Source organism: Rhyacophila brunnea, unplaced genomic scaffold (assembly GCF_057557595.1).
Source record: "Rhyacophila brunnea isolate RB1 unplaced genomic scaffold, BYU_Rbru_1.0 scaffold_19, whole genome shotgun sequence".
In the NCBI taxonomy this organism is placed as follows: Eukaryota; Metazoa; Arthropoda; class Insecta; order Trichoptera; family Rhyacophilidae; genus Rhyacophila; species Rhyacophila brunnea.
In genome coordinates, this window is record NW_028232848.1 from 37,691,368 (window position 1) to 37,763,456 (window position 72,089).

Consider the following 72,089-nt stretch of genomic DNA (forward strand, 5'->3'; position numbering starts at 1 on the left):
ATTTGCAACCCTAATTGGCGAATTTCTGTATTGCACATAACTGTTTTGGAATGTTGATAAAAAATACATAAGTATATATATATAGTATATACCTAAGTAGCCGATATAAAAGAATATTTTCAACGTTTATAAAACAATGTTCTATTTTTAAGCATACCTACTGCCTACGTTTTCATTGTTCTCATTGACTTATTTTAAAACATAAAAGATACCTGGCAAACGATTCTGCTCATAAATGACATGGCTCTCGATCCTCAGTCATGAGGTCTCTACATATTAAGGGCGGACGTGCTCAAAATTGAGCTTTTTTTCTATTTTCAAAGCATGATCCTGGACATACCTTAAACGTTGTAGATAATTTATTTATATAATTTTGAAGCCTTATTATCCTTTATATTTATTTTAAACATTTTATGACTGCATAAAGTATTTTTATTACATAAAATAGTATTCTTTTAAACCTCTCGCCCTAATGTTTTAGAATATAGTCATATTTCAGTACATAAATTTGCAGTGGTGTTAAGATTTTTTTACATTTATTAATTTTTAAACGCATTTATAAAACCATCAGTATAATTTATATCGACATTATTATAGTGAAATATTTACGATAAAACATTATATCTATTGATAATCTCTGTGATCCAAAATTTGACAAGAATTAGGCATTATATTATTCAAAAAATGGGCAAGATTAACACATTTGAAGATAATTCTAAAGATAGGTACTCATTATAAGCTATGTTTTTGACCATTCAAGTGTGATAAACATCTTACGAATAATGATTGCTTTATAATAATTATCGACCTAAGAATAAGGTAGTGTTTTTTGAAATACGCCATTTCTTTTGGCATTCCCCAGTGGTTAAGCTACAACATACGGCCGTAGCCATAAATTGACAAACTATAATTGAAGCAGGGAGTAAAACGAAATATGACTATATTCTAAAGCATTAGAGCGAGAGGTTTAAAGGAATACTATTTTATGTAATAAAAGTACTTTATGCAGTTATCAAATGTTTAAAATAAATATAAAGGATAATAAGGCTTCAAAATTATATAAATAGATTATCTACAACGTTTAAGGTATGTCCAGGATCATGCTTTGAAAATAGAACAAAAGCTCCATTTTGACCTACGCTGAGCATGTACCTCTTTTAAAAAATGAGAGAAAAAATTGCATTTGCTGTTCCTACCAACGTTTTTTGCGTGTACATACCTAATATGATAAGAAAAACACAGGTAACCAATTAAATGCATCGACGGAGAGGTAAAAGATCAGTATCAGTTTGACCAGAGGATTGGCCATTAAAAACGGAAATCATGACCCAATAAGCAAAAAAAATCGTGTGGGTATGTTAAGATATGATTATCAGTATTTATCAATTTAATTGCATGATCATCTATTTTGTATATATAATGAATAAGTGGCTAGACCCAAAGGAAGTGATTATTGTAATAAGTTATGCCAAGTTCATAGATGATAAGTATTTATCAATAATAATTAGGTACTATATGAGTATGATCAGAGTCATGGACTCTTACTCAAGCAATGCGTGATAAAGTAATGGTTTTTGAGATATTGGAATAGCATAGGATCCTTGGGATGGGTATCATGAAAATTGTATAATAATATAAGTGGTACGTATACCTAACTATGATAGGTTTAAAAAAATCATGTACGTAATCTTCTTCTTTATCAGGAAACGAAAGCTTGGATTTTCTTGCCACATTATAATATGAAATTACAAATTTAATATTATGTATGTATACTGATTATGTTAATAATAATTATACCTACATGAGAAAAAATATTGCAAAAGAACACCTAGTCGCCACAAAGCCAATTTTGTTACGTTTGAAAAAAATGCGGCGTCTTATTGTGGACGTAAAGATCTCTTCACATAGTTTTGTATATCCATATTATTTAAGCTATGCTTTTTTCTAGTATTTAGGTATTTTGCAACGTTTTTATTAGCTCGTATTCTTGTTTGTCCGGTGGTTGTTTGTCCAGTACAAATCTTGCAATCGATTTTTAACTAACTTCCCGACTTGCTAGACATTTGAAACTTTTAGAATATATTATCAGAACACGATGCCAATGCATTCTTTTAATACTTTTTACCATCTTTAAGCAGAATTGAATTCATTTTCAGTTAATTTTGTTTTGTATGGATAGTTATTTCAGAAAAATCCGTAAAAAGTAAAAGATTATTATTGGTTGTTAAGGGGGTGGTCCTAGTAACTTAATTATTAATATCTATGTGCGTTACTATGGAAATCAAAATGAAATGTCAAATATTTTATAGATAAACGAATATTTTTTTGACTATTCTCTACCATGACTTGAATTGGGCAGGGTTTAATTGAATTTTAAAAATTAGCTAACACTATCTACAGATCTCCACATTGTAGTCTTAGTTCAATGAAAACAAATACGTTTATCTGACAAAGCTTAGTGTGCGCTATTTACGTTGGATCTTAACAGCCTACCTTCACCCTACGCCACTGCTTCCTGGTCGAGCGCCATCTACTCGCATTCGGTTCCGAAGACATTTCTCAGTACCTAGCTTCCTTTCAAAATGGCATGTTTCCTCTCATTTGATAAGGCCCACCCCACCATTCCGACCCATTGGTCAATATACTCGTAGGCTTGATATGTAGGTATCTCTATTTAAATAAATTATCATATAGCAAAAAAGGTAGCAGGTTAACTAGATTATTAAATTAATGATATTTTTACATAAAATAATACTGTAGTACCTATTAATCTATTAGATATAGCGACAATTAACTGTACCTATTAGTTGTCAGCGTGCATTTGCCATTGGTGAATGCGTATAGTGTCTGAAGAAGGGTTCCAAAAAACGACTCAAATGGAATAGAACAAAACTTATTATAAACCATTAGAATAAAATATTCATTTAATAAAAAGATAAGATCAGCAATTTTTAATCGTTTACAACACATTGTAGGTATAATTTCATCTATACCTATATAGATACATGGGGTATTCAAAATAATTGTTTCCGTATTTAGAATACACATAATCAACCTACTGTGAATTTTGTAAGTGTTTTTTTTCCGAAAAACAGTTAATTAGGGCTCTTTTGCTGTAAGTGATTCTTGTAAATTTATATAGAAAAAGTCAAAGTGTTAATTATTTATTTACACCCAAATACAAGTGTTCCACCAAAGAATTATTCGTCACTCGTTTCACTAAGAATTAACAGTAAAAATAATATTGCTCACTGCCTTGCGGTCGTTGCCGATTCAATGGATTTTTATAAAGAGGAGTGAGGATGATAGGTATCACTTGTTGTAGATAGGTAGTAGTACATTGGTAGGTGGGTATGTTGGTTGCGGGGCATTCATGAATAATTCCACCCTGTTTACTGTCAAGTAGTGTCATGTCGGTTTGTCTGCCGCCCCCCTACTTCCAGCGCCTGCCTGTGCCGCTCGGCCAATATAATCTGCCAGGGTCGTATTATAACTCTGTAATATTTAATTTCATAGTTAACTAACAGTGAAGACTAATAATTATTACTAACTGATAAATCTTTTACTTTGACTTGAAAATAAATATTTTCATTTTCAGTATTTAATATCTAACAAACAATTGTACATATTATGTAAATTGATTTATCATGTATTACTAATTTTTATGAGGTATGTACCTAGAGTAGAGAAAAACTAGTAACGACAAATATTTTTATTCAAATAATTAATTCACTGTAATATCCACTTATGATTCAAATGTGTAAAAAACGCTAGTATCGTCCAGTGGTAAAATACTAATTAAACAATACCTATTCAAATTTCACACACAACGGCATAGCATGACTGTGTTATTAATTATTATTGGTAACCTGAATAATTCTGAATAAAGTCCGAATGATGTTTTCATGCAATACTTATATAAAGTTATTTGTGCACATATTTCAAATATATTTTTTTCATAATAAAAAATACTAGTACCTAACTCTATTAAATTGGTAGGGACCCTGATAAAAGAAGTAGGTGCCAGCCTACATTAAGTATAATTGTGTGGAATTACCTACCTATTCGTAGGTATGGGTATATTATGAAAGGTTTAGTTTCATGTTCCTAACCAATGAAAACAAGCAACGCAAGGAGTTTAATTTTGGTTTGATTTCTGTAAAGTCCAGTGACGTCCCTAGACAGAATGCCGCCCCTAGACAGCGCCAAAATGCCGCCTCATTCTTGTCCAGTATTTTTATCATCCTTTCATGACTCCAATATCTAAGAAATGTTTTGTATGCATACATTACTAACAAAATTGAAAATATAGACTGTAATTATTCGCAAATCTGCTCGTGTCGTTTCTGGTCAACAAGGACGCCGAAGGGAAACGAAGTAAACTAGACATCGCAATTTTTTTTTTCGACCATGTCCGATCCTAATAGGATCATATGGGCCTCCACAGAGTAGAGGTTTGTATTAACAGATTTTTTTTACGAGAAATGGATGTCAGCCACTTGCTCAACCTATTAGGTCCATACCCTGACTCACACACATATTGAAAAACAATATGTGTACTTGCCAGACCCAGGATTCGAACCTGGGACCCACGGCATGATAGTCCAACGCTTAAGTCACGCGACCACCCAACAAAAAAATACAGTCCTGTTAAACCTTTTATGTTAATTAATACATTGTGTTTTCAAGCAGTAAGCTGAATTTTTAATGGAAAGATATTTTCGTTATTACTAAGTTTAGGTAGCTATATCTCCTCGATTTGCCGCCCTTCGAGTAACTGCCACCCCCAAGCGACACTCACTCTGTTTACCCCCATGGGACGTCACTGGTAAAGTCCTTCAAATTATACTGGCAGACTCGGAGATCCAATAATATGCCGATCGTCTACCCCGATGGTACACAATAAAGAAATGTCATTTCGAATCATTCCCTGGAGTTGTAGCCAAATTAGAATAATTCATTACGGTGATCAGTGACAATCGGTCGATGCATTTTCTCAATAACAAGTAGTTATCAGGAGTTATATTACCTATATTATTATAGATATTACCTATCTATTTCTGTTGAGGAGTCAAAATCAATAAAAAAATATATATATTTATGAGGATTAAGCTGCATCGTAGTACACCTCTGTATTGATATCTGCCACAGGGTTGACACAAAGTCTTCGGCGGCACATTGGGCTTTGTTATGGTATCACATTATGCGTTACATTCATGTTGTACATGCCCACTCGTGCATTTAGAATGGAGCGTCTGACAACTTTGCACTTGCCTTCACCTTATATGCATTAAACATATTAAAATATCATAATACATACATCTTTCTTTCTTTCGACCATGTCCGATCCTAATAGGATCATATGGGCCTCCACAGAGTGGAGGTTTGTATTGACAGATTTTTGTTTTTACGAGAAATGGATGTCAGCCACTTGCTCAACCTATTAGGTCCATACTCTGACTCATACACAAATTGAAAAACAATATGTTTACTTGCCAGACCCAGGATTCGAACCTGGGACCCTCGACTCTATAGGCCGGCATTTAAGCCACTCGGCCAGCGTGGGTGTATAAATAGGTAATATGTGCAAGACAAGAATCTTATTGATGACAACCACAGAACAGATAATAAATAGAATACCGATAGGCTATATTCAATACGCCGCATCTTGATGCAGGGTTTTGAATGTGTGAGTGTCCTACGAAAATGAAGCATGCATGATGCACGTGCAATAGTGTGTGTAATACACCAACATTAAATGAGCGTAAATGCATAAACCGAGAGCAGTTTTCAGTATTCGACGTAAAACGTATTCTTGACACGTGTGTAAGTTTAACCCGGTTTCTTCCTATCGCTATCGCCTTACCCGTTATGTATTTCAGTTCCCATTATTCCTGAGTTCCCTGATGACAACACACAAAAATTGAGTGGTACCTATTCAAAAGCATACTTAATGTTTATTCCACTGTCGATCTGAACGCCGTTCTATCACTAGCTATCAATCCAAACTGCGCTTACCGTATTAGTACCGTCTTAGGTATTCCAAAATTCTCCAATAAAAGAGAAACCAATTTTTGTAATTAATCAAAGTATAACTTAATTTCATTACTAACATGGTTAGGTACCCGTAGCGAAGGGTGGAGGTAGGTACATATTTGTTTTTATTGAACTAAGACTAAAATTATTTACAGATGGTGTTGGTGAGTTTTTAAAAATTAATTAAACCCTGCCTAAACCAATCCATACCAATTTTAGTGTACCTACTTTGGGAGAAACGACAAACTTGTGCACACTTTTTTATTAATACTTATTTTTTTTCGTTGGATTAAGAATACACAATAATATAATATAGTTGGTTCATTTTTTCAAACACTGCCTAAACGAAATTATAATAGATAAAAATATTATTATATCTATAAAATATTAAAATTTTAGATATTTTATAGATATGTGAGTATTTTTTAACAATTATTTATTATGGCTTGGTTTCGCAGGGTTGAATTAAATTTTAAAAATTAACCAACACCTTCCGTAAATTGTATTCTTATTCAATGAAAACAATAACGTATGACCGACAAAGTTTAGCGTGCACTGTTTATGGTGGATCTTAACAGCCTACTTCCACCCTTCGTCACTCTTAGGTACATATATCGCCAGATGTTAAATAAACCTACCTACTAATAACGTCCTTGCACTTTAAATAATAATTTAATTAAAATTATATTTTTATTCTGCCTTTACTTTCTGCTTCAATAGCTAGCTGAATAGATATCGCACCACGTGATTGGTTAGTAGGTATAATAACAGATCATATTATCACAACAGTAAATGGTCAATCACAGGTTGATATCCTTACCCGGATAATTATTAAGGGTAGAAACCAGTTAATTATAGAAATCACATTGTCATAGAAAAACTTTCAATATTAAAGTGGACGTGTTAGAAAATAGACCAACAATGTGAACGCAATTTTTAAATACTCAACCTTGTTGCATTATAAATAGGTAGCTAGTGATATATCATTCTGTAAGATGAGGCTCTTGACCAGCGTCTGGCAATGTAGAGTGAATTATTATCAAAATTGTAGCCATAGAGGTATTAAATAAAAAGAGGGGCAACAAATCGACTTTCTCATACAACTGAATAAAGCAGGCCAACAATAGCCGACAACTTAAGAGGAATAGCGACGCGATAAAAAAAAATCAAGTCATCACGGAGGATTTACTTTGTTCATTATAACGTACCCAAATAATATAATGTTAACGTGGAAATTTGGCCACAAATTGATTACCAGCCTGCCTCACCATATTTGTTCACCATACTAGCCTGCTTCACCATACTTTCATATAACCTGCCGCCCCTAGGTTATAGCGGACAATGGCTTGAAAAAGTCTAGTGCAGCGTAATGCCTAGCAGGCGTTTGAGTTTCATTAGTATCGGTAACACGCCAAATCCGAATAATCAATAATTATTATCGATCGGTGGCGAAGGGTAGAAGCAGGCTGTTAAGATCCGCCATAAATAGTGAACACTAAGCTTTGTCAGTCATACGTATTTTTTTCAGTGACCCTGCGAAACCAATCCGTAATAAATAATAATCAAAAAAATACTCGTCTATCTATAAACCACTGTCTAAAATTATGCATTTAAATCATACATAACTTTGGATATTTTATTTATTGAATAATAGTTTATACCTATGTATAAGTAAGTAATAAAGTAAGTTTAGGCAGGGCTTACTGAATTTAAAAAAAATGAACCACCAATCTGTGTAATATGTAGGTACCTATTCTTAATCCAACGAACACAAACAAATATGAATGAAATAGTGTGCAAAATTTTGTCGTATCACTCAAAGTATACCAAATTTGACAACGGTCACCATTGCCCCCACATTGCTGACAGGGCTCTAGCCTGGGGGCCCGGGCTGAGGAGGGCCTGGCGTGGGGGTCGACCAGTTAAGTGAGGTAAACAGACAGCATAAATTTGTTTTAATTGTACTTATTTAAAAATATCTGGCTATGCGATGCAATTTGATGAGATATGATTGTTTAAATTAAATGATAATTCACTTGTAGAATTTTATTTTATAAAGGTATGTGTTTCCTGACTAATAAAAATGGTTATTTATCCAATACCTATAGTGAATAGTCGCATGTTACTTGGCTACCATAAAAAGAGGGTTGCGATCAGTGCTTTTTAATATGTTGCTGAGTGCCGACAAATCAATAATTCTAGTGGATTTATTGACAAATATAAAAAGATCGCTAAAAGTACACGGAACACCCTTAATTATACCTCACATAATCATGGTGTTCCACGGAATACCATTTTGGACAACTCTACTGTAGAAGTCCAAACTGCCCTTAACCTTGATGATAGGTAGGGGGCCCGCTTCAGGATGTGGGGGGCATGAGTCTTGACGGCCATCGCCAGCACTGACAACGGCCCAGATCTAAAATTTGTCACGATCCGTTACTGATAGTCTATGTAGTTACATATACATATACTTTATTTCAGAGTCTCTCGTAGCCTGTAGGTTCAAAGTTCATAACATGTTAATATATTACATTATTTAACAAAAACTCATGTAACGAACGTTTTCAAATGACGTCACTGTTCGGGTCGCGTGGTGTCAGCCGGCAACCGTCGTCACAGGGCGGATAAAGCGAGGCGCCCGGGGCGCGATCCTGCGCCTGACACCCTGCCATACAGATACACGTTGTGACGTCACGTCCTCCCACCCTCCCCTCGGGTACGGATGCGAGAACGGACGAAGTGACGTAACATTTTGCGGAGTATTGTCAGAATTTGCGTCACAATGTTTGTGGTTGGTAGGTACCTAGGTACTATTATTCTCTCTGAGTCTGAGGCCAGCGCCATACAATGGTTGAAATCAGGGAACTCAGAAATAATGGGAACTGAAATACATAACGGATAAGGCGATAGCAGGTAACCGACTCGAGTAAGGAAGAATCCGGGTTAAACTTACACACGTGTCAATAATACGTTTTACGTCAAATACTGAAAACTGCTCTCGGCTTATGCATTTACGCTCATTTAATGTTGGTGTATTACACACACCATTGCACGTGCATAATGCGTGCTTCATTTTCGTAGGACACTCACACATTCAAAACCCTGCTTCACCATGCGGCGTATTGAATATGGCCTATCGGTATTCTATTTATTATCTGTTCTGTGGTTGAAATCAACGAAGACTGACTATTGAATAAAGAGAAACGTGTATGTCTTGCGAATAACAATAAGTAATACAGAAATTGGATCGCACAATGATATAATTTAAATTTTTAATCATGCTTTAAGTGAAATAGCGCCACAGGCGAATTTTTTTTACCATTAGTGCAATTTTGTGATGTGTGTTTATCTCATTCTGCTGGTCAATCCCCCAGGCCAGAGCCCTGTCAGCCCCTCCCCCCCCCTTTGTGGGGCCCATGCCTCATTTACTGCATACCGTTTAATACCAATACTCCGACCAATGATTGACTCCGAATGCTTTACGAACTATCAGAAAATGTGTAGGTACGCTTCAAATATGCTTATGTGAATTTAGCTAAATGCCTATCGTCTGTAGTAAATTGTAAATCAATGGATCAATGTGTTGTTTTTTTATGATTATTTATTGTAAGTATTATATTCTACAGATTTATTTGTAATCTTTATATTCAATGTGGTGAACCTCTTATTTTATTATGTGTAAGGTGCAAAGGCCATTGTAAGTAGCGTGGCGTGTTATAGATGGTGCGGGGGCTCTATTCGGCGTTTGCTCTGGAGTCTGGCAGGTTTGCATCCTTGTCTCGTTTGTCTTCGTCATTGGTTATAATCAGTTGATCACGTTAATTGACATGGCTTTTTGTAACAAATTTTGGTCGAAGCTGGTTGAACTACGGTTGAATTGTTGTCTGCTTCAATATTAATCCTGCTAAAGAAATTTGATTGCCTACATAATACATTACGGCTTAACAAAAGTGATTCAATGTATCTATGTATGTATACATATTTATCTACGTATATTAAATAAATATAAAAACTATTTATGCTTATGGTATTTTCATGTAATTGTAGGTAATTAGGTACAACCCTCATTTAATTAGGTACCTACTGAGATACATAGTGTGTGAAATATGAACACATTTATGTTTGTAACGTTACAAAGATTATTTTGATATGCGCGCTAATCTCATCCAGTACGATGTGGCTACAGATTAATTTCTGTCGCGTCAAATTGTATCGGTCTGACGGCGGCTTTTGGATAGCCACACCACAACTAATTAAATCGGTAAAGTAAACATTGCAAAACAGCGATACAGTTTTATAGTCCGTGGAAACTTCTAAAAACCAATATCGTGTTGTCGGCGACAATAGGCATTACGTGGTATCATTACAACGCCGCCGAAAACAAACAAAAGTGAACCAGTTGTCCAGCTACGGCAGTATTATTGTTGAGATGCGCCGTGACAACAGTTTGATACACATGATTAGTCTCACAGAAGAGCGAGATTTCGTTTACTTTGTCAATGACCACAGGGAAGCGCACGTAAAATGCATGAGTGACATAGCGTTAATTTAATAATTAAAATATATATATTATTAATTTTACCTCCTAGTACATATCTTTCCAAACAGATATCGGTTGTATATTAGGTAGTTGAGAGAGATGATTTTCTTTATAATATATTTCCTGTGACCTGTGTCATATTTCCAAGGTTTTATCTTCTTTTTCCAGTATGGTATTGGAAGAATAAACAATTCTGTTACTGCTGGAGAATGGAATAATTTGTCATGACTACGAGTATCTTATTCCATATACTATTTTCTTAATTCGATCATACCTATGGAGTCTATAGCATGGACCCCAAATCCTGAAGCGGGCCCCCAGGCTAGAATGTTAGGCGGGGCCCCCTACCTATCGCTAAGGATAAAGACAGTGTGACACTCTACAGCAGTGTTTTCCAAATGGTGTACGCGGTCAAATTAATGTGTATATTTAGTGTTTCTTTGTATAATGTTAATACATCCATTTGAATTATGGAGTTGTCGAGTATCGATACACAATTAAAAATTATATCGTGCAACTACATAATTTTACTTTAAATAGACTTTTTTTGCTATTAAAGCAAATTTGTGATGTGTGTTTATCTCACTTAACTGGCCGACTCGCCACGCCGGGCCTCTCTTTAGCCCGGGCACCTAGGTTAGAGCCCTGTCAGCCCCCTCTTATGGGGGCCATGGTCTATAGACTATTAATTAGTATAGCTCGTATTATTTTCCATAGATTCCACCAATCTACACCAAGAAAACCCCTCCAGTTTGATATCTTTTTTAAGCTTTCTTTCCCAAATTTTTCCTACGAATGACGGTGGGAAACTATTTATTACGTACCTTAAATTCATTGTTGTGGGTAGTACCTAAACTGAATATTAACCTAATTAGGTATCGCAAATATGAGTTGAAATTACATGTTTTTACGATACGGTTAAGGACCAAATGCGTTTGGTAGACCTTTAAACACAATTTTAGATATTACATATGTATAGTGGTCAATTACAATAACAATAATATAAAGGGCAATAATTGAAAAAAGGTGGTAGATTACTGAATTTTTCCTCTTCATTTAAATCTTATAACATATCTTAATATTTAATAAATTGTTAACCTAATGATGTGTTCGGTTAACACAACTCAGTTTTCCAATTTGAATAATGTTAAAATTATCATTCGCAAAAGTCAAAAAAATCCTTAACTTGCCAATACCTATACCTACCCAAAATTTACCCTTCAAATAAAATAGAGGTGTGTGAAAAGTCTTCTTTAATTAAATTTAATAATTGAAAATATAGCAGTTTCATGTTTACGTAGAATATTTTATGGAATACCAAGCCATCTGCATTTTCGTGACCAATGGTGAGCTTAGGGACATGGAGGACCAAAGCACCATCTTATTTTGAGGTCCCCCGCGATAAAACAATTAATTCCAATTGACAACGTATACAGAAAAAATAACAATGCATCTTTTACCTATACAATTATGATTATTGAAGATGACATAATATAATAACATTAGTGATTTATTTTTGTTATGACGTTCAAGTAAGAAGGTATGTGCTTGATTTTTTATGTTATACCTAGGTCATTTTGATGTTATTTTCAATAATTTGTGAGAAATATATTTAAGATTTTTATATAAATTAATGATTGTATGACAAGATTTAATTATTTAGAGACATCCTTTTTAATCTTCAGATTAATCTATTGCGTCATCTGCGCCAACAAAAATTTGCTGCTATTCGAATACATGGTTACCTATAGGTATATGCTTTTCCGTTTATTGAAAATTCTACCTAAATACATATGAAGTTATTATATTATTAGAAAAAACCTTTTCACTCCAGCTTTTTTAAAATGACAAATTTGAGTTGCTGCATTATAGTAATCGTCTAGTGTTTATTTATGTTTTATCTGATTTCTAAGCTGTTACCTCTCCTGTCCAAATAAACAAATACGATCATCATCTCTATGTAAAGCCTCTAATGTCGTTGACATCGGACTGATGTTTTTGGTCGCATGATGACGTTTCGCATGAGCGAATCTTCCAAGAGCGGTGAGAGATGCCTTGACAAAAAACATCGCGTCGCATGCCAGCAATTTTAGTTTAGTGACACGCTCATTGTCAAACTGTGGGCTGGGAAGGGATTGAATAAAAAAATGTAAAACATGAAAGACGTAGGTACATACTAAATTATTCAGATATCTGCTGAATATAATTAAAAACAACTCCATACTAATTGGTATTGTCAAGAATCGTAGAACTTCGAAGCCTTTCTCGATACACACATAGGTACCTATAATAAACGTAAACTGACTAAATATTAGCTATTATAATATGGTATGGTTATGGGGGTAGGCAGGTACATGAATTGCATAGGGGAGGCACACAATAAAGGGCGATGCTTGAAGGAACGAATAAAAATATTACAACTTTTGAAAGCAGTGAGAGAATGAAACCGATGCGGTCGCTCCATTAGAAATAATCAACATACCTATTAGTTTAAAAATAATCGAAGCATAAAATATTTTGACAATGTTGCCACTATTGTACCTAATACCCATTATAATACATATTGTAATGCCGGTTTATCGCACGAATTTTTGTTTCACAGGGGTGCCTCCAAACCCGTCACCGCCACAGAGCTCCACGTACCTAAAACCACCACTGTTAGAGAGTAGCTGTCTTGGGAATGATCTAATGTAGGTACTATGTCAATTTAAGATATTTGGTTTATTTGTCTGTTAAAGATAGCCGAAAATACAAATAATAAGATTGGTAAGTAGGTATCTAATACACTAGCAGACAATTTGAAACTAAAAACAAGAGAGAACGGCATTCTAAGTCTACTTAAGGGCGGTACTTTGCGTAGGGACGTCACTGATAATCAAAAACTAATAAATAATTACGTTTTTTAGCATTACACTTGACAGCTATTATAGCAGTTAGTTAGTTTAGTTTAGTTATAAGACCTAGTTGAATTGATAAGTATATGGAAAATATATGTATTCTCTGCGTAGGAATTGTACTCAATTAGGTACGTACCTTCTTATATTAAAAAAGGATTTTATGCTCTCATACTAATGTTATGTCTCTTTATCTCAACACAAGGTGTTGCCGAAGTGTAAAATGGCTTGCAGTTAACTAGCGAATTAGTCTAACTAACCTTTAGTTAAAATTAAGCTTCGGTATGTTATCATCTGCTGATAATCTTGTAGTAATGGTGCATGGTGTTGCAGATTAGACAATGGTGCCTGAATTCATGCGGCTGCCCCACAAGGGCGGAGATTATCGTACTTTCGAGCGACGTGAATGTTCCCGTGTCTGTTGTGCAATCCATAAGATTCGGCTGAGACCGATTCTCAACTCAATAGTTTTTAACATGGTCAAGCCCGTGATGAGAAACAAAATATGTAGATATCTACGTAAAGTCGTTAAATTAATAAGGTACCTATCTAGTTTACTTTGATCAAAAAAAAACTTGTAATTATGTATCTAATTAGATATAGTTACGTAATAATTAAAACTTAGGTATATTTTCTTTCCGGTAATTTCATGCAGTGATAACTCGTGATATTTTTTATTTGCTAAAAAGTGTCAGTCTTCAATCGGTTGACTTTTTCTCTGAATAAACACCGCGATAGAAGGTAGGTAATAGATTACAATGGGTATGCTAAAAAGCGAACGGCGTAGGTAATAAATAGATAATATTAACAAAACGTGAATTTATTTTTCGTTGTGACGAGTTTTTTTTTAAATTTCCTTTGTATCCCAGGTTAATGTCAGTTTACTTTTCTTCAATGAAAGATGTTTGACTTTGAAATGCGTCGGTCTACTTCTCTGTGGTACCTACTACGAAGTAAAAATGTCATTGATTCTCAAAATTCTGTGTTATAAAACAATTGTTTTTGTTCAAAGTGCTCTAAATATCATAGTATATTAAATTTTAATTTATTAGGTTTGGAGATTGAATTCAAATATAGGCGATGAATATCTTTACGGCAAAGTAGAGTGTACCTACCTATCAAAAAATTAAGAAAATCAATTAAAAATAGAAACGTCTATTGAGGTGATGCTTATGAAAACTATTCGTATTATTCAAGTAAAGAAACGGAAGAAATACTCGGGGAAAATAAGATATAACAATTAAATATATAGAGGAAAGTGGGGTAATGGGAGCTTGCGGGTAATGGGAGCGACTGCAAAACAGGTACCATCTAATACTAAAATGACTCGGAAATAACCAAAACATCTTCGTCAATCGTCGGCTAAGCCCATCGATCGCTGTCGGCTGCTTAGTGGCACGTGCACGCGCGTGGCGAGTGGAAGTGTGTTTTGGGCTAGGTGCTTATATCAATTTACAATACATAAACATCAACGTAAGTACTTAAAATTTTACTTATTTTATCATATTTTGTGTCCATTGTATAGCCAGATACATGTATGTTTGTTTAGTAGTTTCAGAATCAAGGTTTAAAATGGTTTTGTTACGTTATTTATCAACCTTCAAAGTGGTAGACATTCGGGTAATTGGAGCCTAGGTGGCTCCCATTACCCCTATATAAATTTCACACCTCTTTTACTAGTAGACAAGATTTTTTTTTGTTCCAGATGCCTAGAAATAGAAAGTTGATGACTTTCAAGGCTGGTTGGACGGTGATTTCGTTGGAAAATGCCCTCCGGAACCAAAAAGATTATATTTGTGATTTTTGCTTAGTTCCATAACATGACGTGTTGATTCTTTTGATATTTTTAGTACTAGAGTATATTTTTATTGAATTACATTAGTAAATATTTAACATTTTATTGCACCAATGTCTGTTATAATGTGTATAAGTGTTTGTTAGCATATTAAAATATGAAGCTCCCATTACATATTTGGTAAATTTTTGGCTCTCATTACCCTACATGTAGGGTAATTGGAGCCAAATGTGTTTTTTCGGAAAACGTTTTTTTGTACCTTAGTTATAGAATTTTTGAGTGGAAATTGCAGTAATATTATTACTATGTAACCAAAGGACCCATTTCAAGTCTTAATAATAAACGATTTGAACATTTTAGTACTTTTTTTCAACAATTTCCTTAGTAGGCTCCAATTCCCCCTTGCTCCACTACGTCATATTTTAGAGATTTAAATGCTTACAAAAACATTTAATAGAACACTCATAACATGAACTGCACAATAGACAGCATCGCTGGATATTTTTTTCATGAAACTGAGTGGATAGGTTACAAGGTAGACCAACTTATGAGTGACATTACATTAGTGGGAAACTGAAAATGCTACTACCCACTTCTAGAACATGATATCGGATCGATAACCTACAGACGCCTAGGTAAAAAAAATGTTATAATGAATTTAAAATTTTCTAACAACTATGCATTTGAATATGCTAATACCTACACAACACATGTACCATGTACCTATTAGGCATCGAATTTACTATTGATTATTAATTAATTAAATAACACGAGATAATTAATTATTATTAATTAATTTAAAATAAGTAGCTATTAGATAGTACCTAAATAATTTCCTGCATGCATAGTAGCTATTATATCGGTTGTTTAATCGGTAAAAGTCACAACCTGGATAGCCATGGATTTGGGTTCAATTACCTGCCTACAAGTTTTTACCATTCAATAAGTTAATAATTATTATTTTACTATAAATTATTTTACCATTCAAGATTAGAATTAAAGATGTATTACAGTATTAGCCTATATTAAAATAACATAACTAGGAACAGTGTCAGACATAAATCACATATCCCTCTTCCAGCGATATATATATTTTTTAAATCCAATTCGGTACAAGATTTTTTATAGTATACCTACCTATAGATATTACAAACCTACCAATAGTTTCAAATTATATTATTAAGTAGGTAGATATGTTGTTATTTTGTATTTACCTATCATAATATTTTATTGATTGACCTATATCTAATTAAATGATTAAGTACATATTATTTGAAAGCTTTTTAAAAGGTTGTAAGCCATTGGCGTATCAAAATAATTATCAATGGATAATCTAGGAAACGATTTTACCGACGTTCTTCCGTATTGCTGATGTCTTTATCAATAATTCCGGGAAAACAGATTTTTTGTCACATCTAATTTCGAACAAATCTTTGTCAAATTTGTTTTATTCGTCCGAGCAACGATTGCGTTATTTGAATAATTTCAATAGAAAAGTGTGTAACGTAGTTTTTCTTTGTTATCACCCGGAAACTTGCATTTTATGTGTGAAAAATGGGAAATGGCCACTTTTAAAACGTGACCGCAAGTGTCTTTTGAAATTTTCTCATCAAAATTGGACATAGGGAATAATAAAATTCATAGAAATATCAGATACCTACGCCAGCGTCATTATAAAGAAATAACTCTTCCTTCATCTATCATTTTCAAATAATAAAGAGATGGCAAAGTACACCAAACTTACCAGTAGGTTCATGCTTAAGTCAATGCTGCCTACAGCAGTCACACAGATTAATTAGGTACTTATGTGGTGTACCGTGTCTAAGCAGTTTGAGTTATATCCTTTACTTGAGGTTGTATGGATACTATCCGTGGCTTTATTCAACTGACTTTCTCTTAGGTATGCTTACATACTGCAGTCTGCAGTTTAGAAGAGATATTTATTTAGCTACGCATTTTTTCGACATATACGAAGTGCCATTCTGGGCAGTGTTGACTTGTGTATCCCTGATAACTGTCTTAGAAATAGAGAGCATCAGTAATTGTTTATTCTCCAGAGGCGCAGAACCAACCTGTCACTGGTAATGCCAATTGGGAGAGTTATCACTATGTTCAACCAAATTGCTTCGGGTGTGGATATATTCCACTTGCGTGAGATGAGTTTCGGTGGACGCTATTTTATAAATTCTTAAAATAATGTATCCTTAGCAAACTCGGTATTCTTCTTCAAACTTCTATTTATAAATGTATAATTATTGTATTTTCACTGCTTTTTTATGTTCTCTTTTTATATTTTCATCGCTTTTATTACTTTTTTCTTTTTCTTTTTAATAATGTTTCATATCATGTTGTGAACGTCTTAAACTTATAATCTGTACCTAATGTCCACGATATGTTAAAAAAATTATTTGAATGAAAAAAGAAAAAAAATCAGTTAAAAGTTGACTAAAATTAAACCCTGCCTACCTACGGTACCTATCTGTTTAACATTTGTATAGAAAAGTACGCAAGGAAGCCGCATCATTACATCACGTTTTGTCATGATAATCCATCGTTGTCTATTCGAATAGGTACGTGGGGTCTATTTTTTTCTTCGCTGCCTTAATGAATGGGTGCCTATCTTGCATTTACCTACTATCAAGGTGACTTTGGTACGCAAACTTTTTTACTATTGCTGATTTCGATTGGCCAGGGTCTATGAAACCGCTTTGCAAAAACCTTTAAAAACAAGGCGGTGGTGATTCTAAAGAATATTTTATCATATTCATTGGAAAATGAAAACAGTTTTTTCCAAACTGCTATTTATAGCCATATTGTTTTTAGTTTCGTGACCCCGATGAGCTGACCGTCTGAAATCTTTCTCCACAGCTTTCAGCGTCACGCAGGGCGTATGTCAGTAGAAAACCGAGGCATTTTATGGTTTTTTTTTTTCTAGATGCCTTTATGGATACCTCGCATTTACTATCGAGGTTTCTTAAGGACTTTGGCACGCAAACTACTCTACTTGATGCAAGTCAAATGAAAATTGTGCCGGCTGAGAGAATATGCCTTATTGAAAACTTTACTATTCTTCTACCCGCATCGGGTATTGCTAATTTGAATTCGCCCAGGGCCTATGAAACCGCCTTGCAAAAATCCTGGAAAATTCTTAGTAGCGCATGGCGGTGGTGATTCTGATGAATATTTTGTCGTATTCATTGGGAACTGAGAACTGCGATTTGTAGCCGAATTTTTTCCCGTGGTAAAAGAAATGTCGCATAGGACTGATATTCTGAGCATATACTTATCCTATCTTATATGGTTGCAGTCACTGGATCTGAAAGGCATGAATCGTCATTACATGTCACCATTTATTATTTTTATCCTTTTTATTACATCAATACAGAAATTAAAAAGTGCATCTCTTCCGGCCTCGTTTGTCATGGTCCTCGGAAGGTCTCGAATGTCCGCATCTGCCATCTGTAATAAAAAATTCAGGTAGTGCCGCTCCTTGCTAAAGATTTTACAATCTAGGAGTAAATGTAGGACGTCCTGGTCGCTTCCGTCGTCGCATGGACACTTTCCATCAGATGTTATTTTAAGCCGGTGCAGGTATTCTCGCATGACTCCGTGACCTGTAAGAATCTGAGTCATCTCAAAACACAGCCCCTTATGCACCCTGACATCTCGTGCTGCTGAAATCGAAGGTAAAAACTTTCGGGTCAACTCCCCTGTCGATGAGTTTATGTATCGTGAGTTCAATTTGCTTTTCACCATATCTGAAATTGTAATTTTCGCGTAGCTTAGAGGAAATTTGTCATAAGCTATCGCGGTCTTAGGTTCAGAGGCACCATGTCGAGCCAATTTGTCGGCTCTTTCATTTCCTTCTATCCCGGTGTGTCCCCTTATCCACTTGAAGTGCACCTCGGGGTGGCGTCGTCTCAGTATTGCGGACTCGCTGTGAATAGAAAAGACAATCGGATTAGTAGACAAGGGATCTTCAATTGCTTGGATTGAGCTTTTGGAGTCAGAATAAATACAAATACTATGGTTTTCGGTGAGCTTTCGTTGTATTGGATCTGAGCCTCCAGAGCGCATTGGATGGCATAGAGTTCGGCCTGCATTACCGTACAATAGCTAGCAAGGCGGTACTTACGAGCCGCTATCTCACCGCCATTAATGTATGCTACAAACTCTGCACCAGTACCGCCATCAATTTTGCTCCCATCCGTGAAAAACGGCATGTTATTATTGCATTCGTTGCTTTCCAACGTTGCAGGATAAGAAACCACTTCAGAAAATAGTCTAGCCGGGTGTGGCAACCTTCTATAGTCCACGGGTTTTTCGTAAAGCCTATCGTCAGGCAGAAAACCTGCGAGTTCCTCCTCGCCCTTCTTAGCTCTGTAAGTGAGAGCGATTTGTTTTAAACGTAAATCTAGAGACATAAGTCCTGCTTAAGCTTGCGTTGAATATAGTGAAGCCGTGCGGTAAGCTCTGCATATTCATATCGCTAGTGCACGCTGAACCGTATTGAGTTTTTTTACTATGTTTTTCCGTTTGGCAGTTTCATACCATATGCTGGCCACATACGTGATCATAGGCTCAATAGCACAAGTGTAGAGAATTCTAAGAGCTTCAGAAGATACACCCCATGTGGGTTTGGCCATCCTTGCTAGTTTGACCAAAGTCACCGCTGCTCTTTTGCAGATGCTATCCGCGTGCTTCGACCAATTTAGTTTGTCATCGATTACTACCCCTAAAAGTTTAAAATCCCTAGAAAAAGATAGAGGTTGCCCATCCATCACCAGCGAAGGCGGAGAGATGCGCCTCCTAGTAAAGAATAAGGGCTTCGTTTTCTCCGCGGAGAAAGACAGTTTGACCTTCCTTCCCCAGGCCTCGACGCTCTCCAACACGCTGTTAGTCATGGTTTCTAGAGAACCAAGTTCTTTAGATTCCACAATCAGCAATACATCATCGGCAATTTTTGGTTAGGTCCGTCCATCTGTAAGAATTTCATCAACGTCGTCTTCAATCTGAGCAAATTCCACGAGTGTGTATTAGTTTGGTTCTTGCATTGCAATGGTGAGACTCAATTTTTAAAACTTATAATAAGGTCTGCGACATTCATAATGAAATCAATGCTTGTAGTATTACTTCTCAGCACAATATCTTTCATATCAGTATCGAGAAGTAGGTACCTAGTTGTGATTACTGAAATATCCTAGTGTTGCTTTAAGTTTTACGTATTTAGGTTAGTTGACAATATAATTAAGCTAAAAACAACAGTGTCACAACATTATCTCAGTTATTCCTCTGTTGCTTTGAAGTGACATGACAATTATTTTAATAAATGCAACATTAGCATTCGTGTTTTAAATTGGGTATTACGATTTTAAAACCCAATAATTTATTATGTATCTAGATACATATAAATGGCTTACAGCAATCGATTGGTATACTTATCTAAAAAATCGACGTTTTTCACATTATCTCACTGTTACCTAGGTAGGTATAATATGTTATACAGCGATATTATTAAATAATTGCACCTGACTATAAAACAATATTATTATGTATCTCGTAGTATACCTATATAGATTCAAGATTTATATTACATCATTAAAGCCCCTAAGGGTTATTAGTGATAATAAGTAGGTACTGAAGCCTTCAAACAGTTTCGCTTGACAATGATTTCTCGTTATAATTACGGTGCCATTGATTTTGGCATGTGTATTTTAAATATTGATACTTAATTGATTCTTTAATATGTCAGTTATAAAATAAATACTAGCAATAAAACAATCGTAATTAAACCAGTTCTGATAAAGATTACAATAAAAGACAGAGGCGAATTAGAAGAACATTTATTTTACAAAAGTTTGATAATAATAATTCCTTCCAATGTCCAAGCAATCGTGCGTGTCATGAAATGTTGCCACTCACTACACAAAATTCTCCGCGCACTATTCTGAGAATTTAATTGAAGATTAAAACTTTTTTCCAAAACTTCATGACTCTTTACAAAAAATAATTGAGAAGTTTTTTAGAATTATTGAAAAGTCAGTTGTAGATTTCTTGATAATTCAAGTACCTAGGTGCCTATATGCGAAACCACAGTGTGGCCATTTTTAGCATCGATCTCTACCACCGAATTTTATCCAAAATTATATGGGCAATTGAATAGTTTTTGACTTTAGTTGTATGAGGAAGTTTTTTTTAAAACTATGTAGGTACCACTATATAATAGACTACGAGGGATTTTTGTCCAGGTTGATTCAAAAACCAAACTAATAGCCTATGTTTGCTATGTCATTTTTTTGGATTTGTTATTGTAACGTATTGTTTGTCGCCAGTCAAAATTAATAATAATTATGTTCCGTCAGCCGGGATCGATTCACTGCTGGATGAAGGCCTCCCCAAACTTTTTCCAATTTTCTTGGTTCTTACTTCTTTGCTGCCATGTAAATTTGCAGAGCTTGATGCAGTGACGACCGTAGACAAAATGCCGCCCTATTTTTATAGAGTATTTTTTTATCATCCTTTCATGACTCCGATATCTAAGAAATGTGTTGTATTGATACATTCGGTACTAACAATATAATATATACCACTAAATTGACTAAAACATACAAAATATTTTCATTTATCAATATTTTCTCCCCAAACGTATATTTTTTAAATGTTGATAATACATACAGTGGCTTCTTAACACATCGCGAACCCGACAAATAATTACAGTCCTGTTAAACCTTTTATGTTAATTAATACATTTTGTTTCCAACCAGTGTTCCAGTGAGCTGATTTTTTAATGGTATTTTTTTCTTTATTATTAAGCTTAGGTAGCTATTTCCATATAGGTATATGAAAAATGGTTCTTGAACCTTCGAGTAACTGCTGCCCCCAAGCGAGGCTCAATCTGCCTACCCCCTCGGGACGTTACTGACTTGATGAGTCTGTCGATTCAGCGACCATGGGTACCACTGTAAAACTACATTTGTTCATCGGTTACCTATTCACTTACAGAGGGATATGTCTGACACGACTTCGTGACACATAAACAGAACAGTGACAAAACAGAACAACAATAAATATAACTATGACCTTACAGGAAAAATATAAATTTAATATTGAAATTGTCCTGTCTCTATTACGTTGATAGATTTTTAATAGCACAAATTTTCAATACGCCATAATAAATCAAATTATATACAATGTTACCGTACAGTATATTATATAGTGTTGCCGGCAAGCTTAGGATATGTCATCTTTTTCAATATAACATGTTCAAAGTGATTAGGTGACTAGGTACAACGAAATAATGACCTAACCTAACCTAACCTAAATAGATTACACAAAAATTAATGTTTCATTTTTCCCCTCTCTGTTCTGTTTTGTCATGTTCTGTTTTGTCATGTTTTGTTTTGTCATGTTCTATTTTGTCTGGTTACCGTCCGACACACCACTAAGGCTTAATACCTATATCATATTCTAAATCCTACGTCAGAATTTAGAATTCAACATAACAATGTACCCAATATACCCAATACTGCCCTGTGATTTTTGATATTATCAAGATTATAAAACTGGTTCTCTGATAACAAACGGTAGGTACTGACTACTAAATAATTCAACTCACTGTTGTTTGTTGACTAAGCAATATTTTTGAGAAATAAGTCAAGTTGGTTTGAACTTGACTCTGAAATAAATTGGAACCAGTTTTCATTGTCGTAACAGGTGACGAAGCTTAACAATCAGTGGTCTTTGCTGCAAATTTCATAGAGAGCTCAGACTCGAGTATTCTTAATTCTTACTATGCAGTCAGGAGTAGGAATCCAATCCCGAGCTAAAATTCTGATCCCGGGATTTTGGGATTACAATTTGACAATCCCGGGATTGGCATTTTTTCCATAGTTAATATAATTTTTGTATATTTACAAGTAACATTGATAAAATCGGTCGAAAATGAATCTAGTATAATTTATACTATATAAGACATTTTTATTGTTAATATTGTGTACGTTCAATCTTGAAAATATATAAGATTAATGGAGTAGATAATATTGTAATATAAATAATAATGTGAATTCAATATGAGATTGCTGTTTCTGATAGTAAAGACTTAATGAATGAGTTAGCGAGATTTAAAATAGTAAAGCAAATCGTGGTGTATGGCTTTTCCGCTTCATAAATCTTATTAGTCAGCCAAATATGAAACTGCCGTAAAACGTATGAGATCATGGTGGAATTACTTTGTTAAAAGTGCGAAGCATTGTTTTTTCCAATCTTTCTCATTTTTATTAATTAATGTGAAAAAATAAAATGAATTGGCAACTTACATATGGGTATAAATCAAACTTCATTCAAACTCAGTTTATTTCTAATTTAGTTATTTGTTATTAAAAGTATTTTTTCTGTTATATTTTCGTTTTTATTTTATTTTCCATATAGATTGATAAAAAAATCAATCCCGAAACCTTCTTGATTATGTTTACCAATCCCGGGATTCATAGGTATCGAAAATAGCTCGGGTTCCCGGGATTGGAATCCCTAGTCAGGAGTCCTAACGGGTTCTAATCCCGAGTCTAGAAATTTTACATGTTTTTTTTTGTGTTGTGTTTGTGTTTGGACCCAGAGCTGTACTTACAAATTAGAGGTTGCGCAAATGTGAGAGCAAGAAAAATGTTGCAGATAGCAGATCGCTTCAGTCATTCATTAAACTGATTAAACCGACATAATATGGAGACATTCCTCGAGGATGTGATAAGCTTCTTACGATTTGTCACTAAAGTTCAAATTACATTGGCAGATTGCGTCTGGCCCGATCGTCTGCCACGACTGTCAAAATCTATTCTCTATGGTTTTCAAGGATTGGGAGCGATCGTGAGTAAGGTAGGATAAATTCTATTTTCCGTCGTCCCGATCCAAGCGAAGATTGCCGAGAACGTATCCGAATACCGCTCACTAGGTTTGACAGATCAGTTTTGACTAAATTTGCGCGGGAATACTGTTCAGTATTGCCACCAATCTAACAATTAAATAGTTTTATATATTTTTAATAATAGCAACGCTGTGTTTATTTTAATCCAATCAAAAACAAGGATCAACGCGATTGAATCGTTGCGTGTAATTGCAAATATGCAGTGTAAAAACGTTGGCCACGACGGTCGGCGTGGATCGATGGGTTGGGTTGGGTCTGCGCGTCTGCCAATGTAATTAAGCCTCTATGCATGTTTGGATAAGCAGGGTCTCGACAAATCTAACATTGGGTAAATACTTAGCTCGTTTTTTCCAAATATATGATTTTTATAAATTTCATTTTAATTTCCCACCGTTTAGGTTAAATTTAGAATTTCGATTCTCCTCACAAACACATAGCTTTACAGCAGTAAGTTAGGTAAAACTGTTGTATTATATTTAAAATTAATGTGGGTAGGTGTCTACTAATATTAATAGTAGATATTTAGGTAATTCGGTGTACCTATGTGATAATGAAACGTCTGGAATAATTTATAATGTTAAGCATGTATTGTAATTTATGAAAAATATGTTTGTCTTATTATGTTTACCATGTGAATTTATTTTGAAGTCATTAAAATAGAATTGTTCAGATAATCTTAATGAGCTGACAACATGATAATAATAAAAATATTATATTTTTAAAGAATTTTTATTTTGATTGTCTAACATCTCATGCATTATTAATGTGATTGCAATTATTTTAGGCAAATAGATTTACACGCTAAAGATAAACACGAAAAATATATTATTAAATTTATATTTACCACACATATTGAATAAGTATCTATGTACCAGTGGCGAAAACTCTATGGTACTAGGTACGCGATTATTTCAATTTAAATCCTATCTTCTTAAGAAAAAAAAATTTTAATTGCATAATATTGATGTACCTAGTTAAATAATAACTTGATTATTTTATATTCTATAAAAATAATTTAACTTGCCAACGACATCTATCGTATACCTATATATGAATGTATTATAAATATAAATACCTATACAGAACCATCTGTGAGTAGGTATATGGTTATTAAAGATAGTTTTAATTAGGTACCTATTGTATCGGATTATTCAGCGAGGAATGCAGATTTTTTTGTATGGACTTTACCTCATGTGAGCTCAGCCCGTCTACCGCAGCATATGCAATACGGTAGGCTCTAAAGGCGAAGCCTAAATTCTGTGCGCATAATATTATTGTCTATGACTGGAAAAATGATTAATAATAAGATAATTAAAAAAAATATATATATAAACTTAGATTATTTTATTTTATTACAATAATAAATTTTATCTTATGATTTTTGAAATGTTTGAAATGTTTTAAATGTTTAACAAAATACATCATTTAAATTCATCGCTTAATTTTACATCGTCAGTGAGTTATTGAAAATTTCATCAAATTTGTGTGTCGTTGTTATCATTGTTTACCTATTCATCAGTATTAGGTACCTAATATCGTAATATCTTCTTCTTTCCCGTACTCTAACATGTGTACTACCTACTCTTTTTCTCTGTTCTCCATATTATTTTTGTTAAATCAATGTACCTAAACCATTTGATGCTATCATCTTACAGTACTGTAACATTGGCGAAGGTTGGCAATTCACTAGTTACCTACAAAATCGAATATATTCAGGTCGTGGCACTGATTTTTGAATGACGGTTTTAGTGCTAGCCATTGAACACAATCGAATGAAATTTTGTAACTTGTCTTGTTGGCAATAAATGGTTTTCTTTTATTTTTTTCAATATGCATCAATCATCATTTTCTACAAACAGTTCACAATATCACATAATAAATATTTGCAGGGATGCGCCAAACGGAAGGTGTGCGAAACACTCGGGGCCTTACATTTAAATTGTAATTCAGAATATCAGAAAAAATGTTCTAGGTCAAGGCCTGAACAAAAACGATGCGTAAGTGCGAGTGAGATTCAGCACCCTTATAATCTCCGCGAAGATAAAAGGTTTACAGATGTGTGAGATGGTTTCTTGTGGTGTCGCCGCCAAATCTTAGTTTGTTGCTTAACTAAGCGTCGATAACCTGCGAGCGCGTGTTGCTAAAATTGATATTTTTTGTGTTAAAAGTCAATGGTAATTATATATTTAGTTAATTAAATAGAAAAGATGGTTCTGTGTATTGTATTAAAATGTGGTAGCCGTACTGATAAGCAAGAAGGTGGTATTAAGTTTCATAGGTAAGTTGATACATGTTCGTGATAATTTATTTGCATATTATTATATATTTTTATATCAGTGACCTAGTGTTTCTTTAAATTAACTTAAATTATGGATATTGTTACCTAATGGTTGCATTTTGACCGCTTAAAAATACTATATAACGTAAAAAATAGAAAATTATATTTTAATTCTGACTTTGCACTTTGGGTGAGCACTAGCGAAATGGTGTATGGTCTCAAACATTTGTGTACGAATGCGTTTGCTCGCCCACAGACCAAACGCACGGCACGCAGCTTCATTTAGCAATGCAATGGGTGGCGTGGCGTCTAGATGTATCTATAGTCTAAGTTCTAGGTATATTTTAATGTCATAAAAATAATTGTTTCAACTTTTCTTTGACTTCTGTTATATTTCCACTTGCGGCAACTACCCTTGGCGCATATCTGAAATTGAGCAATAACTATAGTAGAGCTTTAGAGTTCTGTATTTAATATAAAGTCTGCCGATTTTGCTTTTAAGGTTTCTTTATAAAAAAAAATGTTTTATTTCATCAGACGAAAAGAGAAAATCATAACATTATCTTTATGATATTAGGTTCACCTATCCAACGTCCAGTTACCGTTGGAAATCGTCAAATCACCAGGCGTTTACTGAAGCACTAACTCATTCTTCTTCATTAGCATAATAATTGTGCGATGATCGTCTTCTGCTGATTGCCAGCATTTCCACTTGCACAATGTTGTACTCGAGTGTCAGAATCAGACTCGGATGGCTGATTCTTCGTAGAAAGCGACTTGAGCGTGTTGATGGATGCGTGACGTAGGCGATAAGGGACAAGTGCGTATGCAAATCAAGTTATAGATAATTAATTTGTAGCTGGACATGTAATATTTATGATTGTGTAAATTTTCTAATGATTTCATCCAATTAAAAAAATATACTTAGGTTACTTAGGTAGGTAATATACAGTTATCAAATGCTTACCTACCATAAAATTAATGCCTGAATCATCGGAAAACTTAAAATAATTAGTATCTACCAGTTTAAAAATATCAAAAACATTACAACTTTTGGCAAATGAACAGCAAACCTGAAGTGAATTTGTAACACAGTAGGTATAGGTATGGATCAATCAGTGGCGAAGGGTGACTTTTGGAAATAGGTAGGCTGTGGAGATCTGACAAAAAGAGCACACTTTTTATAGATATTATAGATAGAATTATATTTTTTAGATAGAATAATTTTTTTTATCTATTACTTATAGTTTGGTTTAGGCATTTCATAATGAATTAAACAAATGAACCACCAATATATTGTGTAATATGTATTCTTAATCCAACGAACACAAATAAGTATGAATGAAAAAGTGTGCACAATTTTGTCGTATCACCCAAAGTATACAAAAACTATTAATTGATTTTTAAAAACTAACTGTACTGACTCTCACACACTTTCGAGATAAATGACAATGTTTTTTTTTTCAAATTTTTGTACCTACTGTGAATTAATATAAAACGGTGATATTTTTTATTAGGAAGATGTTAAAATACAAACAACATAATAATAAACAAGCAGTAACTGCAATAAATAGGTGTAATAACTGTGTTTTTACTAAGAAATGTGTATCATTTTAGCAGATTTCCATTATGTCATTAAGAGCATACTTACATCAGTGACACGGTAAATAATTTTGTAGGTGTACAGTAGGTGCGACGAAATTTCGTACTCATCGCCAATAGGAGACCGACAGTCGAGGTATGAGCATGTCAATTTGTTTTGTCATGGCGTAGGAGAAATATATTCTTAAATCGTGTAAAGATGACTAAAAAACTTTACATATGTACTTGAAAAAGAAAACATGTCAATGAAGATACTATTATTATTACTAACATAGCAATAAACATAAGATTGAATGCATGTTGAATTTTTATGACAAATTATATTTCGTTTGGCACGCGTCATTTTCACAATCCACGCATCGCCTAGTCACGATCTTTTTAGACCATGCCTCATGGTTTTTAACAGTATTTTAGTGATAATACTTACCTACTGACTTTAAAGTGAACAGAATAGGTATACATATAGCTTTCAAAATTACCTAACATTCATAACTCAATTTCACAAATTTTGCTAGTTAGGTACCTACTAATTGCCTTCTTACTTTCTTCATTGGAAGGGCAGTATTGATTGTTTAAGTAATTAGAATGTTGCAATGCATGATCGCAATCGTACCTACTTACCTACTCGCGTAGTGATTTTTTTGACTCGTTGAACGATATGTCCGGCCTATTGCCATTTTTCATTTGCATACCTAAGTTTATTGTTTAATAGGTCAAGCCAAACGGAATTGTTGCCAAACAAACAATGTCTTGTCTCGATGTGCAACGCAATCATATAAAATTGTTATGAAGAGTCAAAAACAAAAGCTGGGTCCTTTTGCAAGAGTCGTATTGCAAAATTTTCGGCTGCAGTATTTTGCATAGTGGAGTTACAACAAAGATGTTTGGCGTAATGGGACGGAACGTAACGTCTTCCTCTTCTCGCGTCAGTGACGATGCTATGCCAGTTTTACTCCGGTATCCTCAAGATCGCACTCCTTGCATGGTGTCCAAGTTTTAACGACGAAATCGCATCGATATAATATCTCTCTAGAAGTAGCAAAGCTTAAAATCCTTTGAAACAAAATTTAAATAGGTAGATACCTACCTTATGCAATTTAAGCTTATATAAAGTTAATATCAATACCATTCGTATACCAGTAGCAAAGGGTGAAGGTAGGCTGTTGAGATTCGACATACATAGTGTGCCCTAGACTTTGTCAGTCAGAGTTATTTGTTTTCATTAAACTAAGAATAGGTAGGGAGGTACAGTTTGTAGATGGTGCCGGTTAGATTTTAAATTGAATTGAACCCTGCCTAAACCAAACCATAATAGTTTAGGTATATCTACTATAGGCGATGCGACAAAGATGTTGCAGATTTTTTCAGATACAGCTAGGTACTTATTTGTTTTCATTGAATTAGGAATAATATATTTCAGATGGTGTTTAGTATTTTTTAAATTCATGAAACCCTACCTAAGCAAAACCATAATCGATAAAAATATCTATAAAATATCTAAAATACGTATGGTTTAATGGCATAATTCTAGATATTGTATAGATAAACGTATATTTTTTTACTAAATATTATCTACCATGGCTTGGATTAGGCAGGGCTTAATGGATTTTTAAAAACTAACAATCACTATCTACATAATATTGTAGTCTATATTCAATGAACACAAATACGTGTGTCCGATAAAGTTTACTGTGCACTATTTATGTCATATCTTAACATCCTACTTCCACCCTTTGCCACTGGGATAAGTTAAAGGCTAGAACGTATACCTACTTACTTACTCGTAAAAAAACAGTTAAAACAACCTGTAAGTACCTACTGATAATGAAACTGGGAGGTAATTTTCCGTTTTTTAGAAACGGTACATCACAAGCCTCGCCTGGGATCGATTTTCAGTTGGATGAAAACGTCATCGAACTCTTCACACTAACAATCCACTTCGTTTTAAGTTTTCACCGCCGTGTTTTCCACGCAAATTAATCAATTCCTCGATCCAAGGCATTCTACCACTAATTATCATCTAATAAAATCATTTGTCTAGTGGTTATCCACCGAGTGATATATTAAATTCAGTGGCGAGTTTAAGTAAGTCTAACGATAATAACAAAATTGAAACCATACATACCTAAATCACAGCATGAGCAAAAAAATAATTATAATGTATTGAGTATATGTAATGACACATTATATTAATATTCTTGGTTATTTTTTTTTATGTAAAGTACCTACATATCTGATTGAATGGCTATTTTACCGGTCTCTTTGATGTTTGTAGGTGCCTAACAAGAATTTTGTTATGCTTTGGGTAATATTATTTTATACTCAAGTTATAAAAAATACTTATGTTTTAATTTATTTTTACAATTCAAAATTTATATGACCCTTTTTTATATATTCTGATGAGTCGATTGCGTTATCTACGTCAAAGAAAATCGCTGCTGCATCAATCACATTGCACCTTATCTTATTTCCCATTTAACACGCGTTCCCAATGCCGCCTAGGGATTATTTTTACATCAGTAGTAGTTACAAAGTACTTTCAAAATCCCTATATTATCATACATTTAAACTATACCTACAATAGTTTACGCTCAAATGCGACCCATTTCAGCAGTAGGTTGGTACGGATAATAAAAATATTGTGGTAAATATTTCTAACGTAGGACCTAGATACTTTCAACTTGTATTTAGCTGTTTATCTAATTATTATAGGGGTACCCAGCTATCTTGTTAGATTTTTTCAATTCCCCAATTAAGGGCTCAGATACAGCACTGCAGTTAGGGACAGTGCGTCGACGCATGTTCAAATCGGACATATTTTGAATCAAGTAAGACCTGAATCGACGTGCTCCAAATGTAGTAGGTAGGTACTGACTGTGTGTGTTTGACCCCTTAAACAGAGACAAATAGTTTATATTTGTAGTCTTAATAACTATGAAAAATAGCTATAAAACAAAAATCTTAGTCAAAAACCGATTTGAATGATGGCCACCCTATCCATGGCATCGGAGGAAGCCATCTTCATGTCGTTTGAAACGCTGTTGCGACGTCTCTCCATTGTATGCAAATATTGTTGGTTCGGATCCCAATCGGCTTGGTCTCAATCCGTGACCATTTTGGTCAAGCCGTGATGAAAGTGACGAGCCATTGTGGCAATAGCTTAGTAGGTAGGTACTTAACCCACTTTTTAAAAATCACTTTTGCTCATTTTTTTTTGTTTATTTACATAAATAAATCTTCTTCTTTTCCGATGACACAACGGAAACTAAACCTTGGCAATCTAAGTAGCTTATGGTTTTGGTAGGTAGGTACCAGGGAACTCAGAAATAATAGGAACTAAAATACATAACGGGTAAGGCGATAGCAGGTAACCGACTCGAGTAAGGAAGAATCCGTGTTAAACTTACAAACGTGTCAAGAATACGTTTTACGTCGAATACTGAAAACTGCTCTCGGTTTATGCATTTACGCTCATTTAATGTTAGTGTATTGCACGCACTATTGCACGTGCATGAAGCGTGATTCATTTTCGTAGGACACTCACACATTCAAAACCCTGCATCAAGATGCAGCGCATTGAATATAGCCTACCGGTATTCTATTTATTATCTGTTCTGTGGTAGGTTCAATTCAAAGTTCAAACTCTGCCTAATCCAAACCGTAGTAGATAACAGTAAAAAGATATTCGTCTGTCTATAAAATATCTAAAATTATGCCATTAAATTATACTTATTTTTTTATATTTTATTGATTGAAAAACATTGTTTATCAATTAGGTATGGTTTGGCTTAATGAATTGAAAAAACTAACCAACACACACTATCTGTAATATGTATTCTTAATTCAATGAAAAAAATTATTAATAGGTATGACTGAAAAAGTGTGCATTGTTTTTGTCAGATCGCCCATTGCTTACCAAAACTATTATGCTTTCGTTTAGGCAGGGTTTAATTGATTTTGAAAAACTAACCAACACTATCTGTAAAGTGTACCTACTTACCTATTATTAGTTCAATGAATACAAATACGTATGACTGAAAAAGTTTAGAGTGCACTATTTATGTCAGATCTTAAAAACCTACCTCCACCCTTCGCCACTGATGTAGGTAGGTAGGTACGTTCTGCTTTCGTAGTAGAGTGGTGGAGAAAACGCCTGCTTCTAAATCAAAATGTGATGATCTGGATTCACGAAAGTTTTCGATCTATCTAGGTACGAGTATATTCTATTTATATATAAATATTATACCTATATTGGTAGATATGTTTTTGTATAATTGTCTGAATCCGACACTTTGCGATCCCCAGTGGCCGGCTTAGAAGCTTGGATACTCATAACATTGACTTATTTTGAGGCACCCACAATATAAATTATCAATCATTAATAATTATTTTATGACTCGTTTGAACTATTTCTAGGCCCACTTTTAAATCTTTTGACAAATCGATTGCGTCATCTACCTTAAAAAAACATCGCAATTTGCGATCCCCCATCTGACGTCTAGCCACAACCCTAGAGGGTGCGATATAATGCACTCACTGTGCGAAATCACTGTTATAAGTAGGTACAAGGATGTCAAATTTTGAACTCTTCGCGAGATTGAATACAGGTATACCACCTAAACAATAAAGTTACAGTAGGTGGCGAAACAATCCAATCGTCCGATGACCTGGAATTACTGACCCGGTGAAATTAGAATGTGAATATTAATCGGCGATTTTGGTTTAATTGGCACGCGTCGGGAGTGTTTATGAATAACATTGCGACGTTTAGTTTACCAGTGGCGGCTTGCATAATATAAAACCATGTAGGTTTCACTAATAAAGTTATTTTTTTATTAAAAAGTAAGGTAGGCACCTAAGTTCCTATTTCGGTTGAAACATAAACTACTCTTCACACCTATTGTTTATTCTTGATAATAAGAGCGACTACCAAAATATTAATAATTTATAATTGATTAATAAAAAAATGTGGAATGTACCTAATATGTAGGTACCTAAAGATTTAGTATAGCTATGCTTAGGTAGGTGTGTGCCAGTGTTGAAGGGTGGAGATTGACTGGGGTGGAGTTGAGATCCGACATACCTAATTAGTGTACACTAAATTTTGTTAGTCATAATTAAGTATTTTTTTTCGTTGAACTAAGAATACAAATTAGCTTGATTTAATGAGTTAATGAGTTAACGAATTTAAAAAGCTGACCAACAACATATAGGTAGGTATCTACTTAAACAGAACAAATACTTCAGTAGGTACCTATGTATAAAACAGTGTGAAAAATTTTGTCGGATCGCCCAAAGCATACCAAAACTATTATGGTTTGGTTTAGGCAGAGTTTCATTGATTATTTTAAATTAACCAACTCCATCTGTAAATTGTAGTCTTAGTTCAATAAAAACAAATGCGTATGACTGACAAAGTTTAATATGCACTATTTATGTCGAATATTAACAGCCAATCTCCATCCACCCTTCGTCACTGGTACCTACCCACATCTCCCTTCTATGTTTTTATTAAATCTTAAGGTTTTTACCTTCCCTTAACTGTCCAAATGATTTTTTTGATTATTTTGAAAAGTTGGAACTATTCTCATAGTTGCGGCAGTTTAATAACTATATAATTACAAGATAAAAAGAACTTTTTATATACAACGTTTTTAAATTTTCTGTTAAATTTGACTTGACTAGTTAAACGATCAATAAAATTGTACTTGATAGAAATACCTACTGAATAATGAAATGTCATTTCATATTGATTTCCATAGTAACGCACGTATATATTATTTAATAATTTAGTTGCTAGGACCCCCTAGCTACCAATAATGGTATCGAAATAACTTTTGATACAAAACAGAATAAACTGAAAATGAATTCAATTCTACTTAAAAATGGATAAAAGTATTAAAAAAATATATGGGCATCGTGTTCTGATATATTCTAAAAGTTTCAAATGTCTAGCTAGTCGGGAAGTTAGTTAAAAATCGATTACAAGATTTGTACCGGACAAACAACCACCGGACAAATAAGAATACGACCTAAGAAAAACGTTGTAAAATAGTATAGCTTGGGCGCAATGTACTTTGTACCTTTATGATGAACCCTGCAGCTCTTATTTATACTAATTGTGTTATTATGGCCCAATTGTCTACATTATAATAAAACATTAGGTACACCCACCACTGATAGTTACCTATCTAGGTACGTAGCCAAAAATCATTACATGATTGAATTTGAATTAGATTTTCTGGGTCAGTTCAAAGCGTGACTGATAATAAAATAATTGAAAAATGCTCCGGGAGATTTTTTACGAATCGATTGTGCTCGGAATAATTGGATTAAAATGATTTTTCAATTAGGAAAACAAAACGTGTCAAATTAGACCTCTAAACGAGACTTTGATTTAAGCCAGCTTAAGTGGGAAATTATATAATTTTAAATCAAGACAGTCGCTAGGCCTAGTCAAAAATGTTACCTACTTACCTATATATTTCTCAATGTGTCACTCTGACTTGCAAATAATTTATAATATTATATAGGTACATACCTAATTCGATTTGTGGCAGCAGCATGGTTAATTTACAACACTCTGCACCGACATAGTACCTACCTAAGTGAGATTTTTCTAGCAGTGCAGGCGACTCATTTAGGTGTTGGTATCATTAGTACTTCTAATTATAATTTACACCAATACCGTTTCAAAGTGATTTTGTTGTGGCCAGAAGAATATGTCCTTCCTCTACCTACGTATTTATGTATAAATACGACTAGGAATAAATAGGTAATGTGTCAGTCCAGTGTCTTACTTATTTAAATTTACGATTCGCGCGATAATGAATGTGGCATAGACCGGTGTCGGCGTCTTCGCGTCAGGAAGCGGAGCTGGTGAACCTCTGCACGAGGCGGACCCTGTCGAAAGACTAAGACTACTCTGCCTCTCCAAAGATGCCGCTGGAATCATGGGCATTGGCAGAGTGTTTCACGGAACTTATGACGATGGGAGTAAACAAGTAGGTGCCTAGATAAGGATGAATCCACAAAAGGTCTCAAAGTAAAAAATTTCTGCGTCTCGTACTAACATGGTCCGAGTGTTCGTCATCCCTGTATATAAGGTAAATAAGGGTAAAATTCGTCACCCCTGTACATAAGGTTCGAGATTTCTATGCCGTTCTCGATATTCGTGGTAAATATGTAGGTATCTTCATATACGTATAAGTATATATCGTCACTGTTCTGGCAGAAGACACTAAATCGAAAAAATGACATATTGACTTAGTTATACCAAAATGTTCCTTATTTCAAACTTTACCGGCTGGAAACCTTCTTAATAAATAAACAGTCTTTATTTTAAAGTCATCCTTTTTACGAGAAACTCACATGATAGACCATTTCAAACATTTTAACAACTTCAAAGTCAAATTACTCAAAACTAGTATTCTCCAGTTAGTGTGTTCTGCCAGAACAGAGACGATATATACCTACGTACTTCCTACATATTATTACATTTTAATATCAAAAGCCTTTGCTAGAATTAATTACCTACAACGAGCTGTCATATTCCTCTGAAATTACACCTCACACCGGCGTAATAAATAACGTCCACTTATGCCGGCGGTAATTTGACGCAATAAAAAGTGACACGCTCGAGACTTGTAACAACATGGCGCCCCCAGGAAATCGTACCTCATAATTGGTTGACTTAATGACTTTTAAAAAATCACAAAGTTTGGCGTACAGCGGATATCCATGCACTGGCCGTTCATGTGACGCGAGGGGTTGGAGCTTACTTCAACCCCTCGCGATATCTTATCTGGACCTTTGATCTAGTCACGGTGCTTTCGAAGGTGTTTTCAACGGTTACATGAAAGATTAGCAATTTAATAAATTCAATTATGACCATCATTCCTACAATACGTCATAATACGCTCAGGTAATATATGTAACTACCTACTTATTAGGTACCTACCTATAACCTACAACTTTACTATACATGCACATTGATTTGTTTGATCTTTTCAATATTAACCCAAGTGCATAATACTTATGTAGCAACGATTATGGGTGGATTTACGAAGATCACAGTAAAGTTTACATACACTGCCTGATTTTGCTGATTTACCTACATACCTACTTATAATGTAAAATCGTTAGATATGTACCTACCACCTGACAAATGAACTTTAATTCGATTAATATGAATGGTTTTATTAAAAAATTAGATAAGCACTTACCTAAAAATGTAATCTAAAAGACTTGAAACATGCAATTGAAACAATGGAAAATACATGTATCTACCTAAATGCTATTTTCAATCATATACAAAACTCAACATACTTGGTCAATGTATTTTTGGCTACTAGAAACTGGATTAAATAAAGGCAAATCGCATTTTAGTGGCACCTTGATTTTTTCATCTGTTGACAATACCTAGGTACCTACCTACAATTCGTAGTAGGTATCTAAGTATGTACTTAGGTACTTTATACGGACTGTACTAAAATTGTGATTTAATCAATCTAGTATGGGTAGTGGCGGCATGAAACAGTTACCCATCATCACAGTCACCACGATAATTGACCGAATACTAATTTACTATGTTGGTTTTCACTACTATTTTCACCAGACTTACAGAAAATCAATGTAAGTGAGTAGGTACCTACCTAATTGCAGTACGGTCCTCACACATTTTCTTTAAAACGTTAAATTTCTTAATTAGTTTTACCTTATAATGTTATTTAATTTATGACGGGAATAACGAATAAAAATACTTTGTGTTTACCCAAATTAATTCCGAGTTGACAGTCCCTGAGTAATTGCATTCGTTCCACCCTTTTACAAAACACCATATCAAGGTGATAAATTGTTGAAAATAATCAAGACTTTTGCTTTTGTTAAATAATAATATATGAACATCAAGATAGGTGTCCCGTGTGCCCGATGCATAAATATAAACGCGAGATATCCACTTTTGCCCGACGTTTCACATTTGTTTACCCACCTAGGTATAAGAAAACCGCTGCTATCGTTTTCCAATGCCGCTTTAGACTTATCTAATTTGTATAGAATCAATAGTAGAACTATCCATAAGTAAGTAATTAAATATTTGAAACCATCCACAAAGCATGTTTTATTTATTTTTTACTATACCTAAGTAGGTACCTAGGTTAGGTAGATACAATGACCTATGAACTCTTTTCTTTAATGTGAAATTTAACAAAAATCGTATACTAAAAACATAGTTAGGTATGTGGGGGTCATCACTGTGTGTGGTCATGGTGTTGTTGATGAAGAAGTCGAGGTTTGGTAGTTGCTCTGATGGATGTTGGAGCGAGTTTTATTTGCAGCGTAAACAGTCGATACAATAGTATGTTACAGTAGTTATGTTCATGGCCCCCACAAAGGGGGGGCTGACAGGGCTCTAGCCTGGGGGCCCGACGAGGTGAGTCGACCAAATAAGTGAGATAAACTACATCACAAATTTGCTTTAATAGTAAAAAAGTCACCTGCGGCACTATATCCCTTCAATAATGTTATTAAGTATTTAAAATTATGTGGTTGTGCGATAAAATGGAATATTCAAAAAAAAACACCAAATATACACATTAATATTACCGTGTACACCATTTGGAAAACACTACTATAGAACCTCACACTGCTTTTATGCTTAGCGATAGGTAGGGGGGCCCGCCAAAGATCCTAGCATGGGGGCCCGCTTCAGAATGTGGGGGCCATGGTTATGTTACAATAGTTATGATACTGTTCCGAGGTCCGAATCTCGGTAGGATGAGATGTTGTGCGGAGCGATATAGAGACAGATTCTAACAGGCCAGGAATTTATATTCGAGTGACATGTTCAATAAATAAGATATGGTCCGCTATTTATTGATAAACTCATAATCAAAATAATATCTTGATAAGAATATTTTTTGGGGGATAATTAATATAATTGAGTCAGCTACTATATGGAGTTTGTATCATCAAATATAGCTGACTATGTGGAAAAATCATTGCAATCAGCTATTTACTGAATTTGCACTTAATTGGACACTACCTACGGGAAATGAATTATCGTCGATCAATATGCAGACACGGATTGAGTTGTTTATCCCCATAGTTACAAAAAGTTTTTCATTGTTGGTACCTACAGGCTAAACTTAAATACATATTATTTAATATTGGACTGTCGACAACTCAATTTTCGATTGTGGATTTAGGTATGTCTATTAAATTGCGGTTTTAGATAGGTGGGTGGAGGCACCAAGAGATTTGGAGGGCCTTGTAAAATATTGCATCTGCGATAAACCGCCTATGGAAATTATGAGTAGATGGATAGGTACTTATAGTAAGTAGATACCTAGGTACTTAGTAGGTAATTATGATGTTAGGTTGTTTCGTAACCTTTGGTTGTTTTTATACACTCAAATTGTGAAAGATACGTAAATAGGTAGGTACCTACATATCTATCAGTAGCGAAGGGTAGAGGTAGGCTGTTAAGATCCACCATAAAAAGTGCACATTAAACTTTGTTTGTCATACGTATTTGTTTATATTGAAATAAGACTACAATTTACAGATGATGTTGCTTAGTTTTTAAAATTCCATTAAACCCTGCAAAAACTAAGCTATAATCGATAATAGTCAAAAAATACTCGTCCATCTATACCTAAATTACAATAATTATGCAATTAAATCACACATAACTTTGAATATTTTATAGATAGAATAATATTTTTATCTATTACTTATAGTTTGGTTTATGCAGAGCTTAATGAATATAAAAAAAAATAACCAACAATAGGTACTTAGGTATGTGTAACTTAAATAAAATATGTACTACCTACCTGCCTATTCTTAATCCAAAGAAAACAAATAAATATGAATGAAAAAGTGTGCACAATTTTGTCGTAGGTACCTACCTACCTATCACCCAAAATATACCATAACTATTATGGTTTGGTTTAGGCAGGGTTTAATTGGTTTTTAAAAATTAACCAACACCATCTGTAAAAATAAAAACAAAAAGGTACCTACCTACTGACGCACACTTAATTTTCCGCCCCTGTGGGGGGCGCTCCCATAAGAAGTAGTGCCTCCCAGCCGCTCGGTCTGATCCTGGTAGTCAATGTACCACCGGTTAGATGATTACGACCCTCGACAAAGCAGAACAATATTTAATATATGTAGAAGTCCCGCAGTTTTCTCTGACAAGTCCCACCACTTCTCAGGGTGAACTGTGGAAGAGATAAGTCGGTCACAGACCATGTACATGTAGGTAATAAGATAATAGGATTAAATTTTGACTAAATATCATATGCTTAGGTAAAGGGTTAATTAAGATAGATTAAATATAAAATATGATTTGGTTGTAAGATAAATGTTTCATGAAATGTAATATGCAATGGGTTAGCGAAATAATAAAGTGGGACATATGGACGGGCGTAATAGTATATGGTAATTAATGTAATTAAAGTAATATTAGTCATATTATGTACATCGATATCACTATATGTTTGGTTGATAGACTGACATCCTTCAACCTTATATAAATGTGTAGCATATGGCGGTATCGGTTTGAATGGGTAAGAAATACGACCACCACTAACGGATAAAAAGGCAAGGTTCTAAAATCCGATTGATTGGATTGATGAATTGGATTGGATTCCGGGGGTCGCTTCGGCGACGCTTTGTTGCCCCGGGACCCACGCGATCTCGTCTGCATAACTAATTAGAAATAATTAGGTTAATGTTAAATAATTAGTTAATAATAATCAAGTTAATTTTGAAATAATTAATTAATAATATTCGAATTAATTTTTAATTAATCAGTAATAAATTTGGTTATTTTTGTGGACTTCGAGATATAAATAAATCGGACGTTTTCAAATGTTTTTTTTAATTTCGAGATTTAAATAAATGACTTTTCATAATTTACTTGTGAATTTCGGATGCGAACAATTCAGACCTTTTCCTTTTGGATAATTGTGGCTTGTAGACGTTGAATAATTTCGACATTCGACTTATTGTGATTGTTTAACGAGAATCTAGTTACATATAAACATTATTTCACTGACATTTGATTATAAACTTTTTAATAAAGGGTGACCATAAGTTAAATTGTGTAACAACATTGATAATATACCAATTATTAAGTTTAACCAGTGTTTTCTTGAGTTATCGACTTTCTTTCTCTACCGTAACTTCTTGGTTACTCCACGTCTATGAGATTCCTGCCTGTTCCTCCACATTAATTTACCTCCACTTCCAAGTGCCTGAGCTAGTCAGGAAGTCGGAGGCCTTCGCTACGTATGACCAACAAAGTTTAATGTGCACTATTTAAAGCGGATATTCACAGCCTACCTCCACCCTTCGCTACTGGTACCTATGTAGGTACTTACATACTTAGGTAGATATTTTGACAATATATTTCACCATCACATATCACTGGTTCTAAAACCGTATCTGAAAAATAATTACACACCGCTATAATATATTTTTCAGATAAAACATGACGATAAGACGGAGTGAGGAAGTTTGTAATATTTCACGGACATTACTTAAAGCAGGAATAAATATCTACCGTTAAAATGCCTCGGAAAGCGGTGACAAGCGGCGAATAACAAGCTAAAATGTTTCTTTTTCTTGAGGTGCGTGTTACCAACGACCGGATGTTGTAAACAAATTGCCGGCGGCATGCGGTGACGTCATGCGGGACAGGAAACACCTTTGGAAAAGCGACGAAAATCGGAACTAAAGGCAGGGTTATTAATATTAAATTTGGACATGCATGTAGGTATTTATAAGTAAGAACATAAATCAGAAGTAGGTACATAGCTAAATATAGTAGAAGTAGACTAATTATTATCATCATTATCATCAGTGTATTTCAATCAAATGCTGAATGATGGTACCTATTCTCAAACTCTCTTCGCCCTATCGATTCGTTGTAAGAAACGGCTACCATGGAATTCTGCCGAACTTTAATATTTCGTCAATCTACCGTGGGTAGGTATCTAGGTACCTACCTACTTCGTGTGGTCTTTCGATTGTCTTATAGGTACTAATAAGTAAAGGTACCTACCTCTCACACAGACAAATAGATAGGTACACAAAAATCTTTAAATTGTAATAGCTACACACTATTCGATCATTTCCACAAAACTTACTGTCAAACAGTGGTGGTTTTAGGTACCTACGCTAAGGTGTGTGGCACTGACAGGTTTGGGGCACCCCTGTGAAATAAATAATAATAAAATTAAAATATGATAATAGGTACCTATGTCAGGATTTAGTTTTAAAATAAAATGTCGATGCTTTATAATGAAGTGACAGCATTGTCTACTAACTACTTAATGGGAAACCGTTACTACTCTCATAAGTTGCAATAGGTCTTTACATGGCCCCCACAACTATTCTACGTATACCTACTTAATATATTTTTTTCTATCTGGGTAGGTAGTTATATCGTAGTTTTTCTGTTCACTTACCGTTTACTAGTTGAGTGTGGTAAGAGAGTACGGAGATCAGATGCAAGATAAGGGCGTCACGATTGATGGCCCGTGGTTTGCCAAACATCTTGATGAGGAGCCATTTGGTCATCATTTCATCACGATGATAAATAAGTATGGTAGGTAAATTGCCAAGCCTGTTATTTACTATTGTTACCTTGTAAACTTTTACATATTTAGATGATATCGATCTAGCTAAGGCTATTAGGTAGCTTCCATAGGTACTCACTTAGGTAGATATTACGAATGCGTTACAAAATATTATTATTTCTATAGGTTAGTGGCGAAAACTGCATGTTAAGAGATTATGTAGATTAGATTATTAGCGATTAGGTAATATCAACCTAAACGGCAAAGTAGGTACCTACCTACCTAGCAGGAGCGAAGGGGGGAGGTAGGCTGTTAAGATTCGCCATAAAAAGTGGACCATAATAGTTTTGGTATATTTTGGGAGTTAGGTACGACAAAATAGTGCACATTCATTTTCCATTCATAATTACTTATTTGTTTTCGTTGGAATAAGAATAAGTACATAATATTAAGTACACATTTTATTGATTCATTTTTTTTAAATTTAGGCAGCTAGGTATAGGTATTTCGTTCTACAGGGACACTACGCTAAAAACGATTTGCAGTTGTGTTGGTGTTCTTTGATAGTATTGACACAGGGTGTGCATGAAGAATTACGGTAAATAAGCATATTTTTATGACTTATTGTTTTCATAAAATATGGAATAAAAATGCGTACATTAGAACGTAGGTACCTATATATTATTTACTTATACTGATAGTTACAATTCAAGGAAAACATCGTATATTATTATTTATTTAGTTGGAATTGGGAATATACTACAATGTTTTGGAATTTATAAATTAACCTTAACGATATCATTATCGTTATTTAACTATTAAACTAATAAACAATTAAAGACAATTATAATACCGTAAATACATAATTTTACTGGCAATGTCATTTAATTATACATATAATCATTAGGACTTCTGAGAACAATTACAAATGGCATTTTCAACTATAAGTATAATGCTGTCAAAGTAAAATAAATAATAGAAGAACATAATTTCATACATTGGACACTAAAGACGCGCCCAGCTATATAGAAAACCAGACAACAGTCACTATATGAACACACTGTAGACGACTCCAAAGAATGAGTTTATGACCTGTTTATGACTAGCGACTCTCAGTAACAATAGAAACTCCGCCCTTTACGCCCCTGCACTGTACGTCTAACCAATTGGTGATAAAGTAATAATTGCAGGCGCTTCTAAGTAGGGTTTTATTACAGGCCTTAATGCATACACACAAATAATACCAATCCAGATGCGAAGCAATTTAAGCGTACAACAGTGACTCTGTAAAGTGCGTGGACTATACCTACTATATTAAAATATAATTTTATCTATAAAATATTCAAAGTTATGTATGATTTAATTACATAATTTCAGTTATTTTACAGATAGACGAGTATTTTTTGACTATTATCTACTATGGCTTGGTTTACACAAGATTTAATTGAATTTTAACAACTAATTAACACCATCTGTAAATTCTAGTCTTATTTGAATTAAAACAAATACGGATGACTGAGAAAGCTCAGTGGGTAGGTTCCATTTATGGCGGATCTTAACAGCACACCTCCACCCTTCGCCACTGCTACCTAGCAATAGATGATTTTTGTCAGTAACAGTCAATAGTGTTTTATATAGCTTGATCTGAGTAGTAAAAAAAACCTGTACTGAATAGTAGGTACCTACTTACCTAGTTCTTTTTTGATTAATAAATTAAGTTTCTGTTACCTAGGCAGATACCTACCTACCTACTTACTGACCAACAAGTTATTGCGTACCTATAGGTATTAGGTTCATACCGAATATTTTAAGTACCTACTTAACCACCTATTTTTACTTTTTTTATCCTTTAACACCGTGATAGTTAGGAGTTAAATAAATAATAGGTAGGTAGGTACGTATTTTAAAGATTTCAACATGTTTTTTTTTCATATTGATAGTTTTTTTTATCATGTCCAATTATATAGGTAGGTATCTGCCATTTTGGGCCGGTATAAACAGATTTTTGTTTTTACGAGAAATGGATGTTAGCCACTTTCTCAACCTATAAGGTCCATACTCTGACTCAAATATACATTGAAAAACAATATGTGTATTTTCCAGACCCAGGATTCGATCCTGGGACCCACGACGTTATAGGCCCATGTTTTTAATCGGTCATCGTAACATCAACTAGAATGGATTTGTCGTTAATAACGCGAGTTCAGTAACTCGTGTCTAGGTTATTTCGTATGTAATTACCTACTTTGTGTATTTTAATGCAATAGTTCACAATATCTATAACTGTCTAGGTATTGGGTAGGTACCGAATATAATAAACCAGTTGACTACCCGTGATAAATGAAGTAGGTAGGTACATATACCTACTTCTTTAGTTGACAAAACCTATATATTAGGTGAGTAATTTGGTACCTACTTATGTAAGTATTCCAAAAATTAGGGATTATATCTAAACCTTAACAAGTCGATTTTATGAAACTATTCACTCAGTCCTACCTACATATTATTATTTGAAAAAAATTTTGTTCACTTTATTTTTTAATGTGAAATGAAGAACCTGCTGCATTTAATAGGTGCGTGTTGAAAAAGTTTTGAGAAAATGTTTACTATGCGCAGGCGTGACCGTGAAAATGTCACGAGCTACGCCTTCTTCCTATTGGTGTACGCATAAAAATGTCGCCTTCCTTTGTCACCAGCGTTCCAACGAATCAGAAGCGCGAATTCGGTTACCCTCTATTTGGTGACAGAAGACCCAACTAAATGTCGTGCGGTGACATTATGCCGGCAACTCTTTCTTTGTACAAACATGGCTTCTTTTGTATTGAATTTTGTAAAGAGGCTATAAACGAAATGGTTTATTAATTTTTTCAACGATATTTTGTAATAAAGTAGGTAGTAGATATTTGATATTAAAGAATGATATTTGTGTATTTTACACAAATATCATTCGGGAGTCTGGAGGAAATTAATGTTTAAAAATGTTGATAATCAATTCAAATTTTATATTTTCAAATTTATTTTACATATAATGAACATAACAAATTACAAATTCAAAGCGTTCACGATATGACATAAAATAAGAGTTAACAATTTTTCAAATAAAAATACAGAGAAATGTGACTTATCTAATAATACAATAAGTATCTAATAAAATAAGAAAAGAAATAAAATAAAAATAGAAGGAAGCACACAGAGTGAACTATCGATAGACCCTATCTTCAAAGCTTATAAAACAACGTCCACCTAAATTCACCTCACGTAAGTGGAATATATCAATATCCGAAGCTATTTCATTCAACATGGTTATTGCCCTCCCAATTGGCATTACTATCGGCAGGTTAGTTCTGCACCTTGGGAGGACAAACAACGGATGCCCTCGATTCCTAACGTAACTATCAGAGACACACAAGCCAACACCACCAAAAATGGCAGAGTTCACATTTACGCCGCGTATAAGTCGGAAAAAATATGTAGCTAAATAAATATCCCTTCTAAATTTTAAGCTACAGTATGTAAGCATACCTAAGAGAAAGTCAATCGGATAGAGCCACGGATAATATCCATACATCCAAAAGTAAAGGAGTTTCAAAAATTTATTTTGGACTCTCCACCATAAGGCCGTATTTCAACTGATGCGGGGCCCAAACGATGGACCCACTCTCAATCTACGTACCTACTTAGGTACATATTGTGTTTGTTATAATTTTATCGTTCTCGAGCCGTTCAATTTTTGAAAACAGGATTCATTTATGTTCATTTAACATGAATAGTTTTAGTTGTGGTTTTTTAATTGTTATCTACCTATACCTAGCTAAATAATTGTGTCTTCATCAGTGGCGCACCCAGGGGGGGAGCCAAGGGGCCCTGGCACCCCCCAAACATGAAAATTATCAGAATGATTTTAAACATTGAAACTGAAAGCCCTATACCTTTGGGCTTAGACAAATAAAAACACGGCAAAAAAATGATTTGTAATTCTCCAGCACCCTTTTTAGAAAAATTTCTTAGATTTTAATTTCTAACACAAAAATTTCGAAACACTAATTTCAGGTTTTTTTAGAAACCCAATCCCTAATGGAACTGTCAAAAAATTCTCGGTGTCCACCCGAATTCCGGAGTGGCGTAGGTCATGGCTGGGGAGGGCTGACATGGCTCTATCCTGGGGGCCCGGGCTGTGGGGGGCCTGGCGTGTCGGGTTGACCAGATAAGTGAGATAAACACACATCATAAATTAGCTTTAATAGTAAAAAAAATTCGCCTGCGGCGCTATTATACTTCATGGCTATGAACATTTTCAATTATATAATTGTGCAATATAATTTTTGATTATCATGTATCGACACTCGACAGCTCCATTATTAAAGTAGATGTATTAAAAATCGCCAATAATTCACTGTATAAGTACCCTTAATTTGAACTAAAACACAATTTGAAAAACGGTAATGTAGTGTTTCACACTGCCTTTAATCTTAGCGGTAGGTAGGGGGCCCGCCATATATCCTAGCCTGAGGGCCCGTTTCAGGACGTGGGGACCATGGTGTAGGTACACCGAGTGCAATAGACAAATAACCGATAAACGTGAAATTAGGCTGTGAAGAAGAAAAAGAGCCTATGGGACTAATTTATATTCTCCTCCTTGCCCCCCCCCCCCAATATTAAATCCTGGGTGCGCCACTGGTCTTCATCATAGTAGTCCATCGGCAGGACTTGCAAGCTGATGAACTGTGGTGATTGATATCAAAATTAAGACATTGTTTATTTTGATAATTCGTAATTTATCGCCATTCTCACTCCCGACTAGGGATTCCAATCCCGGGATCCCGAGCTATTTTCGATACCTATGAATCCCGGGATTGATAAACATAATCCCGGGATTTCGGGATTGATTTTTTTATCAATTTTTACGGTAAATAAAATAAAAGCGAAAATAAAACAGAAAAAATACTTTTAATAAAAAATAACTACATTAGAAATAAACTGAGTTTGAATGAAGTTTGATTTATACCCATGTGTAGGTTGCCGATTCATTTTATTTTTTCACATTAATTATTAAAAATGAGAAAGATTGGAAAAAAACAATGCTTCGCACTTTTAACACAGTAATTATACCATGATATCATACGTTTTACGGCAGTTTCATATTTCGCTGACTAATTAGATTTATGATGCGGAAAGGCCATAAGTACGCCATGATTATTTGCTTTACTATTTTAAATTTCGCTAATCCATTCATAATGTCTTTACTATCAGAAACAGCAATCTCATATTAAATTCACATTATTATTTATATTACAATATTATTTACTCCGTTAAGCTTGTGTATTTCCAAGATTGAACGTATACAATATTAACAATAAATGTCTTAAATAGTATAAATTATACTAGATTTATTTTTGACCGATTTTATCAATGTTATTTGTAAATATAAAAATTTTATATTAACAATGGAAAAAATGCCAATCCCGGGACCAGTCCCGGGATCCCGGGATTGTCAAATTGTAATCCCGAAATCCCGGGATCAAAATTTTGGATCGGGATTAGATTCCCTACTCCCGACAAAGGTATCTACAGAATTTATCTGTCCAGGCGAAGGATGCGCGTAATGCACCTATCAGAGATTCAGTTCGTTTCTCAATATTTTGTGACTTATCTCCTCAAAACATCCTGTTAAAAATAGTTGACATAAAGCCATCATTCCGTTTTCTTACTATTAGATAGGTAGGTACTGGTGACTACTTCTGAGAGTATCCTGGTCGGAACACAGGGCCTAAGTAGGTATACAATATAGGTTTATCGATGCTGCATGAGCTAAGATAAAAATAATTACAAAATAAAAAGAACTTTTTATATACCTACAACGTTTTTAAATTTTCTGTTGAATTATATAAACTTGACTTGACTAGCTTAAACGATCAAAAAAAATTTTACTTGATAGAAATACTGAATAAATATAGAATATTGAAATGTCATTTTGACATTTCATATTGATTTCCATAGTAACGCACGTATATATTAATAATTAAGTTGCTAGGACCCCAGACCCATTGCAACCAATTATAGTGTTTTACTTTTTACGGAAATAACTTTTCATACAAAACAGAATTAACTGAAAATTAATTCAATTCTACTTAAAGGTGGCTAAAAGTATTAAAAGAATGCACTGGCATCGTGTTCTGATATATTCTAAAAGTTTCAAATGTCTAGCTAGTCGGGAAGTTAGTTAAAAATCGATTGCAAGATTTGTACTGGATAAACAACCACCGAACAAACAAAATACAATAATATTATAATACTACCTACCTACTTATATATTCAGAATTGCATGACATATCATACACATAAGCATTGACTATCAGAGTTTTCAAAATATCACCATACCAAAGTAAATTAGTTACAAAGTTAATAGCCAATTATTCACCGTACATATTAGGTACCTACCAAGAATATATTGTTTTGTCGTTACTTTGTGTCTTCTTAGTAAAATGCCTCTATTTCAATAATACATGGATGAATCTCTATGACATGTTTTTTTAACCTACGTAGATTACAATAACGTATCTATAAAGCACAAAAAAGCAACCCCTCTCGTTAGAGCATTCGACCCTCTTTAATATCGAGGTCTGCCCAAGCCCCAAGGGTGGGTCACCTCGTACCCCAGTTTCTGTAGGTAGGTAGGTATATGCGAACTAAGCTAGACTGAACGTACCTTTGCGCAAAGGGCTGCATGAACAGCTGTTCTACTCCCCCTCACCCTATATGTGGGTGAGTATTTATTAAATGTAGGTACCAAAGTTGCAGATGATTCTATACTTTCGGTAGGGATGTAATACATGGTGGAAAGTATATGTACCTATTAGGTATACCACTGGCAAAAACCCGGTAACAAACGTTACGTAGTACCTATAACAAGGATCCTACAAGGTTTTTATTAAATTGAATAATAATGTGTAGGTGTGTATTTAAGTGTGTAGGTACCTAATTAGCTACCTTAAAGTACCTACTTACATACCTACCAACCTACTATACTATACCTATATCAAATAGTGACGTAATGGATAACAGATAGGTACCTACTTAACTCATTACGTGCGTCCAACGCAACCATTGTGTTGCTCATTAGATATAATTAGCATGTTATTTAAATGTGGTAATTAATCAGTAATAAACAGGTCCGCAGTGAATGAGTTAACTCATTACAACTTTACAACGGTATTAGTGCTAAATCATAACATGTCGTGTTTTTTTAAACACAAAAGGATCCTTCAAAATTGTAGTTCAACTATTTATGTAGGTACTTATCTACTTATCTATCTATACGAATATTTGTATAAGTAATTGGAATGTAGGTTAATTACTTAATTAAGAATATAAAACCTACAAAATTAAACATAATTAGGTACATAATGAGTTTTTACTTAGGTAGGTAGGTACCTACCACATCTTGAATTCACTAAATATAAAAAAAATTAAATGTCCACAAAATCTCATTCCCTACAGTCCCTGCGGCACCCATTTTATTTGTAATCATGAAAGGGTTAAAAGTATTTGAGATCCGCCCCCTTCCACTTGACAAATATTATTATTTGCGGTCCCTTGTCCCCGCGCACAAAGGGCCCTCCACTCAATGGGACGACAAAAATGCAAATAATAAAAAATGCAATGGGAGCAGTAATTTATTGTGAAGCACTCTATGTGAATTCATTTCTCTCGGCATCCGTTTTATGCTATTGATTGATAAATAAAAATAATATCGTGGAAGTCGAGTGGAAGTGCCAGTGATGAAGGGTGGAGGTACGCTGTTAAGATCCACCATAGACAGTAGGTACCTACTTACAGACTAAAATTTGTCAGTCATACGCATTTGTATTCATTGAACTAAGGCTACAATTTATAGATGGTGTTGGGTGGTTTTTAAAATTCAATTAAACCCTGCAAAAACTAAGCTATAATATTATATATTAGTCAAAAAATACTCATCTTAGTATCTATAACTATGTAAAATTATGCCATTATGTCATAAGTAAGTAGGTATATAATTTTGGATATTTAATAGATATAATAATATTTTTAAACTACATACTATGGTTTGGCTTAGGCAGGGTTTAATGAATTATAAAAAACTAACCAACAACATGTGTAATAGACAGTAGGTACCTATGTATTCTTAATTCAACGAAAACAAATCAGTATAAATGAAAAAGTGTGCAATATTTTGTCGAATCGCTCATAAAATACCAAAACTATTATGGTTTGGTTTAGGCAGGGTTTAATTTAATTTTAAAAACTAACTAATTAGGTAGGCATCTGCAAATAAAATTGTCTTCTTAGTTCAATGAAAATAAATAAGTATGACTGACAAGTGTAGAGTATTTATGTCGAATTTAACAGCCTACCCCTCGCCACTAATAGGTACCTAGGCATAAATTAAAGTTTGTCACGTTAATGAAACGCACATTCAATATTGGTGATATTTCAGGATATTCAGTGGATTTTGTACTGTTTTTTGTTGGCCTGACCCGCCTGATTATCACTAATCATAAACCAAAACTGGTTTCAAATATCATGTAGGTACCTATGGCATATCTATGGCAACTGGCTTGCGCGTTTATATGTTATTAATATAGGTAATATGCTATTTACCTAGGTACCTACTGCCTAATGGTAGGTAGATACTTATTGTTGCTGATGAAATGAAAAGTGTACCTAAGCTAATGTTTTTCATCTTTAGTAATGAATATGGTTGTCATAATAGGTAATTTCACTACATAAGTACCTAGGTATATACCTACTTATTAAAAAAAAAAGAAATAATGGGTATGTAAGTAGATAGGTAGGTATTACTCGGGTATTGTATAAAATAACCTACGCCTTCCTACTCACTGTTTTTGTAATGGCACCCCAGCCCATGGGATTATTTTATTCAAATATTAATATTGCATGACATTAAGTATTGCAACCCTTTTTATAAATAAATATCCATTATGCTCTGATGAATAGCTTGTCATATTTTTAAAATTTATTTATTTGACATACCTACCTACCTACCAACCTTAGTAGTTTATGAATAGGCAATCCTGTTCAATCAATTCAATGCCTGTTTACGAGAAAATTTTAAATGACAATAATTATTCGGTCGGTATCTATGTAAGTAGATACCTACTAGGTACATAGGTATTGCTTGATATGTATTTATTTTAAAATAAAATAGCAATCATTATCAACTAAATTAATTTAGAATATACTTACCTACCTATCTACTTTCCACCGGATGGGTACAAGATCTTTTGAGAAATAAAGGATTAAGCCTAGTATCCACGCACGTTCTTGCTCGACGGTTTTGCTCGATCGAGCATGTTGACTTGGAAGCATGCTCGTCGTTACGTCCACACAGTCGAGCAACTCGACACAAGACGCTGTGAGGCCACAGTCGCACCGCCACAACTTCGACCACGAGTGAGAGCGAGGCCACACGAGCCTTGCCGGTGCGTTCTCACTCCCTCACCCAAACTGCATCAAGAAAGAATTACGGACCTTAAATCTTTTTCGGATCGCGCAATTTGCTCGATGTCGAACAAAAAAACATCGAGTCAGATGGTACACACGTTGAGACAGTCATGTTGGAATGAGCGTAAAACCGTCGAGCAAGAACGTCCGTGTGTACCTACTTACTATTAAATTTATCTATATGTACTTCAGTGGCGAAGGCTCCATACTAAGCGATTATTTAAAGCCTACCTTCAAGAAAACCATATCTTTAAGTATTTATTTCAAATTTAAATACATAAATAAAATGTGGAAAATTTTAAAATATTGAGTCATCTATGGTCAGAATTTGAATTTAGAATGGCGACTGTTTAAATAAGTCAAGCTTAGAATCAAACAAAAAATTACGCGCGAGTAGTGACATCTGTTTTTGTTCTTTGAATGACGATTATTGACATCATAATCGAAAATTGTTTTCTATACTTATGATGACTCATCTCTTCAGGCAAGTCTACAAATTTTGTCTCGTTCGGTAAGCGCTCGAGATACAGCTTACAACTCTTTATGCAATTTTTTTTGTCTACGCCTGCCGCTTTAAGCAAATAATAAATAAATAAGATGATTTAAAAAAATAATGTCTATTGGGTAGAATTCAATCAGATAGAATTATTAATTGTTTTTAAAAATAACAAATAATTGTATCTCGTGATTATTATTTAGATTAGTTCAGTCATAGACAAACATAATTTATATCATTTTAATTCAAGCAGATTGTTGTTCCAAACACGGTGGTAAAGTTTTATTTTGTTAGACAAAATTCAGCGATTTATTGTGTTCTGAATGTGGATAGATTATTTTATTGTGTACCCTAAGTGCCGTATGTATAAGATTCCTAAATTCTTTATAAGCTATTTAACCGATTTTCCACCATATAGCGTATAGCACTGTTTGTGACGTAAGCAATCTGAAGTCACACGTCATTCAAAATGGCTGCTTTATATGTCACTTTCAAATGTCATTTTATTAATGCATTCATTACATTAAACGTTTGCTTGAGGCCCTGGTTCATTTTGTAGACTCTGTAAAACATCTGCGAACTTTAAAAACAGTTCCTAGTCGTGCTTTTTATTCATTTCATTCATTCATTCATTCATTTATTCTTATTCCGTTTTGAAATCTCATAATAGAAGTGATTGAAGTGAAGTTAGTCATAATATAACTGTATGTATTGCCACCAAATGGAAATGTTTACTGAGAATACTTTATCTTTTCGTACAGTAGAATTATAAAATAAATGTGATAAAATAACTGATAAATTATTTAAAATTCGTAATAATTATTCGTTTATACTTATTAAATTTATATGGTACCGTTCGCACACTTTCAGGCACATTTACAAATTCAAAATTTTAAATTAATGATCGTGAATGAATTTTTTCAAGTTTGCCATTATATGGACGCCATGACACATTATGACGTCACATCGTTACGTCGCTAAATAACGGATTACATTTGCACGCATGCATACAAATGAGCAGTATTTAGCCTATAAAGTATTTGGGAATCTCATGCATACGACCCTAAGTCATTTGTCAGTGCTTTAAATATATTAAGTATTTATTAAAGATCTAGTTTTCCAAATTTTAAGAATATCATTCTCGAGTTTGACATTTGTTAAAAAATCATATATGTATTATCAAAACTGGAAGGTGAAGAGATCATTTAGATTTGCACACAGCAAAAAAAAAACTTATATTAGATATTATCACAACAATTTATCTGTTAAATATTAGTTTTTAACTGGAAGTTGTAAAATGATTCAGTGTGTCGTTGTCATTTTAGTGTGCACCTATTCATCAGTAGTAATATCGTAAGTATTATCTTCTTGTCTCTCGTAAGTATACCTGACAAGTACCTATGCTCTTTTTCTCTGATCTCCACAGCCTACCTCTTTCCAAAAGTCACCCTTCGCCACTGATGTACTTCACTTATCAGGTAAGTAGGAGGTATACTAATTTTTGAAATCTTTAGTTGACTAGGTGTCTACTATCTAGTCACCAGTCAAAAGGTATATTAGTTTAGTGAAATCTAGATTTCGCTACCAGGAAGCAACAGAGGAAAAGCAACAAGTAAAAAATACTAGTTTTGAGATAATTTAACTAAAATGTTTGTGCCATATAAATGAAATAGCTAACTATACCTACCTAAGAGTTTTTATTTTGTTTTATCTGCGGTTTGTAAATAATAAGTAAGTAGGTAATTAATATGAATATAATATGATAGTGGTATTTGTTGTATAGGTATCTCCTATTATTAACAGTGGGCTATCTCAGTTATACCAATATTGCTTTGAAGTGACAGGATAATAGGATAATTTTAATAAATGCACTAGTGCCATTTTTTCTTTTAAATGGGGTTATTACAATTTTTAAAAAATCTCGGTGATTTATTATCAAGGTGGTGTTATAAATTTCAGAAATCGATTGGCATAAGTACCTACCTACCTTCAGGTATCTAAAAATCGACATTTTGTACACGTTATCTCAATGTTGCTTTAATATTCGTCTTTGTTTTCTCGTCCTCCATCGGTTTCTACCTACGTAGTCCTTCTGCAATCTACATTTTAAAAATCTACACTATGCTGAACTGTTTAAGTTTAAGCCGTTTAAAGTGCCTAACTACCTACATGTTAGATTGCAAATGCAAACATTCATCTTCAAATACGTACCTTAGTAGCTGATGGGTACCTATAATATAAAAATACCCACCTAATCTACTTGTGACACAGTGGCGAGAAAATATCATAATTAATAATTCACATATTGGTAGGTGGGTACTTATAGAATAGAAAAGTGTAGATACTTATAGCTACTTTACCTAGATCCGAATTTCCGTTTCCGTATTTAGGAATGTATCAAATAATCATGGAATTAAAGTAACCAATTTTCAAAAGGTAATCTATGTACCTACCTACCTATGTTAGATAGGCATTTATACGTTTATTTTTTAATGATAACGGTTTGGCATAAGTTCACCCCCGGTTATAATATGCCCATTTTTTTTATCTCATTCTTAGGCCAGGTGCTCATCGGGATTACTTCAACTTTACTGTCTATACTCTATACTCTTATAGTATCTACCTACCTACCTTCCTACCTATATGTCTATATATGGCAACATGAGTATCCGATAAAGGGCACGCTTCTAAAAACTAACCTTTTGATGATGAGTACCTACTTTTAATTGAGTAAATGTTAATGTTAATATTTAACATGTTATATTGACAGTTAGGTACCTACTATAGGTAAAGCTTGGTGGGCATAATTATTATTACAATTAGGTCGATATATCTACATACCTACCTACTTAAATACACTTACCTACCTAACTAAATTAGATAGCTACAGTAAAGCTGGACTGATAATGAATGAAAAACGAGGTAGGTACCTAGCTACCAAATTTATGGTAGACTAGGGTATATGGGTGGCACTGAGGAAATAATATTCATCCTCCAATGTCCGATGCCCGATGTCCGATGTCCATCATCATCAGGGCGATGTACACTTTATCGTCAGCTACCCGCAATAGTTATGTGTGCCTGTAGGTATACGTACTGTCATTTCCCTCCATTTTCGAAAGTGAGTAGCAAGCTGTCACTTTTATTTTGTTGTCTGGTTTTTCGTCTGGATTTTAAGACTTGAAGGTGAACAAATAACACACCGGAATTGTTTTGGAAACGGCAAGGTATATTTAAGTTAATATTATATAATAGTTACATTTTTAATAATTTATTTTACGGAGGACGAAATGTATGTGTTTGCGATTTGGCTGTTTGCAGCGTTCTGCCCGCCATCTTGTGTTTCGTTTGTTTTGCTTTTAATGATTTTTTTCTGCTACCATTTATTCACATTTCAAAATAGAGACAATAAATATGATTTATCAATGAGATTAGACGGTTGGATCTAGGCACGTGCCTCTCTACCCGTACCTACATCATTATTTAATCACTCCACTATCTATTATCTAAATAGGTAAATTATTTATTGCGTTATTTTAGATTACTTGTAGTTTCTGAACCTGTTGATATATCGAGATGAATTCTACTTAGGTTATAGATAAGCACAAAAATGTAGTTTATAAACAAGTTTCATAAATTTTGGTCAAGTTGTTTTTGAATGAACCAAACGGAAAACGTGAAACATAGGTACTCCGTAATGCGGCTTCACTACAATAATACATACCTACTCGTACATAGTCGATTAATAAAATTTGGACATTTATTTTACGAAAATTAATTTTGAAATCACACGCCCTCAATCGAAAACGAACATCATACGGCTTTGGTTGCATATTATACAATATGCAATGCGATGCACCGGTTGGTTGTCTGCAGGCAGATGCGACGTGTCCGAACGAACATATTACGAACGACGTCATATTTCTCATGTCCGCCATACCGCCAGCTCATTGTTTCATATATTTTATTGTTTAATAAATGCAAGACGCGCTGCAATAAAATAATTGGCGTTGATTTATGTCTCCATTCTTTTTAAGGATCGGTAAATCATAATAAATATTTATAATTTTATTAAATATCTTACGTGTATTTTGTCTTGCCTTTTATATACCTGCCTACTTCTACATTCTGTAACTTTCATCATTCATTATTACTTATATTATAGGCTCAGTAGATAGAAGACTTACCTACCTACTACCTATATTGACTTAAGACTAATTAAAGGAGCAACTAAAAATAACATAGGTAGGTACCTACCTACCTAGCAGTGGCGAAGGGTGGAGGTAAGCTGTAAAGATTCGCCATAAATGGTGCACACTAGACTTTGTCAGTCATACATATTTGTTTTCATTGAAATAAGACTACAATTTACAGACGGTTTTGGCTAGTTTTTAAAATTCAATCAAACCCTGCGAAACCAAGCCATAACTAATAAATAATAGGTATTTTATAAAATTTCTATAATTGTGGAATTAAATCATATTTAACTATGGATATTTTGTAGATAGAATAATATTTTTTTATCTATTAAGTATAGTTTGGTAAGGCAGGGTTTGAAAAAATGAACCAATAATATACTTATTATCTACATAAATCCAACGAATATAAATAAGTATGAATGAAAAATTGTGTACAATAATTATGTCGTAACACCCAAAGTATACCAAAACTATTATAGTTCGGTTTAGGCAGGGCTTAATTGATTTTTAAAAACTAAACAACACAACCTGTAAATTGTAGTCTTAGTACCTACCAATTATTAGTTCAATAAAGACAAATACGTATGACTGATAAAGTTTAATGTGCACTATTTAGGATCGAATCTTAACAGCTCACCTCCACCCTTCGCTATTGCTACCAACCTATGTACCACCTGAAAATACACATTCGATTCATTTGTAAATAGATACCTTCCAAAATACAGTCTCTTTCTTCTTGGTCATTCCCTCATGGCTTAGGATCGTGACTGCCTTGAAATTTTGTCATCTTTTGATCGACCAATATTTTCCACCCTTCTTGATCCTCTGCTTCTCTCAGCTCAGGGTGAAGGCTGTCCCCAGTCAGCTCCTTCACTTGGTCACTCCAGCGCGCTGACGTTCTTCCTATGCTTCGTCTTCCCTGGAGACTACCCAAAACCACATAAATACAAGTCAATGTAGTTAAAAAATAATTCTATGTAGGTACCTACAAATTAAGTAAATCCAATCAAATTATTTATTCATGTACCTATTTACAGCACTGTTATACAACTCTGCTGACTTGTCCGCACGTGTCCTATGTCTACTACTACATACCTACTTAGATATTTACCTATACCTACCGTGGAATTATCCAGAACTACTCCAATTATTGGTAAATGAACTCATGACTGAGGATCGTGGCCTGGGCGATTTGTCCATTTGATAGCGACTTTCAGCTATGGTTTGTGTGCAAAATACTGATAGGTTCGTTGGCACGTCATTATAATTTTTATTTGACCTGTTTTCAAATGTGTGATTAATGTATATTAACGCCAACGGTACCTACCCGTAATCTTACTCTTACATACCTATAGATAGGTAGGTAGGTATATAGGTAGGTAGGTAGGTATATCAAGCCAACCTCAGATATCTTGATTTTAAATAAGTATAGTTTTAAACATTTTTTCACTTTGCTTAATTTTAATTGTAAAACGCAAATAATACCTATAGTCATTTAAAAGACCTTAAGACAGATATAGTGTTTTTATATAATATATATATATTTATATATATATATATATTATATTATATATCTACCTATCTACCTAAGTAATAATTTAAATAAATAGATAGTTTGCCAAATGATTTACTTAGGCATTCATCGACAATTATTGTATCACATACTTATTGATAGATATTATGTTACCTACCGGGTACCTACCTATTGTCAATTTTTCAAAACAGTCAATACCGTGCCGATAGCATGGTGCAATTTAAGTTATCGCGTTTTTAATCGATCTATCCATCGTGATTCGTGCCACCACTGCGTTGGGGTACCTACCTTCTACGTTTTCGCTCCACGGTAGATTGGCCATCTAGCGTCATCTAATTTTGAATAAAAATTTGTTATGTCCAGTGCTGAAGAATCATTAGGCGTCAATATCACAATCCTGACGGTCAGCATTACAATGATTACGGCGCGGGCGACCGCCACTTATGTCCGATTGCGGCCGCGATATCAACGTTGATAACATCTGCAATCAAATTATAGACGGTCGGGGAACAAAGACCGACGTAAAGGGTTTTCGGACAGAATTTCTCTAGCCCATTTTATTTTTTCATTTATTTTTCACATTATTTTCATGAGGGCAAAATTATTTAGGAAGGTGTTGTAACTATACGGCTAAGCACCCTTGCCTTAATACCAGTAGCGAAGGGTGGAGGTAGGCTGTTAATATTCGCCATAAATAGTGCACATTAAACTTTGTTAGTCATACGTAGTTACTATTTGTTTTTATTGAACTAAGACTACAAGATGGTGTTGATTAGTTTTTAAAAATCAATTACTAAACCCTGCCTAAACCGACCATATAATAACTATACTATAAAACATAACAAATATTATTCTATCTATAAAATACCTAAAGTTATTTATGATTTAATTGCATAATTTTAAATATTTTATAGATAAAGGAATATTTTGACGATTATCTACTAGGTATGACTTGGATTAGGTAGGATATGAATTTAAAAAACTAACAAACACTATGTAGATATCTACACATTGTAGCTTTAGTCCAATAAAAACGTTTGACTGACAAAGTTTTCCGTGCACTATTTATGTCGGTTCTTAACAGTCTACCTCCACCCTTCACCACTGCTTTACTTTACCTACCAGTGGTCCAAACACACATTTAAAAACAGTATGTGATTTTATTGGACCCTGGATTTGGATCCGAAACACACATTATAAGTGGATTAGTCATTTACCATTAATCCATGGCGGGTACCACGTTCATTAATTTTATTGTTTATGAAAGAACGTAATTTGTTGGAGCATACTCAGATGCCTATTTACCGACCATTTCCGATCCTAATACCTAAGATCATATGGTCCTTGTGACACCCCCGTATGGTCCCCATTTGGGGATGTCTTTGTGTATCTGGAGACGCCCGAATCGGTATCAAAGCCAACAAATAATAAAGCGCTGATTACGAAAATAAATAATGTTAAAAGTCGGCCGGCAACATTGTCTTTGACCGTTGGAGATATGCAACGTCGCCCAAGAAAAAAAACCGTTGGGAATGATTTTTCAAGATGGCGCGGAGATCGCGACAAGCAGCAAAATCGCGAACGCGTACATTTCGCCCTCCGTAGAATTAAATTATTAAAAAATGTAACTATAGTATAATAAACGTAAATAAACTCGCCGCTTCCATCACAATTCCGGTGCCTTAATTATCCACCTTCATCCCAAATACAGACGATAAAAAAAGAAAACAAAACACAAAGTGACAGTTGAGAAAATCTCTTACATACCAAAATGGAGGGAAGTGATAAGTGGCCCCAATAAAGCGCTGATTACGAAAATAAATAATGTTAAAAGTCGGCCGGCAACATTGTCTTTGACCGTTGGAGATATGCAACGTCGCCCAAGAAAAAAAACCGTTGGGAATGATTTTTCAAGATGGCGCGGAGATTGCGACAAGCAGCAAAATCGCGAACGCGTACATTTCGCCCTCCGTAGAATTAAATTATTAAAAAATGTAACTATAGTATAATAAACGTAAATAAACTCGCCGCTTCCATCACAATTCCGGTGCCTTAATTATCCACCTTCATCCCAAATACAGACGATAAAAAAAGAAAACAAAACACAAAGTGACAGTTGAGAAAATCTCTTACATACCAAAATGGAGGGAAGTGATATCCTCCACATATCGGAGGTTTGTAGTTTGATTTTTGTTTTTCCGAGAAATTGATGTTAGCTTATTATATGTCAACCTATTATATGTCAATACTCTGACTCAAACACAAATTGAAAAACAATGTGTGTACTTACCAGGCCTAGGATTCGAACCTGAGACCCACGACGTTATTAGTAAGCTGACGCTTAAACCGCGCGGCCATTGCGGGCCGTAAATTAATATCCATTCAGAAATATTACTTATTAAGTACCTACTTACACAAATGTATAAATATAATTCAATAATTGTATTGCAAATGCCATCAATTCTATCATATTATATTCGTCATTGTACAGGCCAATAAATTGTCTCAAATATCAAGCTTTTCAGGAAGTGAAAAAAAAACTGTGGGCATTGGATTTACTTATTATTTTATTCTAATATTTATTTATTATTTTATATCTTATAAGTAGGTACTGAGGCTTATGTTTAGAGAGGGTTACAGTATTTGACTAGAATATTTTTTGTCAAGTTACAAATGGCTTTAAAACAGTTTTGAATTATTTTGATATGAAATATTTTTTTGGGATTTATGATACTGTGTAAGAGTAGTCCCTATGCAATACGTCCATTACCATCAAAATGTCACTTTGGTGAAAAGTGAGGGTTACGGCAATTGGCCTGTACTGTGACGAATTATATCGATATTTAATTTTCCGACATGTCCAACGTCAGTATGATACCAAAAGTATCCAGTGCAGTCCCACAAGTTACAAATGATACGCCACGGACTGTATAAAATAAATATATCTTACGCACTTAAAAAAATAGGCTATAATTTTTTGTTTTGTTTAACAACTTCCTTCTTCACGGCAAAGTTGGTGGACGGCGTTTGTGAAGGCGGCAGTTAAGGTGTCACGATGTTTAGTGCACACCTGAATACGAACACTCCTCAAACTATCATTGACTAATAAGAATTGATAAAAAAAATATTGATTTTTATCAATACATTGCTTCTGGTCATTGTCTTATACCAGAAATGGCATAAGAAGGGGAAGAACTGCGTTCCAACTTTCTATAAATTATATTTATTATTTTTCTAACGATGACTACAATATAATCTTGGTGTGTCCATTAACTTTGTAAATGACAATTCCCTAGAATCTAGGCCTTGATAAAGAACTAAACTGTCATCAGTAATACCAATTAAGAGGATCATTTTGGATATTAGAATAGACGTTGCCAAACAGCTGAAATGGAGATGAGCGGGGCACATTGCTCGTCGAAAGGACGGCCGCTGGGAAAATTTAATGCCGTCATCCAATGGTACCCAAGGGGCACGAAGTGGCCACAGGGTCGCCCTAAAAGCCGCTGGATTGACGAACTGATAAAGTTCGGCGGAAATACGTGGCAGAGAACGACACAGGACCGAGAGAAATGGAGGAAACTTGGGGAGGCCTTCATTCAGCAGTGGATTGATCCCAGCTGATGGTGATATGTTTCACTTGCGTGGTATTGAGTTTAGGTGGAAATTTAAAAATTCAACTGTGACTTCAAGTAAGCGGCAAGTGACGATATCTTATCGTTACCCCCTCTCGCTTATTGATAGTTTCATTCTTAAGATACCTGAAATCGTTATGGCGGAGGTGCTGTGTACCCACATAAGAAATGGCTCACCAGCAGAACATTTTATATCTGTAGTAAGTAAGTATAGGTATAATATGTTACATTTTAAAATTTTTAAAGCTAATCAAATAATATATGCATTAAAATAAAAGACACTCCTAGCTATAAGACTGTCTGAAAATTAGTTCCGGCCTAATCGACTCCAAGCCGCGGTACTAAGTATTTGGACGTTTTGTAGGTAGGTAAGTACCTACTGCGTAGGTACGTGTGTAAAATCACCTAATATTGATGTGATTCCCTTTTGAAATCGTTTTTATGGCATTTGTATGTTAGAACTATAATTTGAGGCGTCGCCATAGATAATACAAGCAACTACCTAGGTACATACCTATCATTGGCCAGGGGTGGAGGTAGGCTGTTAAGATTCGACATAAATAGTGCACACTTTTTCAGACACACATATTATTTGCCTTCGTTGAATTAAGAATAGGTAGATATTATGTATTACAGATGGCGTTAGTTAGTTTTTTAAAATTCATTAAGCCGTGCGTAGAGTTGGGTTTCGGGAATTTTCCGACGGGAATTCTCGAGAAATTTTCGAGATTTTCCATCCCGAATCTCGAGAATTAAAATTTTTAATATTTCGGGAAATTCCATATCTCGAGAATCTTTTCTCGGGATTCGGCAATTTTTTATTTTCAAATATTAATTGAAAAAACTGGAAAAAACGATTTTCTATATGAAAAAAGTGGACAGGAAACACAAAACATTCAAAGACTGATCGGGGCATTTAACACTATTAAGCCAACGTCAACTCAAAATGAGCGCAATTTTTGCAACATCACGGAATTTTGTGTCTCAAAAGCGTACGCGATTGTCAGACGCAGCGATTGACAGTCTGTGTTTTTGAAATTCTATTTTAATAAGTAATGTTTTGAATTATTTTTGTTTTCCTACTTTTATTTTGTTTGTCTTACTTACATAAATAAAAAAATCATATTTTTTTGGAATTTGTCTGTTTTTACACTGATTTTAGGATTTTTCCTTTTCCTTTCGGATTCCTTTTCTGGAAATCTCGAGAATTCAAAATTTAATCATTTCGGGAAATCCCGAATCTCGAGATTGAGATTTTCTCGGGAAATACCCAACTTTAGCCGCGCGTTACCAAACCATAATCGATTGATAAAAGATATTCTTATATCTATAAAATATTTAAAATTATTTAAGTATGGTTTAATGGTATTTATAGTTTTAGATATTTGATGGATAAACAATTATTTTTTACTATGGTTTGGATTAGGCAGATTTTAATTCCATTTTTTAATGAACACTATCTACACATTGTATTCTTAGTTCAATAAAAACAAATACGTTTGGCTGACAATGATTAATATGCACTATTTATGTGGGATCTTAACAGCCTACCTCCACCATTCGCTACTAAACCTACATATTATTATTGCGTATTACCTACATAGGTACCTACTTATTAATAAATTTAACAAAATATGAAGGAAGAATCTATATATAGAATAAGAAAAATATTATGTAAATGTATTTATGAGTTTTGAGGGATATTGTATTTTACGGCATCAGGCGTAATAATAAGTGTGCTAGAGTCAGAGCCAAAATTTGAACGAGAATAATTTTATACGGGAACGAAAGTGGAAAGGCAAACGAGGCGCGATATAGTGCAGTTTTCAAAAGATGACCTTTTGTTTTCTAATTAAACTGTTATAACACTTGAAGATTTAATGACATTCCTATGTAGGTATTATCATATTTCATTAACACCTCAAAAACATTCACAGGCACTTATAAGTATCTACTCATCTGTGTCTCATATAGCACATGATAATTGTAATTTAATTATTGTATTGGACCAAAACTCATCTTTGCCATATAGCGGTTATAATCGATTTAGAAGTGCCGCATGATGAATTTATAAAAAATCAAATTTTAATATATTTTTTGAATTATTTAACAACTCAACATTCACAAAATTTATTTATTTACTGATATATAATTTTACTAATAAATATAGCCTCAAACCTTGATACACAATCTTTACAATGATAAATAAATATACACTCAAATATAAATAAAGTTATATGAATATAAATTAACAATGTAGAATATTAGTCTCCAGAAATTTGTTTATATAGGTAAATATTTATTAAGACACAATATTGGCTATGTTTACAACACGTACTCTTTACTTGGTTGTATTGAACGACTAACTAAATGATACTATGCGCATGCGCATGTGCCCTTGAGACCGAAATGAATATAATAATAATAATAATTTATGTGTTACATCGGCGCACGCAACTTCGTCACACGTCAAATATACACTCTGATCTGTTTTCTCAAACGCGCCGAAAGAAGTAGGTAGAAGTAAAAATAATTCAATAAATTTTGTAATCTTAACATAATATCGTTCATCTTTCATAAACTTGTTTCGAAAAAGTATAGGAATGATATCGCAAGTTAAATAGTACGTGAAAGAATCGATGAAGAGACGATGCGGTCATCAGAATCATGGTGATGGTGATGCCTATGTAATTACGGAGTCGATTACCTCCCTGCCGACCGAGATGTAAACAACGACATATTACACTCAATTGCTTTGGCATTATCAAAAAAATCTAACAACACCTAAACCAATAGAAAATTGGTGGATTCAGTTTTTTTAAAGTTTCTATATAATTAGATAATGACAGATGCGGCAACATAAAACTATGCAAAGTTATTATCTATATACCTACCTCTCGGTATCTACTTACATAATCGTCACCTTGTTTTTAATTTGTTGTCATGGAAAAAAAAAATACTTGGACTGCCACCAGATAAAGTAAATACCTAAGTGTTTAGTTTGGCTTAAGTCTTTGATAGAATTTTACTCTGCCGTAATAGGTAATAGGTAGCACGGCAAATATATTTATCAATTTTAAAACTGTGTTAACGTAAAATTAATTGTAGATATTCTTTTATTCTTAATCGTTCCTTCATGGTTTAGGATCATGATTACCTTAAACTTTAGTTATGTTCTGAGGGACTAAGACTCTCCATTTCTCTTAGGATAGAGTGAAGTCTGCCCTCAATAAGCTACTTCACTTGATCGCGCCAGAGCTCGGACGCTTTTGCCCGCCTTCCCTGGTGGCTATAAAAAACCATCAGTCTTTCCAGGCTATAGGTATGCGCCGAATAATATGTCAATAAACTGCAAAATTCGTCTCAAATATATTTTCCAGAGCCGTTTCTTCATTTGGAGTCTGGATGATTGACTGGTTCGACCTGGTAACACCACATTTCGAAGGCATCGATTGCCTTCCGCTCCCTTGCATTCGGGATTTATGACTTACGCACCGTACACAAATAATGTGGAGAACATTAATGCTTGGACAAGCGTCGTTTTCGTGGAAGTTAAAATTCATCGATCCTCGAGACATGTCATCGCATTTTTCACAATCCATGTGCGCCTAATCATTTCTGCTTCATATCCGCCTTTTCCACTAACGGTTGATCCGAGTCATATACCTACCTACAAATTTGTCAAATATTTCTAGACTTTTGGAGTACCTACTTAACATGTTTTTGCTGCTGATAGAAAGTTACCCACTAACCTGGTGACACACACATGATTTTCCGCCCCTGTGGGGGGCGCTCCCATAAGGAGTAGTGCTCCCCAGCCACTCGGTCTGACCCTGGTAGTCAATGTGCCACCGGTGTAATGATTACGACCCTCGACAAAGCCGAACAAAAACAGACGATATGACACATAGGTATAAGTCCCGCAGTTTGCTCTGGCAGGTCCCACGACTTCTCAGGGTGAACTGCGGATGTATAAGTCGGTCACGGACCATGTATATATAAGGTAAAGTGTTATAGGATTAAATTTGAATTAGATATATATTGGATAAAGGGGTTAATTAAATTAGATTAGATGTAATATAAGATTTGATTTGTTATTATAATAGGTATTGTAAATTGTAAATTAATATGTAATGCAAGGGTTAACGAGGTAATAAAGGGGGACTTATGGATGAGCGTTAGTAGTATATAGTAGTTAAAATAATTAAGATAATTAAGGAATTAATGTAATTTAAGTAATATTAATATTAATCATATTATGTACATCGATATCGCTATATGTTTGGTTGATAGTCTGACATCCGTCAACCTTATATAAATGTGTAGCATATGGCGGTATCGGTGATCAGTGTGGATTTGTAAGAAATACAACCACCCCTAACGGATAAAAAGGCAAGATTATTAAATCCAAAGGCAGTCTGTTTTGTCACTTGTGGGTTCCGGGAGTCGCTTCTGCGACGGCTTGTATCCCCGGGACCCTCGCGATCTCGTCTGCATAACTAATTAGAAATAATTAAGTTAATGTTAAATAATTAGTTAATAATAATCAAGTTAATTTTAAAAATAATTAAATAGTAATATTCGAATTAATTTTTAATTAATCAGTAATAAAAGTGGTTATTTTTGTGACTTCGGATATTAGTTTACTCTTGTTTATTGAGACTTCGAACTGTGAACTTCGAATATTAATTGATTTGACTTTTCTTTTTTTTTACTAATTGTGGTGTATGGATAATAACAATAAATCGAGTTTCTTTTAATTATTATAAACTTTGGGACTTTCAATACCAATGTGAATGATACCTTTGGACTATAATCCTTGATGAAGGAATGCCATAAGGCCAAACTTATTCTAATAACAATAAAATACGAGTTCTGAAGATTTCATCTGGTGTTTAATTGACTTTGTGCCCCGTGACTTCTTGGTTACTCCACGTCCATGAGGTTCCTGCCTGTTCCTCCACATTAATGAACCTCCACTTCCAAGTGCCTGAGCTAGTCAGGAAGTCGGAGGCCTTCACTGGTCTTATGCCCATTATAAGGAGCCCTTATTCCCTATATACGTATTATGTACAATTCTTATTGATTAAGTAGGTACCTAGCTAGTTCACAATATTGCACTTAAACAATGTCATGTCTCGCTTACCAGTCCTGTGCATCTTGTCATTTCAACCGTGTGCCGTGTAGATCGTTCTTGTGGCATCGTGTCAAGGTCGGTTGGAAGGTTAGTCTAGCTAGACTACAGATTTTGTAAGAATGATTAGGTAGGTAGATGCCGATAACATTAAAAAAGACGATCAATAATGATTTTCACATTTTTTTAAGAATTAATTTAAATAATCTCTTCAAAAATTAGTTTATTATTGAAAAATAGAGAAGAATTTGTTCAGCTGATTGTAGCTTACAAGCTCGAATCCAGCAGGCGGCCCATTTTACACTGGATCTTTGCTCACTACTCCACTGCAAGCACTGAATAATGCTACATATTTTACGGGAAGTACCTACGTATATATATACCTATAGGAAGCGTTGTAGACAGATCTAAAACAGTATTTTTAAATCCCTTTATATTATATTATTTGTAGAATGACGTCACACTCAAAATGACAGTATATTATCGAGAGACAGACAATAGGATTCGAACCCTCAGCCTGGTGGCACAAAAGGTTTCAATTAAATCGTATGAATTTGCACTTTTTCCACACAAAGGCCGGACGAGTTACAATTTTATTTTTTTGCAGAACAATGCGGAATCGCTTTTATAAATATGGTATTAATACTATTAAACAACACAAAAGAATGAAATTCAAGATCCCTTTTTAAATAACCGTTCTAAAAGAATATTATCATTATTTAGAAACTTTAAAAGATCTCATTTTTATATACTTGCCTATTTACTAAATTATTGTAACCAATTGAGGTTGTTATGAGTGTTATGACCGTCGTTTCCTTTAACATTACCTATGTTTTTCGATATACATATTTTATAGTTGACAATAGTAAGTTAATACCTACTTAGGTATATACCTAAGCAAATATTGAAAATATACTGTCGAACTTGGTTATTAAGTTGAAGATGGGTACGACTGAATTTGCTCGTTATACACATTATACACATTTTGTACATTAAACTTTGTTAGTCATACGTATTTGTTTTTATTGAACTAAAAATACAATTTACAGATGGTATTGGTTAGTATTTAAAAATCAATTAGGCCCTGCCTAAACCAAACCATAATAGTTTTGGTATACTTTGGGCGATACGACAAAATTGTGCTACACACTTTTTCATTCATACTTATTTGTTTTCGTTGGATTAAGAATATACTCGTATATTACCTACACATATTGTTGGTAATTTCTTTTAAATTCATTAAGCCCTGCCTAACTAAACTAGACGTATATCTATAAAATATATGAAGTTATGTATGTTTTAATGGCATACTTTTAGATATTTTATAGATAGACGAGTATTTTACGCAGGGTTTCATTGGCTTTTAAAAACTATCCGAGACCATCTGTAAATTGTAGTCTTATTTCGATGAAAACAAATACATATGACTGACAATGTTTAGTGTGCACTATTTATGGCGGATCATAACAGCCTACCTCCACCCATCGCCACTGTATTGGCAGGAGACTGTGGTCTCTATCATCATTTGAAGAAGGGAAATATGTGGATATACCTATCAATCGTAAGAGGATTTCAATATTGATTTGAATTCTGTTGAATTCGAATGCATTCTATCGTTCACATTGTTAAAGATATCGAAACACACAAGTTCTTCTACCTTGTCGGACTATCGGGTAGGCGAGAGCCTCTTAAAATTGACGTTTTCTCTTCTGGTAAAGTTATATGAAGATAATAATTATACTTACCTGTAGATATTTTTGAGACCGGGTGTTTTATGTTTATTTTTTCTAGTGTGAAAACATACCCAACTACGTTCTATACCTACCTACTGTCGTCGACGAAAACCTCATCACTCTTTTTCGCCTTAAAGCTTAAACTAGTCTTCACTAGTGACCAAAGGCTTAATAGGTTATTGAAGTTGATCATTGCTACTTAGAAGCAATGTTCCCTGTAAGGTGTGCGCGTGTGCGCACACACACCTACCAAAATGTGTCCGCACACATGTTTTCATCCCCCGCACAGTCCTCACAAAAAAATATTGTAAAAGAAAGTTTCCTTTGCCAGATTTTAGTAAGAACTACATGTGTGTTCAGTGTACGTAACAAACAATTTAAGTAAATAATACGATTGCTTAAACAGTTACATTATATAGTACAATAATAATTATACTTATTATTTACTTATAGAAAACTTATTCCCTAAAAATGTCAAAAAGGAGTCGATGTGATATTTCAAATGCGATCATTAAGAATGGCTCTCTGAAATCGTCGAAACAAAAATGCATTCGCAAAAAGTAAGAATTGGTGATATATTTGTTTATTCGGAAACAGATGATTGTGTCAAATGCGTCATATGCTCCCCAACACATATGCAAGGAGAATTCAGGTCTGGAAAGAAGTGGATTGAATGGAGGTTGTATATTAAATTTAAAGGCATTCAAGTCAAAAGTGCACCGGGATGGTATTACGAAATTGAAAAATTTGAAAAGAGGTGGACTTCTGAAAATAATAACCCGAAGAACGAAAGAATGGGATTTAGATCGCTGAGCGCAAAAAATCTGGTTGCGATCTAGGCAAATTGTTAATTGATAATGTACTATTTATTGGCTATAAAAATAAATGGTTCTATGCTTTCTGTACAAGATATTCATAATCATGTATCTAATTACTTTCCCGAAAACTGACGAAGTAAAAATTATGCGTTCGACTTTGTCGAATGTATTATGCAGTCATTTGAAAAAGATTTTTTTGACGAATTACGGAAGGTTTCGTACACTGATAATTGTTGATATGTGCAAAAAATGTTAATTTTGCACGTTAATTACGAAATTAATAAATAGGTACCTTTAAAATGTAAGTTTTAATGAAAAATTGTATGTGTGTTAAGAGTGTAAATTTACCGCACAGGGTGACGAGTGACACTGCTCAGATGCGTTGATGATCCGCACACACAATAGCAAAATTAGAGGAAACGTTGCTTACTTTCTTGGTAGATTTGCTTTTTCATCCGGTGGTTGAAAACATATTATATATAGATATTCCATATTTAGAGGGAAGCACAGTTTTGGTCCCCTGCCTACAATAAAATTATTAAAATTTTATGCAGCTATACATAACACAATACTATTTCACAAGAATGTGGAGATTTACTATATACCAGGGGCGAAGGCTCCATACTAGGCGATTATTTAAAGCCTACCTTCTAAGAAAAATATATCTTCAAGTATTTGATATATATTAAAATAGTTAAATAACAAAGAGATTGGACTCATCTGTTTGTTAAATAAAAATATGTATGCAAAATATACAACAATTGAGTCATATATCGTCAAAATTTAGAATACCGTTTAATTTAGTTGAGTTTCGAATAAAAAATAAGTGGCCACAAGCGCCATCTATTTTTAACTGAATTAGCTTCGGATTCCGATCGACAGAATCCAAACTACATTTTGTATCGCTATGACGTCACATAACATCAAGCATGTCTGTAAATTTGAACCGAATCTATAAGCGCTACAGAATACGCTTACTGTAGGTCCTACACTCTTTAGGGATATGTTTATTGTCGATGTCTTTCGCTTTAAGCATATAACAACTACATTAACTACATAAAATGATTAAAAAAAATCTATTGCATTCAATGAGATAAGTATACCTAATTAAAAATTGATTTTAAAAATAAAAAAATAATTGTTTCTTGTGATGTGTGTTATTGTGTTGTGTACATATTCGTCAGTAGTAATATCGGATTATCTCCTTATTACCCGTAAGTATATCTGACAAGTATATTTTTTTCTCATACCTCCACAGCCTACCTCTTTCAAAAAGTCACCCTTCGCCACTGCTATATACATCTAGGCAGGTAGTAGGTACCTACAATTAGCCTACCTACCCTATTTAGTGTAAAAACTAAAGTGTTAATCATTGTAGAAATGTTATATTATATGACTCAGTTATTTAATTATTATTGATACCTATGACATGACGCTTGACATATCAATGACGATGTTATCATGTCACTTGACAGTTTTGACATGTGAAAAAAACTATGAGTTCTGCTGATATAATAATATTGTATCGCTTAATGAGATGTGACGGGTTAAGGGTCACCAGTTTAATATGTCACTGCTTTATGTAAGAGATGTCAGAGCATATCGGTGTCGCCTGTCTTAACCCTTCGTATGGCTATAATACATAAGTATAGCTTATTAAATTTCACCGCGATTGATTTAAAAAAAATAGATTTTTTTGAAACAATTCTTTATTTACTTTTCAAGTCAAATTTGTTGGCAGACTTTGTTTACATTAAGAATGCTCGGCCAACACTACAACTCACACCAAGAGGCCCAATGACAGTAGTTTAGTGAATTAATAGTGTATTTAGTAACAGAAGTGAAGCTATCACAAACAACCAGGATTTGCGAAAAATCACATAGGTATAGGTACTTATATATTCCTCAACGGGAATCGAGCCCGGAGCTCCCAGGTGAAAGGCCAGCGCATTACGCACTGCACCATGAGAGCCGCTATTAATATTGATGCTGATAGGTCACACTCAGGATGTTACATTATTATTGCAGAAAATTAACAATTACTTAGGTGGGTAAAACTCTTTACCTAAGTAGGTATATTATAAGTACCTATAATTATTATTGTCGCAATATGGAAATCTACCCACAAATGCGTAGCGTCATACTTACCAACAATACTCATGAGTTTAAATGCTGTAATAATCCTTACGTAAATTTATCAGGTTTTTATACTTGTACAATATTGTAACAAATTGCACTAAAGAGAATGGAGTGTCATTATTAGCCTTCGAGAATTAAATCAAAAATACTTAAGACCTATGACCCTCATATATTATTTAAGTACCTATTTCTAGTCACCCTTTGCCACTGCTATATAGGTATTTACTTATTTGTTTAGTTTATTTTTTTTTTGATTTTAATAATACAAAAATTTGGATGGAGAAGAAGGGTTGTGTACTTAAATGCAATAAATAATTTATTTTGATTGCAGTGATTTTGCACTCATTAAATAAACATTAAGAGAATATATTGACATCAATTCTACTGTCACACATTTTCTTTATCTTTGTCAAAGTGATCCGACAGTCGACGTGTAGGTAGTTAGGTACCTATCTACAATATTATCACGTGAAATTGCTATTTATCTCAATAATACTTTACCTAATTACGCTGATCATAGTAATTTAAACAAGTATCTACTTATATAAATCAAACACATAATATCTTCAATGTATCTTAGTTATTAAAATAGTTTCTACTGGATATGACGGAACTATATTCTACCATCTATCTATACCATCATGTTTGAATAAAAACATTATGTACCTACCTACATTTATCTTATTCGTTGGAATATTACTGGTCTTGTGACTGACTGATTGTTGAATGACAGTAAGGACTAAATATTTGTCTTCAATTTAGTATGTGAAATGAAAATAAAGAAAAGTCACTGCTGTTCAATGTCCAAAATGTCAACAATTGAATCTTGGAGGTTCCTATAGGTAGGTAGGTATATATCAGTGGCAAAGACTCAATACTAGGCGGTTATTTGAAGCCTACCTTCTTAAGAAAAATAAATTTTTATTGCATATTGACTTATCTATATAATCACTTCATTATAATATATTCTATAAAATAATTTATTTTGCCAACGAGAGATGCCGTCTGTGCAGAAATATATTTCACAGATAATAATTATAAAACAATCTGCAAAGGTTTTAAAAAATATTCCACGCCATATTCTGTCTTGACGTAAATAAAGTTCAAATTGTGTTTCAAATAATTCTCAATTTTTTTCATATCGACTTTACGTCACGTAGTGACCAGTCTATCGAATGGTATGAACTAAGGTAAGCTTCAGTCGCAGAGCCTAAAACTTTTATCTAATGATTTTTGATGTGTA